Source organism: Trichosurus vulpecula, chromosome 2 (genome assembly GCF_011100635.1).
Source record: "Trichosurus vulpecula isolate mTriVul1 chromosome 2, mTriVul1.pri, whole genome shotgun sequence".
NCBI lineage: Eukaryota > Metazoa > Chordata > Mammalia > Diprotodontia > Phalangeridae > Trichosurus > Trichosurus vulpecula.
In genome coordinates this window covers 116,044,612-116,116,700 of record NC_050574.1, presented here as the reverse complement: position 1 = coordinate 116,116,700, position 72,089 = coordinate 116,044,612, and positions in this window count along the sequence as shown.

Sequence of the window (72,089 nt, the reverse complement as noted above, 5' to 3'; positions counted from 1 at the left end):
GATCCTGTGAAGACCCTCCATGTGTGTGGTCTGAGGATCCACTTAAAAGCTTTCGGAGTAAAGGAGAATGAATAAAAGCTTCTCTCCTCCCAGTTAAACATCACCAGTTCTTTCAAGCAGACAGCTAGGTGGCCCAGTGAATAGAGTGTCAGGCCTGGAGTCAGGAAGACTCATCTTCCTAAGTTCAAATCTGGCCTCAGATACTTCCTAGGTGTGTGACCCTGGGCAAGTCACTTAACCTTGTTTGTCTCAGTTTCCTTATCTGTAAAAATGAGCTGGAGAAGGAAATGGCAAACCACTCCAGTATCTTTGCCAAGAAAACCCCAAATGGGGTCACAAAGAGTCAGATACAACTGAACAACATTTCTTTCAAAAAGACCTAATATAACACGGTCTTTCATACCCTTCCCGTTTTTTCCCTCTTTTTAGCAATGTTTTTTTCTTAAAATGTAGTACTCAGAACTAAACATTTTCCTCCAACTATCATCTAACCAGGCTGGAGGACGGTGAGACTTTTGCCTCCCTAGTTCCAGACCCTTTGTTTCTATGGATGCACCCTGATCCCCCTGAGTGTGGTAAGCCTTGAGGTAGACAGAGGGTTTTGGGGAAAGAATAGGGGCTTTGGAATTTATAGGCCTAGGTTTGAGTCCCGATTCCATGATCCTCTCTGAGCCTCAAGGACTTCATCTGTAAAATGGGGCCAATATTATCCATCCTGCCTGACTCGTTAAGTGGCAGGGAGGATGAAATGAGGTAGTTTACAAAAGCACTTTGTAACTTCAAAGAGCTACAGAAAGGTAAGTTTCTTGGAGTTTTTGTGTTAAAATAGTTGTTAGGCACCCCACTGGAAAGTCATTGTGGTGTGGTAAAAAGGAAACTGAATGTGGTGTCAGAATGGAACAAGAAAGGCGGCTTATACTTACTAAGCAGCTAGTTTGTAGAGAGCTCTGCACTTGGCAGAAGGCCTGGATTGGAACCCTGGCTTATTTTTTTCCCTATGTGAACAGTGCGGATGATAGAACCCGAGGGCCACAGGACTCAGAGCTTGGAGGTACTTCAAAAAACCTCGCATAGCCTTACCCTCAGATCCCAAAACTGTTACAAAGAAAGCACAGCTATCTCTTCCACAGCGTGACTTTCCCCATCATGGTCTTGATATATTGTGGGTCGGCATAAGAAACTAAATGGGGATTTGGGGGGAGTTTTGTGGAATGTAGATGACATGCAACAAATGATAAAATGCATAAAATAGATGTATAGTATTGTATAACATCGACACATTTTATCTTTTAATATCAGAATAATTCAGACTTCTTCTCTGGTACAAAGGGAGGGCCAAACAAATTTTATGAGGATTTTCCAGATTGTGAGAGCCCTGCACCCCTCGCTCCCATGAGGTGGAAGGGACAACAACTTTGAAGAATGTCATCTATCACCTAGGAGAAGCTAGGTGGTGCGGTGGATAGAACATTGGCCCTGGAGTTTGCATGTGGCCTCAGACACTTACTAGCTGTGTGACCCTAGGTAAATCACTTAACCTCTGTCTTCCTCAGTTTTCTCATCTATAAAGTGGGGATAATAATAGCACCTACCTTCCCAGGGCTGTTGTGAGGATCGAAAGAGGTAATTTTGTAAAGCACTTAGCATAGTGCCTGGCACATAGTAAGTGCTATCTAAATGTGAGCTATTATTATCTGACATAGAAAGGTGAGCCATTATTAGTTTTGTCATTTGCATTTGGTCACAGGGGAAAATAATCATTCCTTTCAGCTTTTTAAAAAGCATTTTTGGGGGCAAAGACTTTCTCGAAAAGCCAAGGCTCCTTCCCGATCCATAAAAGGAGTCCAATTTCACAATCTGCTGTCTTTGGCAAGCTGCTTGTTTTATTAATACAACCTGAAAAAAAGTTGGAAAAGGCACTGGGAAGTCAAGTCTTCTGCCTTCTGGAGAGATGGTATGGGGGTTGGGTTAGGGGCAGGGAAGAAGGAACCCTTCCAGAGCATTGGCCTCTCGAGGCAATGGGGATGGTTCTTGGCTGCATGGACGGTGGAAAGCCTTCTGCCCTTGGAGTCTGGATAAAAACATTGCCTACTTCAGATAGGACATTTGCCCATGGGCAATCCACTGAGCCTTGGGGGGGGCCTAGTTTTCTCATCTGTAAAATGGGAATGATAAGACCTGTATTACTTTCCCAACAAGATTGTTGTGAGCAAAGTGCTTTTAAAACCATCAACTATAGTGAGAATGTGAGTGAGCATTATTCACTCTAAGCGCTTTAGTTAAAGCTGTCAGTTAGTGGGAAGTGATGGAAATGTGAAGAAAAGAAATATTAATAAAATAAAAAAATACACAGAAGAAAGCAAAAAAGTCAGAATGAGACACAAATGGGAAATTTGTTAAATTTAATATACATTAAAAAACTTTATTTAACAGAAGTACTGGGTTTCAAATGTAATTCTTTTTTCTTCATTTATATAATAATAGTAGCTAGCATTTCCATAGTGCTTTTAAGTTTTGTAAAGCATTTTACACACGTTATCTCATTTCACCTTTGCAACAACCATGAGAGGTAGATGCTATCCTTATTCCCATTTGATCAATTTTGAGGAAACTGAGGCAAGTGGTGGTTAAGTGATTTGCCCAGGATCACACAGCCAGTAAGGGTCTTAGGTCTTCCTGACTCCAACTCTGGTGCTCTATGCACTTCATCATCTATCCACCTCTTAAAATGTTTGTTGATAGTTAAGTTCATAAGGAAAATGATTTTTTTTTTAAAAATCACCTTAAACTTTAGAATTCTGATGAATGCAATGATAAGTCACAAATCTGAAGGACTAAAGATGAATCACGCTGTCATCTCCTGCCGAAGAAATGATCGCCTTAAGATGACAAATGAGGCATATATTTTCAGATGTGGACAATGTTGGGGTTTACTTTGTTTTACTGTACATATGTATGTGTTTATATACATATATATATGTATGTGTTCACATGTATGTATATGTACACACATATACATATGTGTGTATATATTATGAGTTTTTTAATTGCTCCAATGAAAGTTGGCAGTGAGGAAGAGAGGGAAAATAAATGCTTGGAAAAATAAGTAAATATATATATATACACACATATTTTTTTTAAATCACCTGAAACTTGTCAGTATCTCAGGGTCTTTAAGCTGATGAATGTCTGAATCTCTTTGCAGAGAAGAGATTCAGGGACACGAATGGCAGGCTATAAACAACTCAGCACCGGGTCCAGGAAGAACAAAGCTATGGGTCAGCCTCTGTTCTGCTTGGAAGAATAAGGCCAATGCTACAAAAACCAGCTCTGTGGATTGTCACTTGCTGGTTATCTGCCCATTCCCCAACCCTAAAGGGAAGATAATGCTAAGGGCTGATTGCATATGTATAGAGAAGGGAGGCTGAGGCTTTAGTACTCTAAGGAAACCCCGCAAAAGATCCCAGCACTGGTGAAGGATCCTAAGTCCTCTCTAACCTCACAGACTCATAGAATCTTAGGGTAGGCAGGGACCTTTGAGGTCATCTTGTCTAGACTGAATGTGAACAAGGAGTTCCCCTATATCACACTAGGAAAGTGGTCAGCTGTCCTTGGTGCTGTAAGATATCTATTCTATCTGTTGAGAGAGAACCCCCTTGGTGGCAGCCCACTTTCCTTTCGTAGTTAGGAAGGTTTTTCATTATATCAAGCCCCAAATTCCCTCTGCGGCTTCCATTCTTACTTCTGCTCTCCACAGTAGAAGTCTGATCCCTCTTCCAGGTGACAGCCTTTCAAACAGTTAAAACAAAACAAAACAAAACAAAAATTTCCTCTCCCTCATTAAATTTTTCCTTTTCTTTTTTGCAGGCTGTCTCCAGTTCTTTCATCCAATTCTCATATGGCATAAACTTGAGGCCCCTCACCATTCTGGTTTCCCTCCTCTGGACAGTTTCCAGATTAACAACATCCTCAAAATTGTTGCTCCCCAAAGTGAATAAAATACTCCAGATGTGGTCTAACTATGACACGTACAGTGGGAAAATGAACTATTTACTTCTAGAAGTTAAAGCAGCCTAGGATTGCATTAGCCTTCTTTAGTTGGCATATCATATTGCAGACATATTAAGCTAAACCACTAAAACCTCAGATCTTGTCCAAAGAAAATACTGTCCAGCTGTTCCTTCCCTATCCAGTATTTTGAAGTTGATTCCTTGAACCCAGTTGTAAGACTTTACATTTATCTATACTGAATCTCATTTTAATACTTTCATTCCAACCCAGATTTGTGTCATCTGCACAAATCTTTCGCTCCAACCAAATTACATTAATCAAAAATCCCCTGAGTACTCCCCACAATTTCGTACCTCTGTACCCTTTTCCAGGAATGGCTCCAACCTATTGTCATCTATAAAAAAAAAAAACTATTTATCTGTGATTCTGGGGTGCTGCAATTTTGTGCTATGTAGCACCAGAACAGCCTACATTCTGTGTGAAGGAGATAAAAATGGTTGTCTTGATTTCTTATACCTTCTCATAACATCTCCTCAGTTCCAGTTTTAAGATTTCTAAAGTGTCAATTAGAATATTAGGGAAAAATGGGCCACTCAAGTGAAAAGAGCAAAGGATAACTGATAAATAGTTCTCAGGATCCATTGTACTCCATAAAATGTCAAGTACCCTGGGGAAGGTCTGTAACATATTAGGGTGACATTTCCCATTCTCACCCTCACCTCTACAACCCATACAGAGTTTATGCAAAATTTATGCTTTTTTGTCACTTAAGCTGATTTATTTCAATGTTCTATCACAATACAGTTTAGACAGCTATAAACACCATAATGTTATAGTACCCTAAACAAGATGGCCCAGTGGATAGAGTGTTGGACTTGGAGCGAGGAAGACATCTTCATGAGTTCAAATCTGGCCTCAGACACTTACTGGCTGTGTGATCCTGGGCAAATCACTTAACCCTGTTTGTCTCAATTTCTTCATCTATAAAATGAGCTGGAGAAGGAAATGGCAAACCACTCCAGTATCTCTACCAAGAAAAGTGAGACATGACTGAAAAATGATGAAACAACAAGAACAAACAGATACTTCACTTTTAAAAAGCTGCCAAGGCCCAGCCAGGGAGGAAGAGGACAATAGTTACATAGGATGGGAGAACATGGAGGGGTTGTGTGGGGATGTGATGAGTGGAGGGAATACCCATGTTGATGACATCAAATATTCATCCCAATATTGAAATAAAGTGGCAGTATGGCTTAGTGGAAAGAATACTCTATTTGGAGTGGAAGGGCCTGAATTCGAATCCCTGAGTTGCTACCTTGTATTTTTGTGACCTAGGGGAAATGACTACCTCTTTGGGGTGCATGTGGTGTCTCCCACCTGTAATCCATGTAATTGTAATCCATTGTAATCCATCCATTCTCACACGTGTAATCCATGCTATGGTCATTGGTTCTGGTGGATCGCTTGACCTCAGGAGTTCTGAGCTGCGGTAGGTATAGGCTGATTGGGGGTCCACACTCACTAGCACTGGGGGACCACCAGGCTTCTCAAGGAGGGTTTAACTGGCCCACATGAGCGACAGAGCACACAAAGCACCCATGCTGTTAAATTTTTGGATCAGGCCATTATCTAGCCTGGGGGAGATAGAGGGATCTAGTCTTAAAAACCAACCAAGCAGCTAACCACCACCACCACCACGTCTCTCTACGCCTTAGTTCCTTGTATGTAAAATGGTTGGATTGCTAGATCTCTGAGATCCTTTCCACTTCTAAACACTTTGTTCCAATGAAGAGGCAGACTAGTCTTGAAAGATAATGGGAGATACAGGTCCTTTGGCATCCCAGGAGTATGCTAGAGCCAACTCCAACAGGCTTATGAGAGCCCGCTGGCAATCATTACATATCAGAATATGATAGATCATTTTGTTAATTGTCTCACTTAGTAAAGTGTTAATAATACAGATTAAACTTCCGAGTGTGGGCATATGTCTTCTTTTTTTAGGAGAACCTTTCACCCTCACTGCCCTCTATTACTGTATTCACACTGCTTGAGTTCAGGAGGAGTGTAGTGGAAGGTTTAGGGAATGAAGTCTTCACTATACTGGAGAGCTGGTAAATATGGGGAGATAACAGTAACATTAATAACTGGCACTTATATAGTACTTTAGGCTTTGAAACATGTTTTATATCAATTATCTCATTTGAGCCTCATAACACCCCTGGGTGTCACTCACAATATCAACATCAGACTTAGCAGATCAGAACTCAGCAAACTCTCGCCTTCGGGCCAATCCTGCCAGTTGCTTATTTTTGTATGACTGAGCTAAAAATGGTTTTTACATTTTAAAATACAACCATTTTTTAGCTCCCCGGGCCATATAAAAACAGATGGGCAGGATTTGACCTAACAGCCATTGTTTGCTGATTTGTTGGTCTATATAACTGAAGATGATTAGATTCAAAGTGGAGTTCAAGTGTTCTAGTCCAACCATTCTATCTTTCTAAATTCTACCCATTGGTAGAATTCTGCTCTCTAGCTCTAGGAAGAATCAATCTATTAGACCTTCAGATATTTGAAGACACCTATCATGTTCCTTTTAAGTCTTATCCCAGCTCTTAGGCAAACTTGGAGCATTCAAAAACTCACTAATTCTGTTTTCTCTAATCTGGAATTTTAAAAATCCCTGATCTGTTATATACAATTCTTCCAAACTAAAATGCTTAGAGTTAAGTTCTTCCATTTATGTAGATTAGAGGACTATCATGATGGGTATAGAGGAGGCAAGTCAAAATCAATAGCTTTTACAAACTGATAACTGGAATAACTAAGTATCCTGGAAACTGACCTTTACCTTTTGGGGTCTAGCAAGGAGCATGGTATGTGGCTTTGTATAACACACATCTGAGATGCCTTCTCTGGGTCTCAGTTTGTTGTTATTGACTCATTTCAGTCATGTTTGACTCTTTGTATCCCCATTTGGGGTTTTCTTGTCAAAGATACTGCAGTAGTTTGCTCTTTCCTTCTCCACCCCATTTTATGGATGAGGAAACTGAGGCAAACAGGGTTAAATGACTTGCCCAGGGTCACACAGCTAACAAGTGTCTAAGGCAAGATTTGAACTCATATCTTCCTGACTCCAGACCCAACACTCTACCCACTGTGCCACCTAGCTGCCCTCAGTTACTGCATCTATAAAGTGAAAGGAGTGGGCTAAGTGATTTCTAAGTTCTCTTCCAGCTCATCATTCATGTTTTGTGTTCTAATATTCCATGTTCCGAGATCTCTTCCATGTCTAATTTTGTACCATTCTAGAGAAATGTTTTCAGTGAAAGGACTCTGAAGTTTTTCTGCTCCAAAATGTCAGTCAATTGAAATTCAATTCATTAACAATTCACTTTACTTTTAAGAGCGTATTTGTATCTGGTTCTTAAGACAATAGGTGTTCTGTTTCAAAATCATGCACATATACTATAAAAGGGTGGAACTCAGACTTTTCACTTAGTCATCTTGGTCTTTCTCCTATTATTCTCTCCCACCCCCATCAAATTTTATTGTACAATAAATTCACCCTATAAGCAGATGCCACTGACTGTCTCCTATAAAGGAAAATTCAAATACCAAACAGAGTAAATTGAACGGCTTTTATTCTCAGACATAGGATAATGTTACAGGGAAGAAAAAAGGTTTGAACCAGAAATCAGAAAGACGTGAATTTTAGTTTTTGATGTGATCCTTGTTAACTATTTAGGTGAGGTTGGAGAATGGATGGCAAGTAAAAGGTGTGCTGGATTTAGACCCAGATGACCTGAGTTCGGATCCCGATTTTGTGGGTTACTGCTTGCATAGCCTTAGGTAAGTTACCTAAATATTCTGTGCCTCAGTTTCCTCATCTGTAAAATGAGCACCTTGGGGTTGATCCTTTTATAGATGCTTGCATCTATTTAAATAAGGGCTTGGAGTGCCTCCATGGTTTCTTTTAATTCTATATTTGTCTCATTCAATCCTCACAAGAACCCCAGGAGGTACGTACTACTATTAACCTCATTTTACAGTTGAGGAAGCTGAGGAAGACAGAGGTTAAGTGACTCGCTCAGGGTCACACGACTAGTAAGTGTCTGAGGTCCCATCTGAACTCAGATCTTCCTGACTTCAGGTCTAGCGCTCTATCTACCATGACACTTAGTATAAATGTGATCTATTATTATTCATTTATCAAGAAATTATCCAAACACTCATTAAGAACAGCTGGTTATAAAAGGACTGATGCTAGGAGCCTTATGTGAAACAATGATGCATCCAGAATAATCCATACCTTCAAAGAGTTTACAATCTAACTGGGGCAGAGACGGGGTGTTAAAGCATCCATCCATCCACGAAAAACATTTCTTAAGTGATTACAATATGCCAGGCACAATGTTAAGCACCAGGAATAAAAAGACAAAAGGAAAATGTCTCTGCCCTCAGAAAACATATATTGTAACTGGGGAGATATCTCACACACACATATGTGCATATATGACTGTACATATATATATATATATATACAAATCTACACACACATATGATATATATACGCATGCATTGTGTGTAGATGTATATATGTATCTGTATGTATATGTGTATCTAGATGTGTATATATGCATGCATATATACTATATACACATATATTATACATATATACAGATGTGTATGTGCATATACATATATAGACAAATTGGTTTTGAGAGGGATTACACTAGAATTGCTGGGTGGGATAACAAAAAGATTTGATGTAGATGGTGGCGCTTAGCCTGGGTCTTGAAAGAAACCAGAGATTCCAAGAGGTGAAGGTGAGGGGCAGTTCCAGGCATAGAACCATGGAGGAGAGCCAGTGTAAAGGTGTGGAGAATGAAAGTAGGACATTTTGGGTGAAGAACAACAAGTTGGCCAATACAAGCTACAATGGACAGTGCATGGAAGGGAGAACATTGTAAGCAAATCTAGAAAGGTAGGAAAGGGCCCAGTTCTGGAGAGTTTTATGTCCTCCAAATGAGAATTTATATTTGAATCAAGAAAAAATAAACTGCTGGAGTTTACTGCATGGGATGGGGGTGGGGGGAATGGTGATATTATAGGCCTGTGCTCAGGGAGAATCACTTTATGGCTAAATGGAGGATCAATTCCAGTGGATAAAGGTTTGGAGTCAAGAGACCGAATGGCAGGCTTTTGTAATAGCTGGGGTGAGAAGTGATAAGAGCCTGACCTGGAGTAGGGGCTATCTGAATGGAGAGAAGGGGACATATACAAAAGATATCGTGAAGACAGAAGCGACAAGATTTAGTATCACACTGCCTTCAGGAAATGAGTGCAAGTGAGGAGCTGGGGATGGCACCAAGATTTTCAGTCCTGGTGACTCGAAGGAGAATGGTGACCTTGCTATTAATAAGGAAGTTGGGAAGAAAAGATGGTTTAGGTAAAGATAATGAGTTTTGTATCAGACATGTCGAGTTTGAGATGGCTGAGGTACATTCTGTTCAAAATATCCAATGGGCAGGTGGTGATGATAGCAGAGGAGAATGCCATTGGAATACTTCATATTAATAACAATTTGCATTATGTGAATGCTTTAATGTTTATAAAACACTTTCCCTACATATCCTGTTGAGAGATGTAGTACAAATATTATGTCCATTTTACAGATAAGGAAGGTGAGGCTTAAAAAAGTGAAATACATTGTCTAAGGTCCCGCAGCTGGTAAGTATCAGAGCAGGCATATGAACCCTTGCTCTAAGCTAGGGCCCATTCCACTACACCAATCAATCAATCAATCAATCAATCAGTCAATGAATCAGTTTCAATCAACATATTTTTCTTAAGTGCCAACTTTGTGCCAGGCACTATACAAACAAGGCACTATGAGATTAGGTGACGGAGAAATCACTGAGGAGAGATGGTCTCTGCAGTCCCTTCTAACTCCTAGAATCTCAGAGTGTCTGTGTGTGATAAGGGAAGGCTCTCCTGCAGGTGGTGAAATCTGTGCTCATCCATGAAGGAGGGCTAGGCTTTCAATAGGTGGAGATAGTGGCAGGGCAGAAGAAGCAAGGGCATTCCGGGTAGAAGGAGAGAACGGTTCTCCCTACATTTCCCTCTCCTGTCTTCCTTCAATGTCAAAAATGACAAGGGTAACTTTGTTCTTTTCAGGGGGTATTTCCACCATCCATTGGCCTTCGCCGCTTGACTGGTGTTGAGCGGTTCTCTTGTGACAGCTAACAGTGCGCCAGCCCTCTCAGTGGAATGCTGAGCAAAGTGGCTAGGAGCACAATAAAGGCAGTCTTCAAACACAGAGGAAAACTGCCCTGGTCCCTGTTGCATCCAAGGATCGAGACTTTGACACATGGCTTTCTCAAAGCTATTTTGAATATAAAGTCAAATAACTTTCCTAGCTATGGTACCTTTCTTACAACAACCCTGGGAAGCAAGTAATGCAAATGTTAGTTGCCCCGCTTTGTAGATGTGGAAACTGATCTTCAGAGATCGGACCTTGTCTGGGGTTACACGGCAAGTAAGAGAGCGCTGAGGCTGAGATTCAGGTCTCCCTGTTCTGGGTCCAGCGTGGATTCCAGTCGGCTGTACTGAATCTCAGGGAGAGCCTGTCATATTTTCAGTTATTGCCTTCTCTCTTTTGTCTCATCTTGGCAAGAAGGGTCTTTGGGATGACTTCCTGTTTGGTGATGATCACTCTTGACAAGAGGTTTCACAGAGTGCTTTGGGGAAGGAGAGGGAGGGGGCCAAGAGGACAGCATCTATGGCTCTGGGCACACCGGAGGCCCCTGAACTTCATGCTTGTCAGTGCTGGTTGAAGTTTATGCTACTGTATTAATATGCCTTATAAACATTTCCCACCCGCAGGCAGCTGACACTACCCAGGCTGCTGTTGTCCTATATACCCAGGGACCTAAGCAAGAGCAGGGCCTGTCGGGGAAGATTAGGATCAGCTTGGGGAGAGAACTCCAAAGAGACGTCTTCTCATCATTATTAGAGAAAGGCATGCTGGACAGAGAGGTTGGAGTTACTATTCTTCAAGACCATTCATGTGCCCCCCCAGGGTACTTGTAAGCTAATAAATAAGACCTGAGAACACAGAGGGGGTGATATAATCAAATCAGACTTAGCTACAAGACACAGAGGGAGAACTCCACCAGCCACACCTAAGACAAAGTCACCCTCACTCAAGACAGTCACAGTCTTGGGAGCAGAGAATGCCTGAGATGGAAGAGATCTTAGAGACCTCTTTCATTTTTACAAATGATAAAACTAAGGTTCAGGCAACGGAGATTACTTATCTAAGGTCACACATCCACTCAGTATTAGAGATGTAACTCTAACCCAGGTTTTCTGATCCTGAATCCATTAAACCATAATGCCTCTTGACAAATCAGTCTTTTCTTCCTCCGAAACACATATACAATGATCTTGGTTCAGAGTTGCCACAGAGGTGTGGGGATGAATATGGACTGTTCTGGCCGCTGTGTGTCAAAGAGGAAAAAAAAATGCTGAGAGAAATGAATATCTTGAGAGGAAGCCAAATATCTGGCCACGACCCCAATTTTCAGCTTCATGGAACTCGATGCGTTAACGAAGAGGGCCTGGCTCCTGCCACCCTTGAGGTGAAGCCCTCAGTGCTACACATAGTCCTAATAGGGGGCAGCCTTGATGTGATTGGCTGCATCCTGGGAGGGTCAAAATGAATGCTAATAGGAAGAAGGGACCCGGGGAGGCTGCTGAGTTTATGAACATGTTAATGAAGGGTAGGGGCCAGGGTAAGTCACCCCATGAACGGCCACCCTGTGACAAGGAGAAAAATTACCCCATAGACCAGATCCATTTAAAGGAGAGCTACTCAGACAGTCTGGGGTTTGTGGAAATTGTCATCACCCCATTTGAAGACAGCTGGGAGTTCACCTATTATCTCTCTAACCACTGCTAAGAATCAGAGCGTTAGATTTGGAAGAGACCATAAAGATCTTATGTAGTTAAACCCATTTGTTTTATGGGTGAGGAGATTCCTTGGAGGGGGAAATTATCTCGCCTAAGGTCACACAGCTACCAACTGGGAAGGCCAGGGATCAATCCCTGTCATCTTCTAACGACATTTCTTTTGGAAATTCATTATCAGACACAATAATAATGAAACGCAAGGCAATAAAAAAATAGTTACAATATCCTTATAAAAAAGCAATGAGCTTTCTTCTTGGTTAAAAGAAGTGCTGGTAGATAAAAAAAAGTATTAAAATTGCGTATTTATCCACATAGATTCAATCTCTGTCCTCTCTCTCCCCAATCTTACTCCACCTAATAATGTCTCACACCATTAATTTTCTCATAAGGTTTCAGTGCCTTGGCCTGATTTTTAGTCTGAAAAATAGACTCAGTGTCCAGCTGCTTCATTCCCAGAGTCCTCCCTACCCCCTGCTCCCAGAGTGCCACGGCATATTCTGAACCTCTCAAGGACCAAAGATGGGGAAACCACTGGACGTTACCATCTTTGACTGGAGGGGCACCTCCTCCATGAAATCTTCCCTGGGCCTCCCAAGTTAGAAGTGCCACTCCTTCTGGCCTCTCTCCTACTCACCTAGCTACTCTTCATTAGGGGAGAATTGCTCGCCTTGCTTGGTTTCCTATTCTACAGTTTAGGACCATGAGCAGGGATTGGGTCTTATTTAATAATTAGCATATACATATATATACACACATACATATGTGTATATACACACACAATGTGCACGTACATGTATATGTTCAGGTGTATATGTATATGTGTGTGTGTATCTCGGTCCCCTTCACTCTACCTTCATGACCTGGCTCTCCTGGGTCACCTTGTATTTGGTTTATTTATGCCTGGTTTATGTCTCTATAAGAAAACATTGTGTCTCCATCAGAGGACAAGGACCATTTGCCTTTTGTCTTTGTACTCTCAAACAATGAGCACAATCACTGGTGCATAGTACGTGCTTAGTAAGTGCTTAGTAACGGACCTATTGATGACCTCTTATAAAACATCACAAAAATGGAAAAAGCAGTGACATGATGGACAGAGGGCTGGCCCACGGGTCAAGATGCCATGGGGGCAAGCCTCCCTTCTGACATAGACTGGTTGTATGATCCTAGACAGGTCGTGTAAGTTCTCCATGCCCTGAGCAAATTCCTCAGATCATGTCACAGAACTCAATTTGCTTATCTCAATGGAGGGAGTTTCCACATCTAGAGTTACCTTTGCCAATGAAATCTGGAACAAAAGTGACAACTACAACAAAATTTAGGTATTATATAATGCCTTTCCTTGTCCCCTTCCCATCTTGGTTACCCTACTTTATATGAATTTAAGCCATTCAATGTCCCTCATAAGAAATATCCTTTAAACCCGAATATCATACCCCAAGTACAGAAGGAAGTTGATTAGCAAAGTGGCACATTAAATTTCTTTTTTCTTTCTTTTTTTTATTTTTGGAGGCAATTGAGGCTGAGTCAGGGTCACAACACAACCAGTAAGTGTCTGAGGCAAGATTTGAACTGAGGTCCTGTTGACCCCAGGGCCTGTGCTCTATTCACTGCTCCATGTAGCTGCCCAAATTTCAATGTGTAAGAGAGTCATGAGTCCTCTAGTCTAAGCTTTTAACTTTATGGATGATCAAACTGAGGCCAAGAGAAGGGAAAATGACTTCCAAGGACATGAAGGGAATAAGCAGCAGAGTAGGATTTGAACCCAGGACCTTTCTCTGGTTCCCAGTTCCCCTCCCTGTATTTCAAACAGACTTGATCAGTACTCACTGCTCCCTTGGCCAACCCTAATTAATTTTTGTTAGCATGCTAGATGAGATCGGATACTGCTTTAATCTTTCATTTTAATTAGCTTACTGAGATTCGTGCCATGTCAACAGAGCAGAAGACATATGCCAATGTAGTAAAGGATTCAGATACTGTCATTTCCAGAAGGATTCTGCAGGGTGACAAGTGGTGGTGGCACTCTTAAGGAAGATATTTGAACCATGGCTGAAGTACCTGTGGATGGCGCCTGGAAAGATGGGGATGGGCGGGAGGGGAGATGACCTCTTCTAGGCCTGAAGTGCCATGGAATGAGGAGAACAAGCTCCAGCAGGCTTGCTGGGATGTTTTCAGGAAAGGGGCTGACCTTTATTTAATGAACCAGCTGCTCCAAGTAGTTAAGGGCCTGCCAAAGATAAGGCTTGGCAACAACCCTATGAAGCCTGCTAATTGGCTTTGAGATCCCAGGTGCAAGAAAAGTGATGATTCGTGGTCCACTACCCAATGGTCTTTTTGCAAGCCATCTCAGGCCCAGAATGGGTGAGAGGGTCACAGATACAGAACTATAATGGACATGTGAGGACATCGAGTCCAAACCCATGTTGCAGATGAGGAAACTGAGGAACAAGGAGATAAAGTATCTTGTTGCAAGAATCAGAAATGAGATGTGAGCCTAGGTCTTCTGTATATCCTCAATACTTTTTCCACTGGACCAGGCAGAGATGCGTCAGTGGCCTTAGGGAGTCACACTCTTCTTTGAAAGAGGTAAAGGGAAGGGAAGGGCTCTGGAAAGGAGGCAGAGTGTCACAATGGAAAAGAAGGCTAGATTTGAAGTCAGAAGATCTGCGTTCAGGGGCATACTGGTAAATGTTTAACAACCAACTCAAAAAAATACATGTGCAGCATATTTTTAAGTTAAATCTGCATTTTTTTCACATTTTCTCTATCACTTCCTTAAGCCTAGAGCCCTAGACAATCAAGGAAACAATAAATGAAGCCTTGATTAGTAGTGTTTGCCAATTATCAAGGTGTAAATGCTCACACTGGCAATTTAACAACCGGCTCCAGTCCATCCCTTGGGCTCCTGTTTGAGTTACTTACTTCTCCTCTCAGGACATCTGCTTCCTCATCTGTCAGATGACAAGTCTGGAGTGGATGAATGTTAAGGCCAGGCCAGCTCTAAGTCTGGGATCCTTTATGATTCTCTGAGTTTAGGACGGACATGACTGCTCTGTTCCTGACTCTCCTGTGGTGGGTGCTCTTCCTCCTTGCTTGACCAGATTATAAGCTCTCTCTGTAACATCGTGTAAGCTGCCTCACTAATTCCTCAGTTGTAAAATTAGGGAGTTAGACTAAATAAATGATCTCTCAGGCCCCTTTCAACTCTGAGTCCAGAGATCCAAGCACTAAAATCAGGGCCCATGCTGGCCCAGTAGAAAAAGCCAACAGGGCAGTGAGGTAGACCAGTGGTTAGAGCAGCAGTCCCGAAGGACTAAGTTCAAATCAGGCCTCAGATACCACTTAGTAGCCATCACTTAACCCTGTTTGCCTCAGTTTCCTCATCTGTAAAATGAACTGGAGAAGGAAATGGAAAACCACGCCATTATCTTTGCCAAGAAAACCCTAACTAGGGTTATGGAAGAGTTAGCTCAACAGCAGCTTCCTGACTTGAGGTCCATTGTTCTGCTTCGATAACTTTCTTGACTCCATGAACCATACTGTCATGGGGATTTCCTGGCAAAGATAGTGGAGTGGTTTGCCATTTCCTACTTCAGTGGATTAAGGCAAACAGAGGTTAAGTGACTTGCCCAGGGTCACACAGCTAGTAAGCATCCGAGGCCAGATTTGAACTCGGGTCTTCCTGACTCCAGGCCCCATGCTTTATCCATTGAGCCATCTAGCTCTCCCAAACATATACCTAGCTCTTTCTAAAAAATCTCTTCTCATTGTCCCCTGTCCAACCCCAATGAATCTTTCTTAGTATTCTAGACAAGACTGAATTCTGCCTCAGTATATACGTCTGAGACAGACAGTACAAAGAAACACGTAGGATTCAGATTCCATCAAGAGGACAAGAAAATGCTAGATTGCTTTTGGGAAGCTGAGAAGCTTCTATAATGACCCCAGGCTTCTCCTAAAACAAAGGTGTATATTTTTAATAACAATGTTGTGTTGGCACTGCTATATGGCAGTGAGACATCAAATACAAGTCTCCATAGAACTGAAAACGAATCTTAGAGACCAACTGAGAGGAGCCTGGTGGGTGTGAGCAGGCTGAAATATATAGCCAATTGAGAACTTCAAAGGTAAAGGTATCAAAAATATAAGAAACATTAGGCAGGTGGGTCATTTGTCACCTGATGAGAGTGAAGGATGATGGGTAGAAAGCCAGAGTGCCCCACTGGTGTAATGTCAGGGGAAACAAGGGAGGCCCTTAGCACACTGGGTGGACCCCCTGTGGCAAACACAGAAAAGAGCTGTACCAGACACAGGCATGGTTAGGGTATGATCTGCATCATTAAAAATAATGAGATTATAGATCCATTTATGTATATACACCTGGTGCTGTGTGAGGTGCTGACACCAAGACAAATGGAAAACAATCCCTGCCCTCAAGAAGCTTATATTCTATTTGGAGAACAAACATGTAAACAGGCAAGTCATGAAACAGATAGAAAATAAATATGATAATAGTAGCTAGTGCTTATACAGTGTTTTAAGGTTTAGAAAGTACTTTACTTAAGTCTGGGCAAGTCAACAAGCACTTACTAAGTATGGTTATCCCTTCCACATTGTGGGGGTTAGGGGCGTGGGGCCCCCCTTGATTAGGAAAATCTGTGTAAGATTTTTTGGCCCTCCCTTTGTACCAGAGAAGAAGTCGGATTTTTTTTCTTTTTCTTTTATGGGGTGTTTACAATACATTATTGTAAAATTTAGGTTGACATTATATAAGACTATATATATATATAATATATATATATATTATGCATTTCTGAGTTTCTAAACATTTTCTGTATTTCTAAGCTTTTTCTGTGTCATCTGCAGCTTCCACAAAACTCCACCCAAATTCCCATTTACTTTCTTATGCCAACCTGTAATATATCGAAACCACAATGGGGAAAGTCATGATGTAGAAGGGATAACTGTACCTACTATGTACCAGCACTGGGCATATGAAGGACAAAAACCAGTCTTGGTCTCCAAGAGTCTAACGGAGAAGACAACATGCAAGTAGGTTATAGACAGGAGACATTGCAGGTGATCCACAGAGGGAAGGTCCTAGCATTAAGGAGGATGAGGAAGGCTTCTGGTAGAAGATGGGATTTTAGCTGGACTTTGTTTCCTCTCTTATTAGATCAAATGCAAAGGAACTTCAGAGGGAGGAGGGAAGAAGTAACAACCGAGAGAATCAGGAAAGGATTCTTGTGGGTCATGGCACTGGTGGTGAGCATTAAAAGAGGTCGAGGCTGTACACAGTGACAGCCACACCGTGTTTTGACTCAACTTTGATAGACTTGGATCTTCTCAGCAGTGCAAGGATCTAAGACAACTCCAAAAGGCTCGTGATGGAAAATGCCATCCACATCCAGGGAAAGAACTATGGAATCTGCAGATGGAAGCATGCTATTTGCTCTTTTTATAGTTATTTTGTTTCTTCTCTCTCATGGTTCCTCCCATCGGTTCTAATTCTTCTCTACATCATGACTAATGTGAAAACATGTTTAATATGAATGTATACCTAGAGCCTATATCCGATTGCATGCCATCTTGGGGAGGGGGGAGAAGAAGGAGGGGAAGGAAATTTAAAACTCAAAATCTTACAGAAGTGAATGTTGAAAACTAAAAATTAATTAATTATTTAAAGAAAGAAAAAAGAGGTCAAAGAGAGGAAGGACAGTCTTGCAGGCATGGGAGAGAGTCTGAGAAGGATCTGAGAGACCAGAGCAGGAAGTATGGAGAGGGGTGGGATCCCTAGTTCCCTGTGGACATGAAGAGATCTGTGAAGGGAAGAGATGGAGGTGGACATGAGAAGAGAGAGGGAATGACAGCGACGAGGATGGAGAAGAGAGAGGGTGAATTCAGAGAAGAAAGACCAGAGGGGAATGAGGTCCATTGGACCATAGACAGATGTAACCTTACAAGTCCTCGAGTCCAGCTCTTCCACTTTTTAAAAATAGAGGCATTAGACTACATGGCCACCAGGATATCTTCCAGCTCTGATATTCTATGGCCCTTTGGTTTCATGTTTGAGCATAAGAGGCTTTCGGGTAGTATATAATTGGTAAATAGCCTATGTATTGAATTGATTCTAAGGTTCTATTCATTCATCTAAGTAAAGCAGGGGCAAGGAGTTGCCTAGCATACAACAGATGCTTACTAAATAAATATCTGCTGATGGATAAAAGGTCAGCAAGTGACAATGGGAAGGGCTTGTGGGGGAGGGGTTAACATTTCCTTCTACCCCACCCCCACCCACAGCTTTAGACTTTTGCTATCAAAAAGAAGTCCTGGCACAGAACTAGGAGATGCTCACTCTCAGCCTGGGGTCAGCTGTTCCTGATGACACCTCACAGGCATTATATCTGAGTGTTCCATCCGTGTCAGTGATTAATGGCTACTAAGGCTAGCTAGAGTCGAAGCAGCTCATGAGGAAGAAACTCTGGGATAGTGATATATGGTAACATGGTAATAATAGTAACAACCAACATTTTTATAGCACCTACTATGTGCCTCTCTAAGGCACTCATTCTGCTAAGAGCTTTATCATTGTCTCATTTAATCCTCCCAACAACCCTGGGAGGCAGATGTTACTGATCTCTTCTTTGGCAAGTAAGGAAACTGAGGCAAACAGAGTTTAAGTGACTTGCCTGGGGTGGTCACAGAGCTAGTAAGTATTTGACTCCAGGGCCCATCCTTTAGCTTCTGAGCCACCTGGAGGCTTAGGAACAAACTCTGAGTTCCAGATAGCTATGGCCTTCAGCTTTGTCCTTGCTGAAGGGAAGGGACGCTGGGAGGCAGAGAACCTCAGTTCCAATCCTGGCTCTGCTCCTTAGTATGTGACTCTGGAGCAGTCACTTTGCCCATTTTCTCCTCTGTAAGATGGGGCTATTGCCCTATGGTCCTTTCATCCATCTTACTGAGCTGTCAAGGGTGTGGTGATGGGGAACAACGGGCATTGTTCTTCTTTACAAGATGTATCTGGGTGTTTGGCTTCACCAGATCTCCAAGACACAAGGCCCTGGTTACATCTGACAAAACAGAAAGCTGGCGCCCAGGCCTTTTTAACCTGAGTAATTCTCAAGTGGAAATTATCCTTTGGTTTTAGGTTGGGGCGGGTTGAACAGAGCCGGTATCGGAAACATTCATGTTGTATCCCCTTGGATCAGGAGGCAGAGAAAAGCTAAGTGTTGCAGGAAAGAATTAAGTCTGGCAGTTCCTGAAGGCCATTCGAGGAAGAATGTGAATTGCAGAAAAGTGGTTGCTTAAACCCTGGAATTATAATGGCAACTGGAAATGGAAAAGTCTGGGAACTTTCTTCTAACTTTTGATTAAAGCTTTCAGGGGTTGTTTTTCCTGGCTGGCAGATAATGAGGCATTGAGACGATCTGATGCTGGCACCCTCTGCACTGCCGTGTGCCAGGTACAGGGCAGACAGGTGCAGCCCCTGCGCCAAAGGGGTTCTCTCCCATGCATTTTTAACCCTTCTTAGGCCCAGAGAAAGTTCTTTCTTGGAGAGACCTTAGAATGAGAAATGTAACTAGCAATTTGGTCCCCCAAGGTAATCAGTCCAGACTATATTTGGGGCAAATGCCAAGAAATGCCGCCTCAGACAACATTTTCAAGAGAAATTCAGCTAAGCGGAGGTGAGAGGAGGCAGATAGATATCCTTGGACACCAGCACCCATGTAGAGATCCCTCAGGACAGCTTCTAAGGAAGCAGCCATGAGGGCGGAGGAGTAGGCTTGGGGTGTGGCCATGGGGAGGAAGTATACCATCTGGCAGCTTCTTTTTTTAACTAATTATTCTTGGTAACTAGGTGCTGCCGAATGGTTGCAAGTACAGCCTATGCCCACAAAATTCAAGAACATTCATTACTGCTTAAAACAGAATGTCAGAGCTGAGAAGGACCTTAAAGTATCAAATGTTAGACTATACAGGATATTTAGAAAACAAAATGTTAGAAGTAGAAGAGACTTTAGAATAGAGAATGGTAAAGCTGGGAAGGGTCTTTGAATACAGAATGTTAGAACTGCACGGGATATTTAGAACCCAGAATGTTAAAGTAGAAGGAACCTTAGAACATAGAAAGTCATTGCTGGGAGGACCCTTAGAGAATAGGCCCTTAGAATGTGGGAAGCTGAAGGAACTTTAGAACACAGAACATCAGAACTGGGAGGGTCTTTAGTGCACAGAAAGTTAGAAGTGGGAGGGAACCTTAGAATATGGATGGTAACATAACACAAAACGTAAGGTTCCTATGGGATCTCAGAACAAGGAATGTTAGAACTCAATAGACTAGAATGTTAGAGGTAGAAGTGATCTTATAACACAGAATGTGAGTGTTGGCAGGGACACAAAAACTAGGATGTAAGAACATACAGCACAGACTGTTAAACCTTGAAGAGAACTTAGAACACAGAAAATTAAAATACAGAATATAGAATTTCAAAGCTGGAAGATTTTGTAGCTCGAAACCTGCAGTCCACTAAAGCTCAGAGATGGGAAGTCACTCGGTCATTGGCAAAGCCAGACCGGGCAAAGTCAGGGCTTGAACCTGTTCCTGTTGCCTCCAAATCTAAGGCTTTTCCCACTATCACATGGGTCTCTGATGGTTCTGCCATATACTGTCACCAGTAAAGCCTGAAGCAGAGCTTCCTAAATCCTCTAGAGTCACGACGTTGGGTTTCTGTTGGCTTAATTTGGCAAAGCCACCTTATACGGGATATATTTATTTTTAACCTTTCAGTGAAATAAAATTAATTTTGTTTTGAGAGTTCTGCAACAGCCCTTTGGATCACTGAAGACAGACACCTGGTACAATTGCAAAAGCACAGCTGGGAACAGTCAGCCTCCAGGGTGTCCAATAAATATTAAGCTTAAATAAATGTCATTCCACAGGCCCAGGCCCTTTTCCCTCTCCCTCCACCCCCATAGCGCACCCATACTGTTATATGTGTTACAGGTGTGCGTTTACCTATGAAAAAAAAATCAGACCTTAATCACAGATGCAGGAACTTTATGAAATAATGCTGAGGGCAAGGGAAAACATGATTAACATGGAAAACATTGCCTACGGTTCTATAACTGCGTCTTTAGGCCAGGCTAATCATACACACACCTTTAATGTACAGCTGAAGACCCATCTTCACCCAGAGCCCTTCTCTGGAGACCACACTAACCTCCCTCTGGTTTACAGAAGAACATCTATTAAGCACCTTAAGGTTGCAACCTCAAAGTTGCAAAGCAGAATTTCAAATATAATTCTTTTCTGTTCTCTGTCTGTAGAAGAAGACTAGCATGTATACAGTAGTTTAAGATTTGCAAAACACTCTCCAAGTATTATCTCATTTTAGCCTCACAAAAACTTTGGAGGCAGGTGCTCTCACTATCCCCATTTTACAGACAAGGAAAGTTGAATCAGGGAGAGGTTAAGTGACTTCTTTGTTTGAATTCAGTTCTTCTTGAATCCAGTCTCAGTGCTCTGTCCATTACATCAGTTTAGTATTAATTATGCATTTGATTTGAGGGTTATATTTTAAGAAAGTTATTGGTAAGTTAGAACCCATCCAGAGAGGTAAGTGATCAAGGTGCAGAGGAGATCATCATACTGTACTTGTTGTTAAGTCGGTTTTCAGTCATGTCTGACTCTTCATGAGCCCATTTGGGTTTTCCTTTGCTGAGATACTAGAGTGGTTTGCCATTCCTTTTCCAGCTGATTTTACAGATGAGGAAACTGAGGCACATAGAGTTAAGTGACTTGTCTAGGGTCACACAGCTGGGAAGTGTCTGAGGCTGGATTTGAACTCATGAACACAGGCCACCACCTAGCTGCCCTTGGAATCAGAGGATTTGGGGCTCAAATATGAGAACTGCTCCTTAGTTTCTGTGTGTTCTGGGACAAGTAAATTAGCCTCTCTGGGCCTCAGTTTACCTTTCTGTAAAAGGAAGTAGATGGATTAGATGACCTTAGTTCCTACGACCCTGTGGAACAGACCAGAAAGGAAGACCGATTTGTCTAAGGTCACAGAGCTCCTTGTTATCAGAATAAGAACAAAAACAAAGAGGAGACTCCGAAAGATCAAAGAAACTCAAATGAGTAAGTTTGGTTACTTGGTTCCATAAAAGATACTATAAGGTATTAGAGAGAATGTTGGTCATGGGTTCAGATTAAGGCTTTGATACTCTCTACTGCGTGACAGTGGACAAGCCACTCCTCTAAGAACCTGATCTCCTCTGGAGAATGTACCATGCATCCTGACACAGCAGATGCTGGTAGTCAAGAGGACTCTTACCTCTAACACTTACTAGCTGTCTGACTGGGTCACTTAACCTCTCTGAGGCTCAATTTACTTTTCTCTAAAATGAGAATAATAATGTCTATAGTAACTAACCCCATATAGTTTTATGGAGCTGAAATAGGGCAATATGGGGCATCCCAAAAGTCTTAGTGCAGTCGTAAGCTATTAAACTTTTAAGTACACTAAGACTTTTGGGACATCCTGTATAGTTGTACTGCTTCAAAAGTATTATATAAATTACACAAATAAATTGTGCACAAGTATTGCATAAATTATATAAAAGTATTGTATAACTTATATAAAAGAATTATATAAATTATATAACCCGTTATTATTGTCATTGTTAGAGCTGTTTCTGACACTTGCTCAATGTGTGAACCTGGGCAAACCTTAACCTTCTCTGTTCCTCAAACAACTTCCTAGACTTACCCACTAAGTGACTATTTGTGTCAGAGAAAGTGCACACACAAGAAGCTCCCTATGCTGAGAAAAAAAAATTGAGTTGCTTCCCATATTGGAATCTTCTTTGCACAACCTACTTCAAAGGCCAGTCATAAGGGAAGGGCTTTGCAAAGTGGAAAATCCTGTAGAAATGTGAGCTGCCATTATGATGTCTGGGACCCTGCTTGGGGAGAGGGAAGGCTCAAACTGCTGGCTAAAGCAGGGATTTGGGACTGCCTGTATATGTCATCTGTTCCTGAGATCCCCACCCATCTCCTGTTCCCCTGACTGTGCAGATGTGTGCATCCAACCTTTAAAGAGCTGACCCCCGGCCTAATCCAAAGGGGCCTGGACTGCCTGGCAGCCCCAGAGTTGGATTTCACCATGTTAGAGTGATCTGGAGCTTCTTTTGAGGCCTGACGATGGTGATCATATAACAAGTCCAGACCTAAGCAATCATATGGGTGGGAATGGGGTTCCTTAGCCAAAGGGGTTGTGTTAGACTCTGTGGCTAACATATGGATGTCTTGAGTTAAGATTCTCCTACTCTGTGACCAGACAATTTTGTCCTGTATAAGACGTTGGCTATTTTAGCATCTTAACCTGAGCTAAGTTTAGGGGTAAAGTTGACAGTTCTTTAAGGATTAGGATCACAGTTCTGGAGCTAGAAGGTCAGTTGGTCAGTTAACAAGCATGTATTGAGTGCTTATCATATGCCAGGCACTGTGCCAAACACTGGAAATTTTTCTTGCCCTCATTCAATCTTGAACAAGGGAGCTCAGGGGCTATCTGGTCCAATCCCCTTTTATTCATTCATCTGATCATTTATTTGTTCATTCATTCGTTTTTTTTTTCAGATGAAGATATTAAGGTCCAAGGAAGCTATGTGACTTGCCCAAGGTCATGCATTTAGTTAGCATCTCAGGTCAGCTTTTATCTAAGGCCCTCTGATTCCAGAGGTAGTCCTTTTCACTTTGCTGTGCTCCACAGGGAGCTCAGGGCAGAGATGGTCCTTGTTATGGGGAAGGGGGTGCAGCTGAAGGGCAGGTACTATGTGGATACAAGGAAGTCTGTGTGGGAAAGTGGATCAGCATCACTGGAGGCAGGGTCAGGAATGAGCTTCCCATTTAAAAGGAGTTTGGCACATCTGCAAAGCACTTTCTGTGCCCAAAGGCTCCCTGGGAGATGCTCTCTCTTATCCTGTCCTCTTTTGGTTTTCAAAGGTGTCAGCTCAGGGGACCACAGATTAGAAGCTGGAAAAAAGCCTTTTTAAATTCCATTCCATTTAATGTTATTCTAGCCTGGAAAGAGTGCTGGATTGGGATTTCTAAGACCTGGGTTTTAATTCTGGCTTTTCCCACTTACTAGCTGTGTGACCATGGGCAAGTCACTTAACCTCTCTGGCCCTCAGGGGTTGGACCAGATTATATCTGATGTCCCAGATTTAAGGGCTATGACCCTATGATCCTATTAGGATCAGAGCCAGGTGGAAAATAAAAAGGTTTGCGGCCTGGTAGTCTCTAGTAGAGAATGAAAAATGCAATCTTTGTTTTAGACCAAGTTAGGGATCACAGCAGGATTTTAAGTCTAGAGCTGGAAGGAGCCTCAGAGACTAACAAGTACAACTCCTTTTACAGATAAGGAAACTAAGGCCCACAGAGGTCTAGCGATTTGTTCATCACACAGCTAGTAAGTGGATATAGCTGAGCGTTCATCCCAAGATTAGAAGATTGGGGGAGTGGGGGCAGGGCCAGTCTGATTACCCTGGAGGCCAGACTAGTATTTCGATGGCACCGGCAGAGGGAGAACCCCTAGCTCACCTGTGATACAACAGACCTATTGGAGAATGAGAAAAGGAAATCTCAAGTAGGCCTGGGATGGGTCTCAAAAGTGTTGCTCTAAAGCTTCCTTCTGGCCCCATTCCTACCTGGCCAGAGGGGAAAAGGCTGGGCTCCTTCCAGAGGAGGACAGTTCACAGACTGAAGCTGATTTACTCTCAGCTGTTTCTCTCTGAATAGGGTCGACATTTTACTCTGGTAATTGCTGGAGTGAATTGATTGTTACTGAAAACCTCCTTCCTAAACTCAGTTACTTGACCCTGGAGCAAATCCTCAATGGCTCCCTCTTGCCTGTAACAGAAAATACAAAGCCCTTAGCCTTATATTTAAGGTCCTCCACTATCTGACTGTAACTCACCTTTCCTGCCATTATTTCTCTTCAAACACTACTTTGGAGTCAAACTATATTGTTCTCCAAACACAATTGGGTCTCTCTGCTCTGCAATCACACACCTCACCCATCATATATAGAACACACTCCTACCTCAGTCTTTCAGATTTCATCTTTTCTTTCCAGGCTCTGCTAAGTTGCCTTCAGGCAGACTTCTTTTATTGTTTCCAGGGGAAAGTGATTTCTTCCTCCTAGAGCTTCTTCTCTGCATCACTAATTTGCATCCATCACTCCTTTTCATCTATTAGACTTACTTGTGTAATTGAAGTTAGTCAACAAACCATGCTGATTAGGTCCATTTGAAACTGATGTTATCTAATCTCATTCGGGCCCTCACCACAGCAAGGCCATTCTCCTTAATGATTCTTTAACTCACCACAGCAAATCTTGTCTTCTCAAGCCTCCTACAGCACTCCTTACTCCTTACTCTTTTAATTAAGAATTTGACCTCATGGTAAAAAAAAAAAAATTGAAGTAATTTGGTGAGAACACCCTCTTTTTCCTTTCTGTTCTCATATCCCCCTAACATCACCTTCCCCTCTTCCACTATCTTCTCCTTCACTCTAGTCACTGATTAAGAGATAGGTCCTTCACCTTGACAAGAATTACCCCTCTACACCCCAATCCTTCATCCCATGCCTTCCCATATTCCCCAAAAAACTGTCCTATCATCCAATTTGTCTAATCTCTGGCCTATCTATGAGTTCCTTCCCCACTGTTTAGAAACATGTCCAAGTTTCTTCATTAAAAAAAAATCCTCACCAGAACCTACCACTCCTGCTAGGTAGTTATTATCCTATATATCTCTTGATCTTTTCAACTAACTACATTAGATGCCTCTACTTCTTCTCATCTCACTCTTTTCCAAACTCTCTCTAATCTGGTCTTTGATCTCATTAAAACAGTGTAATGGCAAGCAAAATGGGACTTTTCACTGTTTTTTGTTTGAATGGGGCAGGTACTATGGGATCTTTTTTGTCTTGGAGTGTTTCTCAGCACTAAGACTATCTAGTCATTGAATTGTATAGGATGGGGTACTGGTGGTTGGAGCTTTCCCACATTGATTTCTCATATTCTAAATGGTGAGCCTAAAGTGCCCCAGGGCCCTGAGACAGATATATAAGATCTGACTTTTGGGGGTACACTCACTGCAAGAATGTGGGTGATGAGACTCTGGGCAAGCTGTTGAACCTCCCCCCCCCCACCCCGACACCCAGGTAGATGTTGGTGCTTCTCTGGGAACTATGAAATGTGATTTGACCAGACAAGGTCTGTCTGTTGATGTTTGTAATTTCTGTTTGTATTTGCCTTGAGGTTCAGGGGGCTGATCTTTTCCCCCTGAACTAAGTGAATGATATATGTATGTTTGATTAAACTGAAATTGTTAACCCCTTTAAAGTTGCTTTCCTTAGAAAAGCAGATCAAAGAACTTGTGTTAGCGGCCTTCTTGTTGTTGGTCTTGTGTTGGTCTTCCAATCCCACAACAGCTGCTAGCCAAATTGTTGTTACAAACAGCTCCCTCCAGTTACCAGAGCTTTTTTATTTGTCACATTTAATGGCAACCCTCAATCCTCATCCTTCTTGATATCTTTTCAACATCTGACACTGTTGATCACCTTGGATCAACCCTTTCCTCCTAGAAAGTGGCCTTCGTGGTCTCATCTTGTGTGTCTGACCATTCCCTCTTAGTCTCCTTTGCTGGATCTTCATGTAACACCTATTAGCTGTGGGTGTACCCCAAGTCTCTGTCCTGGGCCATGTTTCTTTTCTTTTTATAAAAGCTCACTTATCAGTACTGTGAGAGATGATTTTCAGTGAAGTTTCTTCATTGCTAATGAACCACACTCTGCTAGACCAGTTTAATCTTGTTACTCCAGGCAGTAACTGAAAACAACATGGGTCCTCTCCTGATTAGGTGTTTCCAAAATGGGTAAAAGGATATGGAGGATTGAAATATCACTCTCTGATAGGTGAAGGCTCTTTTGCTAATTAAGATTGAAACCCTACTTTTTGATAGGTTAGAGCCCTCAAGCTATGAATAATTAAGCTAATAAAGGATTCTAGGCTGCAGCTTTCTGATAGGACAAAACCCGGTTGGGATTGAAATGCTTTGTGCCAATTAGCTAATGCTAGAAGGAAGATCGTGAGCTCACTCTGCTAACCAATAGTAGAGGGACACAGGGATCTGGGGGGCTGGGTTAGGAGGAGGATAAAAGAAGCCTACAAGCTTCCACAATTTGCACTCCATGCCATGGCTGCTTGAGCAACTGGGGCTGTGTCCTTTCTCATGAGAAAAAATAAAGAGGTTTTCTGATCTCCCACTCAGACTCAGAGCTGCAGCACACAATTTCCAAGCTGTAGCACACAGACCCATGCATTTGATCATCATTTCTATATAGAGCATCTTCATGTCTCTTATGAGATCCAGACTCACATCACAAATTGCCTATTGGATATTTCAAACTACATAGCCTAGACATCTCTAAATCGTCTGGTCAAAAACAGAACTAATTATTTCCACCTGCTCCCTGCCCCCATCCTCCAACTCTACTCCACTCTGGACTTCCCTATCACTGTCAAGGGCACTACCATTTTCCCAGTCACCAAGGCCCACAGCCTTGGTATCATCCTCAACTTCTCATTCTCATTCAAGCCCCATATCTTGATGTTTCTATTTCCACAACATCTCCCTTATACCTTTCTCTCCACCTATACAGTCAGTGCCCAAGGCACTTGGACTAGTATCATTGCCTCACTAATTGATCTCTTCATCTCAAGTCTCTCTCCCCACTCCAATCCATTCTCCACACAGGTGCCAAAATGATTTTCCTGCAACTTAAGTCTGACCATGTCAATCCCTCCTCCTTTACTCACTAAACACCAATGGAATCCTATTATTTCTATGATAAAAGAGAAACTCTCATTTTATTTTGAATTTAAAGTTCTTCAAAACCTGACCCCAACCTACCTTTTCATTTTTCTAAAACAGTCTTCCCTCCTGTATATTCCACGATCCAGCCATACTGACCTCCTTACTGTTCTTCAAACATGACACTCCATCTCCCTTCTCCTTGGCTTTGAACTGGCTGTTTTCCATTCCTGGAAAGCTCTCCCTCCTCACCTCTGCCTTTGAGAACCTCTGGCTTCCTTTGAGATTCAGCTCAGATGCCACATTCAGACCCAGGCCTTTCCTGGGCCCTACAGAAGCTACTCCTTTCTCCTCTATTACCTTGTATCCACTCTTTATGTATCTTGAGCATCCCTATTTATATACCTGTTGCCTCCAAAATTAGTGTGTAAGTTCCTTGAAGGCAGATACTGCTTTATTTAAAATATATATACATATATATGTATAATTAGTTGTCATATGCACTTTAAGGTTTGCAAAGCACTTTACATTTATTATCTCATTTGATCCTCATAACAATCTTGGGAGGTAGGTGCTATTTTTATCTCCATTTTATAGATGAGGAAATGGAGGAAGACAGCTTGACTTGCCCAGGGTCACAGAGCTCGTGCCTCAGGCAGGGCTTGAACCCAGGTCTTCCTGATATCAAATCTAGCACCCGACCCACTGTGGCAACAAATGTTCATTGAATTGAAATACCCATTCGTTAATTTGCTTTTTCTTTCCTTCCTTCCTTCCTTCCTTCCTTCCTTCCTTCCTTCCTTCCTTCCTTCCTTCCTTCCTTCTTCCTTTCTTCCAATTCTGAGAGCTTTTCTCTGGACTAGGGGAAAAACAAATAAGTCTTTACAAAATTCAGAGACTAGCAGGGTGATAAGATACACATACAAATAACTATAATCAAAACATTAGAGAAAGATGAAATTTGGTGTGATCTTCATGAGGGTAGACCACTTATTATGAGAGAGAGCTTAGAAAATTTCCTGGAGGCAGCAACATTTGAAGTAGGGTTTGAAGCATCTTTAGGATGTTAGGACTGGGGGAGGAAGGGAAGGGCAGGGTACCTGAGGAATTATAAATAATGTGGCTTAAGCCCCAGAGGTATACAAAGGGCAGAGCAGGGATGGGGGGGAAAGGTTGTTTTACTCAAGCCTGGACGGTATAGAGGGAGTGGTGTGAGAGAAGATGGGAGAGGAAAGACAGTTCTATTTTGCAAATGGCCTGGAATGCCGGATAAAGGAGTTTGAACCATTCTAAGGAGCTTATATGACTCAGAGAAGATAAAATAGTTATTGAAACAAGCCTGTTGAAAAAAAGAGTGTGTGTTTGGAGGGCCATTCACTTTATTTAAAACACACATACACACAAACATATGCACACATGCGCGCACCGCGCACGCGTGCATACACACACACACACACACACACACACACACACACACACACACCCGGGAAGGGAAGATCTGGGATAAAAGGAAAATGGCCAAACCATTCGTTCCCACCAAGCGTGAGGCTCCAGCTGAGAAAGCTCTGCCATTCGCTACATTCATTTCCTTAATCAGGAAAACATATGGGATGGCAGGAGTCAGAGATGGGGAGGGAAGTCTGCAAATATCTCCCATGTGGTGTGTTACATGGTCTTGGTGAGATGGCCAAGTCTAAATGGGGCTGACATTCAAGGCCCCGACAGAGCTTTCCAGGCTTGTCTTTTCTTACTATGTCCTTTCCCACACTCTGCACTCTGGTCAAATTGGACAGCTCTCATTCTCCTGAATGCATCCTATGCTTTCCTTCATTGTGCTCCCCTCATTCCCAATGCCTGGAACATCCTCTTCACCGCCATTTACGGCTGTAGACACCTAGCCCATCTTTCAAAACCCAACTCAAAGTCCACTTGTTCTTTTTAGCCTTCCCAAGTGGAAATGATCTCTCCTTCACCTAATCTCAGCAACTTCAACTCTTCAGCACTTAGAAACTCTTCATTTGTATTATTGTCACTTGGGAATGACTTTCCACAAACACACACCCTACATTTCCCACCAAATTATAAGCTCTTTGAGGTCACAGAATACCAGCTTAAAAAAGGTCACCTCCCAATAAGCCTTCTCTGATCAACTCATTCATTGTGCATTCATTCAAAAAACATTCATTAACATTATTATTATTTATTAACATCATCATTATTATTAACATTGTTAACCCCTTCTATGCAAAGATCAGTGTGTTCATCCCTAGGGAAGAAACAGAGTTTAGATACCTCATGGTATCTGCCCTCAATCAGCTCATAGTCTTTCTAGTAAATCCCTTCCACATTGAGGGGGTTAGGGACAGGACACCTGTGGGATCTGAATAATTCATGTAAAATTGTTTTTTTTTCTTTTATGAAGTGTTTACAGTACTTTATTGTACAATTTGGATTAAGTATTTGGTCACAGGCTCTGTGTCATCTTTTGAGCTTCATGTGTTGTCTGTTGTTTCCAGAAATCTCCCAATAATTTCCCGTTTAATTTCTTATACCAACCCACGATATGTTGAAACTGCGATGGGGAAAGTCACATTGTGGAAGGTCTAACTGTATAAGTAAGGCTCCAACACAGATAACTCCAACAGACAATATAATACTGATAGGTACACCAGAGACGAACAAAGGATTTGGTGAGGTTGCAGGGGTAAGAGCATCCCTGACCAGGATCAGGGATGGCTTCACAAAGGCAGAGACATCTGAGCAGGACTTTAAATGATGACTATGAATTCAAGTGATGAAGAACAAGGAGGGACTTCTAGGTATCAGTAAGGGCTTGAGCAAAGTCAGAGATGGAAAAAAGCAGGATATTTTCAGGGAAAAGAGTCAACCAGTTCGCCTCTGTTTCCTAAAACTCCTTATAAGGGAGAATGTTAGGGCTGGGGGATGTTCGAAGGAAAGGGGACCTTTGTATTTGCAGTATTAGAGTTGTAATCTCAGCTGTTGGGGCTAGATGGGATCTTTGTGTATGGAATGTCTGAGCTGGAAGGGACATAAGAAAGATAATGTTTGCACAGGTAGGAGTCCTTAGGACATGAGAACATTTAGGAACTGGAAGAAACCTTGGAAATTATCTAGTTCAATGCCTTTATGTTTCAGATAAGGAAACCGAGGCTCAGTGAGCCTGATAGAGGCCCAATGTCATGGAGAGAATAGAACTAGATCTGTGAATTCCCTGGGATAAATAACTAAGGAGAAAAATCCCTTTCCCAATACAGGTCAGTACCTTCTATGACACTCACAGTCTTGGAACAACAGTGTCAAATTCAAATAGGAACCCAGGCCACTAAACTGTACATAGGCATCCCTGTGGGCTCCCCTATTGACTTAGAAAACCACATATTAACATTATCTATGGTCTACTATGTTTTAATTTCTTTTGTTAAATATTTCCCAATTACACTTTAATCTGGTTCAGACAGACAGCTGCCTGTTTGACACCTCTGGCTGGAGAGTTACTTGGAGTGAACCTGACCAGGGTCAGTAGCATTAAAGATGGAACTTGAGTTGAAGTCTTTCAGAGTCCAAGGCCAGGTCCCCATGCACGCTCTGCCACACTGCCTCTTTATGCTGCCTCTGCTGCCCAAGGTCACATAGCAAGTTAGTGCGGGGCTATGCCTGAAACCTTAATCTCCCAAACTCCAGTCCAGTGCCTCCTTTCCTATTCTGCCAAAGTGGTTCTTTGCAATATGGAGAACTTCAGCACAAATGATCCAGGAATGCAGCACGTGCATGCACATTAAACGGTGAGAGCAATTGTTCTCTGGGCAGCCCTTACAGCCCCTGGTTGTGTGTTTAGGCAGTGAAGCCTGGGAGGTTTGGCAGGTCTCTTTTAGGAGCCATACCAGGGTTGGGAGCAAGGTTGGAAGATGGAGGCTTTCAGAGCAGATTCATAGACAACGCAGACCCTATGAGTGGATAGCAGGGCTGATTGATACCTAGTTTAAAGGAATAAAACGCTCCTATACAAACTGGAAGCCTGGTTATTGCTGCTACCCTGTTGGCTAAGTGACAGTCTTTGGTTTGGAAATGTACAATCCCAATCATATAAGAGTAGGAGTTGCTCTGAAAAATAATGTGTCTTGCATCACCAAAGGTCTTCAAGCAGAGACTGGAGATCCTTTGGGGATGTTGGGGAGGGGATTCCCATTCAAGTACATGTCTCCTAACTCCCTTTCCTCTAGGGTTTTCAGTATACGACAGGTCTTGGTGCAATGCCTGGGCATTCCATCTGTGATTCCTCATTCTTTCTAAGGGAGCCTCCCACTTCCTTCACCAGTCATGCACACTATGGGGGATGTCTTTTATACCACTTTTCACTAGCTATTGTTGCTAATGTGCTGCCAAATACTTAACCCCCTCCCTCACCCCCACCAATGCTTCTCCATTGCTCTCTGGGTCACCTGCAATTTTGATCCTCTGGAGAGTGTAATCTTTCATAATTTGTAGTCATACAACATAATTGACAAAATATTAGTTTAAAAAAATAGCCTTGCAATAGATACACAAATATGGTATATAGACCTATACTCAAAAATCAATTACCTAAAAATTATAATACACCTGGGTTTTTCAGCTTCCTAGACATTAATTGCCCCCCAAATAGCTTGGATATTAATAGCATAGTTGAGTGAGAGAGCAGAAAATGTCACCATCAATGGTTTAACTGCTTACCTCTTCCCTTTCATCTGCGTGAAGATCATGGAATATTGGCATGTTTAGTTCTCTTGGGTGAGATTTTCTACCTTTCCTTTCCAGGAAGTCTTGACTATTAAAAGTATGTTGCCAGTTTATTTTAATGGAGACAGGAAGTGTGATATAGTAAAAGGTACATTTAAACTTGAAGTCTAAAGACTTGGGTTAAAATCTAACCTCAGCCAGTTACAAGTTCTGTGACTTTGGGTGAATTATTTCATCTTTCTGGGACTTTGTTTCCTCCGCTGTAAAACAAGTGGGACTAAGCTAGGTGATCTTTAAAGTCCCTGACAAATACAACCTTTTGTGTCTCTGAGATTCTATTTCCAACAACAATTCCATTCTTAAACAACAATGAAAACCAAACCTTTTACTCTAGCTGGGTTAGTGTCACAGAATTACAGAGAGCATTTTAAGCTAGAAGGGATGTTAGGCCAATTCCTTACCTATGGAAGTAGTTCTTTCTCCTGGTAGGTGGCCAGCCAGCCTCTATTTGTGTATAGTAACAGGGAGATCACTAGCCTATTACATTGTTAGAAAGTTCCTCACTGAATCAGAGACACTTAAAATGTTCCACCTGGAAGGATCCTTTAAAATTGTCCCTTGACTTTCCTTTTCCACTTGACAGAAGAAATTTAGGCACAGAGATGTTAAGTGATTTTCCTGAGGACATCTAGCTTACAAAGGTGTTGACATTAGGCCTGCAAACTCTTTGTATCATACCCTACTCTTTCTGCCACTCAAAATAAAGCAATATATCATTTTTTCAACATGGGCTCATATTGGTCTAACATAAATTGACTTGGAGTTTTGAAAGTTCTCTCATAGGGTTCAAAGTTATTGACAGAAAGAAAAGCCTTGCCTGTACAAAAATATTCCACACAAGCACAATTTGTTACCAGCAAAGGGCAAAAAAACCAACCAAGCATATGCCCAATGACTGGTGAATGGCTGAATAAATTGTCATATATCAATGCATTGGAATATAACTGTCACCATCAGAAACAATGAACACAAGCAATCCAGAGAGACAGGAAGCCATCTATGAATACACGCAGAATGAACAAAGCAGAGGGGAAAAAAGACACAATTACTCCAATGGATTTGTGATTTTTCAATGTGACTATTCCCTCCAACGCTGTAAGTTGCAACCCATACTTGTCTGCACATTTTGAGCAACTCTTATGCATGCCCTCCTCTAAATATGCCACAGGGAATCTATCGAATATAGCATTCCTCAGGTTCTTCGAGCATTTTGTGGATTCTAATGGAGAGAGTAGGTAGGCCACTGGTTATCTCTCAATTTCATTGTGTGACTATCCCATTTTTTTGTGTTCGTACATTTCTCTGGCATCATCCTCTATGCCATCTTCCCTGTGTAATTCCTGACTGGTAATGTGTTGCAGCCCACTCATGCCCACCATGTGCTCCTTCTCTTCCTTGCTCTCTGGGTTCTGCAGCTATACAAATGAAGTCATCTTAAAACATAATGGACATTCCTCTCCTTTCTTTTGGCAAATGGAAAACTACTCAAGTACAAGGTTGCAAGTATTAACAGTTGCAGTCATTCTTTTATGTGGTTTTACTTAAACCTCTTGGAGAATTGTAGATTGTAAGGATTCAGCTGTGACTATGCTGGGAAGGGTGGACTATATGATGTGTCAAAACAAAATGTATCGCTAAAAATAAAAAAAAAACTCATGTATGATAATTTAAAAAATATGAAAGTACTTTCAAATATGACCATATGTAGAGAAACTTGTGACTCCTACCTGGACAAGGGCCATTAGAAAAATGCAATGAGAGAGTACTGGTGTGGTTCAAAGGGTTCAGCTCTTTGAAGTAATTCAAAGGCAAAGTGGGACAAATGAATAGAATGTACTCCTGGATATTATTTGTATAACCAGATGTTAATTTTGGCAAGATATGATTATAACGGACCTGGATAATGCCCCCATTGTTGCAATGTGTTAAGCCTAGTTTATTCTGAGAAATAAAACGAACAATAATCACAGAGGCAAAGAATCTCCATGCCAGAAGAGACTTTAAAATATAGAATATCAGAGCTGGAAAGGTCTTTAGAACACATGTAGAACATGGTTTGGGGCATGTCACAGCTGAGATAAGATTTAAGAAATAAACCATCAGGGCTGGCAGGGATCCTAGGGGGCATTTAGTCCAACGATCTCATTTCACAGATGAGCAACCTGCAAGTCAGATTTGGGAAGTGACTTTCTCAAGGTCACACTGAAGAGTGAGGTTTGGAGCCTATGTCTCTAACTCCCAACCCAGTACTTTTTCTACCATACCATTCCTTTAAGTGATAATAACCCCGATAGGTGTGATGCAGGTGTTTATGGTATAAAGAATACAACAGATGCAATCTACCTGCAGGTCAGAAGTGGTGAAGTGAAGAGAGCACTGGGCCTGGAGTCAGGAAGACCTGAGTTCAAAGTTGGCCTCAGACACTTAATAGCTGTGTGACACTGAGCAAGTAATTTAACAAGTAATTTAAATTTAATTTGCCTCAGTTTCTTGCTCTGTAAAATGAGCTGGAGAAGGAAATGGTAAACCACTCCAGTATTTTTGCCAAAAAAACCCAAATGAGGTCACAAAGAGTCAGACAGGACTGAAACAACTGAACAACAACCACAACAAAAAAGGCTGGTCCCTGAAATGATGAAACCACTTCTTCTGAGTCCTAAACTTGCAAACTAGAACCCATTAATCAAGCACTCACAATGCGGTTCAAAATTTATTGAGTATTTACTATGTTAAATCCATGAACCTGCCACCAAGGGACTTCAAGGATGAACAGAAAATGGTTCCTGCCCTCAAGGAGCTGAAGCTCTAATAGGGGGATGGATATCCCATGCCCTCAAATCATAAGGCATAGTTTGAAAGCCAAACAAGACAGGCATGAGCCAAGTGTTCAATAGGCCTTCATGGGAGGAAAGAAAGCGTGAGAGGGTGGTGGTTATCACTTCTGTTTGGGGACAACATGGGAAGAAACATTTTATCTATTTCATCCAGGCAGGTAAGGTGGTAGGGATAGGGAAGATAGGCTGAGAAGAGGCAGAAGAGAAAGATCACAAGTACATTCAGCAGAGTATTAAAAGTATGGAGATGAAGAGAAATGGGAAGCATTTGAGTAAACCGGCATGGTTGGTGCAAAAAGGATGTAAAGGGGGGAAATGGAGAATAAGGTGGGAAAGATGGGGTGTAGGCACCTACTCGTTCAGGATTTTAAAAAGGAGATTCCCTGCTGCAAGTCTGGCTCTGCCTCCATGGTCCCCAAGGTACCTTCTACCTTCAAGAATCTATGAGTTTATGGCTATGAAGGGCAATGAAATGATGTGTTTGGACTTTATTTTACAGGCAGTGGGGAGCTCTAGAAAGTTACTGAGCAGGGGATCAAAGATCTGCAGAAGGAATACTGAGAAGATTGCAGAATGAAGCTGAAAAGGTAAGACAGTCATTTTCCCCTGAACATACCAGTTTACCAGAAGCTGCCTCAGACACAATCTCTGGAGGTCCATTGTTCAGAATAAGACAAGACTTGTGTGAAGCCTTGAGCCATAAACATGACTGAGCAGTTGGTTGGTATATAGAAATCAGGGCATCCACTCTGTTCTACTAGATAGATAGATAGATAGATAGATAGATAGATAGATAGATAGATAGATAGATAGATAGATACACAGGCAGATAGGCAGATAGACAGGCAGATAGATAGACAGGCAGATAGACAGACAGGCAGATAGACAGGCAGATAGACAGACAGGCAGATAGACAGGCAGATAGACAGACAGGCAGATAGACAGACAGGCAGATAGACAGGCAGATAAATAGGCAAATAGGCAGATAAGTAGGCAGATAGGCAGATAGATAGGCAGATAGAAAGGCAGATAGATAGATAGGCAGACAGATAGGCAGATAGGCAGATAGATAGATAGGCAGACAGGCAGATAGATAGGCAGACAGACAGACAGACAGACAGATAGATAGATAGATAGATAGATAGATAGGCAGATAGATAGATAGACAGAACATTTACTAAGTGATTGTTACGCAAAAATGCTGTGCTAAGCACTGGAGACATGAATAAGAGCAGGTGATATGTCTCTACTGTCAAGGAGCTTCCATTCTAACGAGAAAATACAAAACTTAAAGGGGAGATATAAAGAAAAAGAAGCAGGATATGTAGAGGCCTGGTTTAGAGATATCCAGCAAGTGGTATGGAAGCCTGGTTTTGGATAAGAATAAGGCCTGATGACCTAGGAACATGGTCCAAGGTTTTGGTAGATAGAAATGGGGATGATATCTGTGGTGTAGGTGTCATTATGTAGAAATGGCTGTGAAACAAATTGGAGACACAAATATAACAGTGATTATATATAACAAAACATCAAAATACAATATAACATGACATGACCTGGCATGGCATGACATGGCATAACAAACATGACATGATATAACACAGAGACAGAATTGCCTAGTGGATAGAGAACCAGTTTGGAGTCAGGAAGTCCTGTGTTCCAGTCTCTCCTCTTACAGCTTTTTGCACTTGAACACCAGTCCTTAGCACAGTGCCTGACAGATGTGAGGTTCTTATTAAATGTGTGGTAAATAACGTTGATTATTGATACTGGCTGTGTGACCATGGATAAGTCACTTAACCTCTCAAGTTGCAAATGGTTTGCTTATCCCCAAGTTTCCATACTAAGAAGCTCCCCACATCAAAGAAACCATAGATCTGGATGAAAATAGACAATAAGAAACAATTTCTTTCCTAAATCTTTTATCTGAGACCTCACTCCTTGGTTATGATGGACTTTGAGTTCTTCAAAAGCTATGCATAGGTGTTTCTTCTTTCTCATGGTTCATTCCATTGGTTATAATTCTTCTTTACAACTTGACTACTGGGAAAATAAGTTTAATGTGACGGTACCTGTAGAACCTTTATCAGATTACATGGCGTCTTGGACTGGGGAAGAAAATTTGGAACTCAAAAACTTGTGGAACTGAGTGTTGTAAGCTAAAAATAAAAAATAAATTTAAAGAAATAAAATAAATGAAATAAAAAGCTATACATAGGATGTATACTCTGGTGAGACATGTTCTGCTAGAAAGGCTTTGAGTAAAGAATTGGATGAACTGCATGCTTGTGTTTTCATGGACACCAGGCTAAGAAGAACCCCTGGCAAAAAGAATAAGGCACTGGACTTGGAGTCAAGAAGACTTGGGTTCAACTCCCAGCTTTGACATCTACCAATTCTATGATTAATTCTATTCTTAACCTGGTCTCCCCTCCCCCAGTCCCTCAGTTTCCTCATCTGTAAAACAAGTGAATGAATTCGAAGGCCTCAAAAGCTCCCTTCCAGCTGAAAGAGAGGATTCTGTGATCCTGTATGATTCCTTTCCTGCTGTCCTCCAGCCAGAATACACTGCTCATCCATCCTGGACGTGATTGCCTCTGAGGTCCCTTCTAACTCCTGATCTATAGTCCTATTTCATAATGAGGCATCGATGGAGATGTTAGTGGAGAATTACTATTATTAATAATGTGTTGTTATAACTAAGCCCTACAAGAGGGAAAGGCAGCTCTGGACGTGCACATGAAGAGAAAGGCTTAGCTGGCCCTGCTTCAGTCCAATCGGCCTGTCATATATGTGGAGGTATTCACGATTAACAGACGGGAAGCTGCAGTCTGATTAGGCAGGACCGGGTAATTGAATACACCAAGGATAATGATGCTGACCTTCCCATTTGGAAATAAACTAGGCATTCAGATCGTAAGTGGCTTTGTGTTAATTGTAATTGCACATGGATGGTCGGTGCATGCAGTAGGACTGCTGTGAATAATGATTTGTTAGAAGGTTTTATTAAGAGCAATGACAGTGCTTATGATGATATTGTCCATAGGGGGAAGGCTCAAGGATGCCACCTCTGGAAGTGCTGGCACTTAATATAGTCCCATACTGAATTGGACCACTGAACAATGGACAAACTCTATCCTGGCATCCCAGGATCCCCCTACAATCTGGTGCCACCCCACTTGTCAAACACTATTTGACGTTGTTCTACTATAGGCCATCTATGTTATAGCCAAAGTCAATTCAAGAAGCATTTATTAAGCACCTACTATGTGCCAGGCACTATGTTAAGTTCTGGGGATACAAAAAAAACCCAAACAAACCAAAAAACCAAAAACAAATCCTTGTTCTAAAGGAAATCAGGGTCTAATAACCAACAACTATATATAAACAATATATACAGGGTGTCCCAAATGTCTTAGTACAATTTTAACCTTTTATAGTTTGAAAGACGCTTGAAGAAAATTTGAAAGAAGCCAGGGAAACTAGAAGACAGAAATGAGGGAAAAGAGAATCCCAAGCATGTGGAGTAGCCAGGGAAAATTTCTGGAGTCAGGAGATGGGGTGTCTTATGAGAAGATGAGCACAGAGGCCAGGGTCTTCAATCCAGTGTCACTGGATCAAAGCATCCATAGATGAAGGAAAGTCGGAGAACATAGGGAAGGTAGAAAGGGGTGAGGAAGGATTTTAGAAGCCGAAAAGAGGGTTAGCCGCTTGATCCTCAAGGTAGCCACTTGAGTAGGGGGGTGACACAGTCAGACCTGCACTTTGGTAAGATCACTTTGACACTAAATGGAGAACAGATTGTAGTGGGTGGAGATGGGAGGCAGGGAGACCAACCAGCAGGCCATTATAATAGTCCAGAGGCGAAGTGATGAGGGCCTGTACCAGGCCTTGGCAGCGTCAGAGGAGAGAAGAGGGTTTATATGAGAGATGTGATAAAAGTAGAATCAGCCGGACTTGGCAGCAGATTGGATGTAAGAATGAGGAGATGAGGAAGATGTCTACATTGCCAACTCTAGCGGATGGGAAAATGGTGGTGCCCTCGACTGTAATAGGAAAGTTAAAAAGAAAGAAGGATTTGTGGGGGAGGGATAATGAGTTCAGTTTGAGACATGTTGAATTTAAGATGTCTACAGGTCACCAGTTTGAGTGCCCAGTAGACAGTGCTACTAGCCTAGAGATCAGGATATTGGTTAGGGTTAGATAACAGATCTGAGAATCATCAGCATAGAGATAACAACTGAATCCATGGGACTTGATGAAATCATCAACCAAAATAGTATAGAAAGAGAAGAGAATAAGGCCCGAGACATAAATGATCCTCGTTTGCCACTTTGGGCCTTTGTCCACATTATTCCTTAGGCCTGGAAGGGTGTCCCTTCACCTTTTTTAATTAGAGTTAACATGGAATAGAGGATAGAGGATGGAACTTGTGTTCAAAATCTGCCTCAGATCCAGTAGTGTGTGATCCTGGTGAAGCCACCTAAACTTTTCCATGCCTCAGTTTCCTCATCTGTAAAGTGAGACAAATGGACTTGATGTCTTGAAAGGGTCCCTTTTAGCTCTAAATCCTCAATCTTCTGATGCCATCTCTTCCTAGGATCCTAAGACCCTAGAGTTAGAAAAGACCTTGAAGATAATCCAGTATTCCAATCTAAGAAACATTCTATGATCTCTGTTCAACCCCATTAGAACTCACATCACACTTTGCACCTCTCCTAAATACTCATGTACTACTTTGTTATATAGTGTTCTGAGTAGTTGGCATGACTCCCTCATGGTCAACGTGTTACATGAAAACAATGGCTGTCTTTTTTATTTTGAAATTTAATTTTAATTTTTAATTTTAGGGAGTCAGGTGACCTGGATTCAATTTCTGCCTCCAAATTCACTAGCCATAGGGAAATCAATAAAAATCCCTGGGCCTCAGTTTTCTCATCTTTAACATGTGGGTATTAATATTGATGCTACCTACTTTACACGGTTGTTAGGAAAGGTTATTTGTTCATTGTAAAAGCTCCCTATGATATGAATTGCTATTTTTTTCCTCCCTCCGGCAGAGAGTCCTGAAAACAGTGGATTCCTGTTAAATGTTTGTAGAATTTAATGGGACATGCATAGAATGTGAAAGAAGGAAAAATAGAAACAACTAAAACACGATGATAATGACCAGCAGACATTGTTGCAGCTCTGAGGTTTGTACGATGCCTTTATGTCAATATCTTATGTGAGTTTCACAAAAACCACGCCATGCCGGTGCTATTATTGTTAATATCCTCAATTTATAGAGGAGCTAAGTGACTGATCCAAGGTCACACAAGTATGGGTCAGATGCAGAATGTGATTCCATCTGTTCTTGGGTCCAAGTCCAGTCCTCCATCCATTAAACCAGGAACAAGGGTCCCCTTGGTCCAATCTCAATAGCCATTTTATAAATGGATTGTGACCCAGGAAAGAGAATGGCCAAAGTCATACTACAAGAGAGGAGTGGAGCTGTGGCTAGAACCCAGGGCTCTTTATTCCCTGCTTCATGACAAATCTAATGTTCATTTCACTCTGCCAGACTCGTGGCAGGGATCAAAAGGATTTCTGCTTTGGCTAACATGCTAGGGCTTCTTAATCTGGGTCTGTGAATTTAATTTTTTTTGATATCTATATTTCAACATAATTGGTTTCTTGTATAATCCTACATATTTTACTTTATGCATCTAAAAGGATTATTCTGAGAAGGGGTCCATAGGCTTTGTCAGACTGCCAAAGGGGTCCATGTCAGAAAAAAATAAAATAAAAAAATCAATAACCCCTGAGCTAGAGAGAGACTCTGCTATGCCATCCTAACAAACAACTTGACTTTCCTCCTCTCGGTAGTAAACCCAACTTGGGCATTTTAGCTAAATTACTTCAGAGAGCTTTTTTGTTGTTTGTTGTTCTATTTTGTTTTCACTGAACCACCCAATGTACGCTGTATTCCTCCTCATACTCTCAGAATATCCCCTTGGGTAAGCAGGTAGCCAGGTAGTGAATTATTATCTTCATTTTATAGATGAAATCGGTGCTTCCCTACAAGGGCTTTATCCAGACACAATTTCCTCCCAGCTTTGCGATAAGGAGGCACTCACAACTGACATCTGAATGAACCATTGTCTCCTTGCTCTGCCATGCACAACGCTCAGTCCCTTGCCGGTTTTTCTTGCTGTCACTTGTCCTTTAACAGGGATCTTAGAGCTGGAACGGATTTTTAAGACCACCAACCCTTGGGGTATGGAATGTGGTGTATTAGGGCTGGAAGGGACCTTCCTTAGCATTGAATGTTAGAGCTGGGAGGGATCTTTAGAGCATAGGCTCTTTGGGTGTGGAACACAGGATATTAGGGCTGGAAGGGACCTTCCAATATTGAATGTTAGAGCTGGGAGGCATCTTTAGAGCATAGACTCTTTGGGTGTGGAAGATGGGGTATTAGGGCTGTAAGGGACCTTCCTTAGCATTGAATGTTAGAGCTGGGAGGGATCTTTAGAGCAAATGCTCTTCAGGTGTGGAACATGAGGTATTAGGGCTGTAAGGGACCTCAGAACATAGACTATTAAAACAGAATGCTAGAGCTGAAAGGAACCTTAGGACATAGAATGTTAGAACACACAACATAGAACATTTAGGCTGGAAAGACCTTAGAGACCATTTGGTCTATTTCCATTTTGTGGAAATGGAGGAATTGTAAATTAGAAGAAACAGAATCAGAGAAATAAAGTGGTTTGCCTAAATTCACAAAGCAAGCTAATGACTGGGATCAGTCAAATGGCATTTTTTTAAGTACCTAGTATGTGCCAGGCATTGTACTAAGCACTGGGCACACCAAGAAAAGAAGGAAAGAAAACAACCGTCCCTACTCTCAAGAATCTTACAGTCTTAGCATTCAGGTTTCTTCAATTCACATTTACTAAATATTTCCTATGTGCAAGGCATTTCAGGTACAAAGATGAAAATAGCTTTTGCTCTTAAGAGCTTATAGGCTACTGTTCTAGTGCTCTTTCTGAAATATCATATTTTCTCATCCTTAAATGTGCTTCTGCCCTACTTATCACCATCCACCCTTACCTTCAGTGTTCTCTCTTTGGGGAAACTTATCTCATTGTGTTTTAAAAATCTCTTTTTTACACTGTACATCCTTCATGCTGTCTGAAACATCCTTCAGTTTAGTAATAATACCTTTGAATTTCACTTCTGCCCTCTTCACCTCATCTTCCTAATCTCTGTTTAAAGCATTAAACAGGATCCTGAGCGGTGGGAGCACGAGCCTTCCCATTGGCGGGCCGCAGAGGCTGGTGACACACACGCCACTGAGCAGACAGAAGCAGGAGAATGATGGAGAGAAACAGTGTGAGGATTCACACAAGGAAATGAGCACGGAACTACAATTCAATTTGTTTTCCATTTGGTGAATATGATAAAAATGGGACCTAATGGAGGCCACAGCCTTCCACCTGTGAGTCACTGGATGGATTTCTGATTGTATAAATTTGTGGGGCTTAAAGGTCACCGACTGGAAGTCTATGTTTAAAACCTCTGTCTATGCATCTTTATGACAGTTTGCTTGTTTAATGATGGGATCGCCCGCAAGGAGGACTTGGATCTCGGCCAGTCTTCCAGGACAGAAGCAATCGGCGGCTATCACACCCGCTGCACCGGGTTACAAAGGCTCTCTCACAGTGGCTAATGCTAGTGCCTCATACACACCAGATGCCCCTCTGTCTGCTTCGACAGAAATTGGGGCTGGGGGTCCAGAGGCCAAGCTGCCAGTCTAGCTCAGCCAAAGACCTTTGGTCAGTCCTTTCATTAATCCGGGTTTCATTTTCCTCATGGATGTCAAATGAGTATCTTTGATTAAGATGATGCCTAATGTCACTTGCAGTTCTAATAAGCTATGATTCTCTATTTCATGTTCCAAGGTCTCTGACATATATTCTGTGCTTTAGCATTCTAAAGTTCTCCGGTTTCTCTCAGTAACACTCCTTGTTCTGTGTTTGATGGTTCCTCCCAGCTCCAATCTTCTATGTTCCAATGTCCCTCTCAGGTGGATGTAGCAAGGATTCTTTCAGTTCTGTTGGTGTAGGATCTAAGGTTCCTTCTTTATCTAGAATTCTGATTTCGTATGGTGAATGAATGTGTTAAACTGGATCATTTAACAGCCTGTTGCTTGGCATTACTTAAGCAAACAACAATAATGACGACTGTTAACATTTATATACTGTTTCCTATGTGTCCGGCACTGTGTTAAGAGACTGGAAATTACTATTTTATTTGATCCTCACCATGAGCCTGGGAGATAGATACAATTCTTATCCCCATTTTGCAGTAAAGATTAAATGACTCACCCAAGGTCACACAGTTATTACGTTTCTAAGGGTGGATCTGAACTCAGATCTTCCTGATTCCAGGCCTTGTGCTCTATCTACTTATCACCTAGATGCAAATACAAGAAGACAGCTCCAAGGATAAAGTACTAAATGTCAGAAAAGGAAGACTTGGCTTGAAATCTTGCCTTTGACATTAGCTTAGCTGTGTGACCACATACAAGCTATTTCATCTCTGAAGGCCTCAATTTTCTCATCTATAAAATGGGGATAATCAAATCTACAGTGCTGTCTAACTATTATGAGATTCTGTAATGGCAAGAAAAGTGGGACTTTTTGTTGTCTTTTGTTTTGGAGTGCTTCTCAGCACTAAGGCAATCAAGTACCTTTAATCAAGTCTTGCCTTTGATTGTAGGAATGCCCACACCCTTTTGCTAATTAGGTCATGACAGGTGTGAAGCCCTCTGACCCTGCAGGAGTATATACATACTCTGGGTGGAAGAGTGTTGGTGTGGAGACTCTGAGTACCTGTTAAGGAGCCTGCCCCAAGGGGGGCTCCCCCCCCCCCGGTTTTGAAAACCCAGATGTTGGTGCTTCTGTCTCTGGTAACTGTGTATGTATCGCTATGGTCAGACACATGGAAGCCAGTCTGTTGATTTGTGTTATTTTACTCTGTTTATAAAATTTCTACTTATACTTTGTTCGTATTTGCTCTGAAGTTTGAGGCGCTGACTTTTCCCCTGAGCTAAGTGAATAATATATGCACATTTGATTAAAGTGAGATTGTAAACCCCTTAAAGTTGCTTTCCTTAGCAAAGCAGATCAAAGAATCTGTGCTAGCAGCCCTCCTGTGTGCTGGTGTTACTGGCCTTACACAGCCACAGCAGCTGCAAGTTACATTGTTGTTACATGTTCAAATGAAATAATGCATGTGAAAGGCTTTGCATATCTTAATGTACTTCATGACTGTAAGATTATCATTATTATTATAGCTGACATTTCTATAATGTTTATTATGTTCCAGACACTGTGCTAAGCAATTTACAATTATTATCTCATTTGAACCTCACAATAATCTTGAAAGGTAAGCGTTATTATTATCCCTATCTTATAGATGAAGAAACTGAGACAAAGAGGGGTTAAGTGACTGGCCCAGGGTCACATAGCTAGTACATGTCTGAGACCATATTGAACTCAGATCTTTCTGATTCCATGCCCAGCCCTTTATTTACTGAACCACTTAGCTGCCAAATATAAGGACATAGCTCTAAGGATATGTTTTAACAACTCGGCTAGCAGCTTCTGTGGGGGCGTAAGATCCCCCCACAGCCAGCACCCAGGAGGCTGCCAGCACACCGGGAAAGCACAGGTTCTTTTTATCTGCTTAAACAAGGAAAGCATGGTGAAGGGGTTGACCAGCTTACTTTAATCCAGCATTCAGTTAGCATACAGACAACATTCATTTAGTTCAAGGGAAAAACGCCAGCATTCAGTTAGCATTCAGTTAGTTCAGGGGAGCACACAGACAAGCATCAAGAGACAGACCAAATACAGATTCATTCACTTACTTCAGGGGAAAAAGCCAGCACCCTGAGGTTCAGAACTTTCATTTAGTTCGGGGGAAACGAATCAGCATCCCGAACTTCAAAACAAAATACAAACAAATTACAAATATCAACAGACAGACCCAATACAATTCATAGTTACCAACATCTGGGCTCAGCCCGAGAGCAAGGGCTGGCCCAGAGTCATGCTCGCCACTGCTCCCGCGCCAACCGGAAAAGGAAAGAGAGCTCTTCAAGCTGTCTTCTCCCCCTTATAGAGTTTTTGACATCATCAAGTGCTGCCTGAATGACCAGGGCCAATTGGTTCTTCTGTAGGCCCCTCCCACTAGCGTAGACTAGGTTAACACCCAATAGGGCATGGCTCTGGAGTTAACACCTCCCCTCAGCCAGCCCCATTACTCATCACACAGGAAGTTCTCTGCTCCCTGGCATGGTCTCTGGGCTTCCTGTCCCGGAAGAGAAGCAGCAGACCCAGCAAGGCCCAATGAGGTAAATTGAGCCACCCAAAGAAAACAAAGGCCACTCTGGTCACAGGATAAAATACTAAATATCAGAAAAGGAAGACTTGGGTTGAAATCTTGCCTCTGTGTGACCATTGATAAGTGATTTTACCACTGAGGACCTCATTTTTCTCATCTATAAAATGGGGATAATCGAACCTATAGTAGCTGCCTACCTCTTATAAGGCTCAAATGAAGTAAGGCATATAAAACATATCACCTATCTCAATGCACTGTATTACTGTAAGTTGTTTGCTATTATTATTATTGCTATTAATAAGTACCCCAAATACAAATTCAAGCATTGCAGTCTAGCCTTGGGTTGCTTGTAAAGCTGGTGGGCCCATATCAGGCCCCACCTTCTCCAGGGAGCCTTTCCTGATAACCTCAGCCCACACTGATCTCTCCTTCCTTTGTACTTCTGCAGCCCTGGTTGTCTGTAGCACATAAAATCATTTGTTTCTTGAGAACAGACGGATTGTCTTCTGTTTTTCCTGTATTCCCTAGTATAGCCCTGAGCACACATTAAAGATTCAAAAAATTCCTGTTGGTTGATGGAAGAGAAGCCCCTGATCAATGTGGAGCTCCCTACAGTCCCTCGCCACTGGCCCACATGTACTGCATGTTCAATAAAACTGCCGACCCTATGGAGCATATGTCAATGCCTATCCTTATCAGAGCTCCATGAGCAGAAAAGTCTTTCTTCTGGGACTTGAGTTTAAGAAAAAAAAATTATGCCTCTAGAATGTACCTCGATAACATGCCGACTTTCCAGTAGCAAAGAGATTGCATGGTGTAGTAGATAGGACCCTGGTTGGGGCGTCAGGAAGTCCTGGGTTAAAATCCTGCCTCAGACACTGGCTCTGTGGTTCTGGGTCACTTAACCAATCTGTGCCTGGATTTCTTCATCTGTAAAATGATAGGCTTTGGACTCCATCACCTTAAAGGTCCTTTCCAACTCTAATTCTGTGACACTGTGATATGATTCTTTGTCCGCTAGGCAAACTAGACTTCTTCAGTCCCTGGTCTAAACCTATACTGTGTTTCCTTTTGCTCAGGGCTCCCCCACTCCATTCCTGTAATGGATTCCCATCTTTCTCTCACTGACTGCTGTGATCCTTCCCTTTCTTCAGGCTTGGTTCAACTACCCAAGTCTTCATTAACTCTTCGCCAATCATCCCCTAGCTGAGAGTCATCTCCCTCTCCCCATGTCATTCCAAGCAATTTAAATCAAACAGCAGAACTTCAGGGTTGGAAAGGACTTCTGTGTCCAGCTACTCCAAGCCACATCTGAACAGGAATCCCCTGCACAACATTCCTGACAAATGGCCATGCTGCCTCCACTTAAAGACCCTAGGCAAATGGGGAACCTACTATTCCTCTACTACTTACTTACTACCATAAGGTAACCCACGACACTTTGGAATGGTTCTAGAGTTAGGGAGTTTTGGTTTTTCCTTTCTTAAATCTTCCTTCCTTCAACTACCATAGGTTGTGCCTAATTTTGCCCTTTGGGGCTGAGCTGAACAAATCTAATTTTTCTTCCACTTAAGAGCTCTTATAAAACTTGAAGAGAAGTATCATGTTCCCCCCTGCCTCACTGGACAGCTAAGTGGCACAGTGGATAGCACACTGGCCCTGGAGTCAGGAAGATTCATCTTTCCGAGTTTAAATCTTTGCTCAGACACTTACTAGCTGTGTGACCCTGGGCAAGTCACTTAACCCTTTTTGCCTCGGTTTCTTCATCTGTAAAATGAGCTGGGGAAGAAATTGGTAAACTGCTCCAGTACCTTTGCCCCAACTGGGGTCATGAAGAGTTGGACTTGACTGAAAAATGCCTGAAAAACAACAACCTGCCCCAATCCTTCTCCTATCTAGGCTAAATATCCTTAGTTCTTTTACAACTGTTCCTCAAATGGCATGGCATCCAGGCCCTTTAATATTCCCACTGCCTTCCTGTCAGAGCACTTTAGTTTAGCAATTATATTTGGTACCAGACATGTGATTTCATCGGTCTGGGTAAATTCTAGCATAGCAACTCCCTCCACCAAAGCTGCCTGGTGACATTCCAGCTAGAGAGTGGCCCGGAGACACTCAAGTTAAGGAACTCTCTCATGATCCCACAGTTAGTACGTAACAGGCAGGACTAGAACCCAGATCTTCCTGATTTTAGGGCTGGCCTTTTAGTCAGTATGAGTCAAGTCCACAAGCATTATTAAGCACCTACTATGTGTGCTAAACACTAGGAATACAAAGGAAAGCAAAAAACAGTCCCTCCTCTCATGAAGCTCACTGTCAAAAAGGGGTGGTGACGTGCCAATAACTAGGTACAAAGAAGATATACACAGGCTAGAGTGGAGTTCATATGCTCAGACACTCAGAAATGAATACAATAGTCCAGATGTTGTCTGCCTAAAGTGTACAGTGGAATTATTATTACCCTTCTTCTGGATACTAGGCCTTTATTAATCCCAGATTCTGTTTAGAGGCAGCAAGGTGGTACAAAAGCTAGAGCACCAGGCCTGGAGTCAGGAAGACCTGAGTTCAAATGTGACCTCAGACATTTATTTGATGTGTGACCGCTGGGCAAGTCACTTAGCCTTTGTCTTCCTCAGTTTCCTCAACTGTAAAATGGGGATAATAGCATCTACTTCCCAGGGTTGTTGTGAGGATCGAGATAATATTTGTAAAGCTTGTAGCACTGTGCCTGGCACATAGTAGGTGCTTAATAAATGCTTGTTTCCTTCCTGATTAGATTTTCAGCTAACATATAACATTGACTCGTATTCAGCTGAGAGACTATTAAATGTTTCTTTGACCATTCTTCCCCATCCTGTGGAGTTGATTTTTTGATCCCATGTATAGAACTTTACATTTATACCCACTGCATTATATCTTATTAAATCCATCTAATTGTTCTAGTATGCAGAGATATGTTAGGATACTGACTCGGTAACTGAATTCAATTCAACAAGCATTTATCCAGTGCCTACTGTGTGCCAGTTATTATGCTAGGAAATACAGACAAAAATGAAAACAGTCATTGACCTCAAGAAGCTTATATTCTACTGGGGGAAATGATAAGTGTAAGGATAACTAATACACACACAATGTGTATATATATATATATATATATATATATATATATATATATATATATATATATATATGTATATGCATATGTATATATCTGCATATATGTATGGGTACACACACATATGCACATGTATGTAATATGAGTATGTATATATCTATCTGTCTATCTGTCTATCTATCTATCTGTCTGTCTGTCTATACATCTAAGAAATGCTAAGGGTAGGAAGAGAAATAGCAATGGAGAAGGATCAAGGAAAAGAACCAGACAAGTCAGCTTCCACATTCATGTCACATCTATAGATTTAGCAAGAATGATATACAAGTTATTGATAAAAATGGTGAATAGCAAGAATCCAAAGAAGGATCCCTGACGTACTCCATTCCTCCCTTCATGTAGCCATATAGAATCTGATTATTCCTTACATTGTTAACTTTCTGGCTCCTAGACTTTTCCTGCTCTTAACTACATCAGAGCAGTGAGTCCCTACCTCAGACTTGGATGTACTTGCTCTGAGGCCATCAGCTTGTGGTAGACCCTTACACCCACCCCCCATTTCTAAAAGTCCAGACTCCCCACCTGATTATCCCAAAACCATAGCCACCCATGTCCCTGGATGGCAGTGAGAACATTCTGAATGGAGGGGGCACACTCGTAATGAAGTTCCTTTACAAGCAACATCACTAGGGGGATTCACCATCACAGATATGGGCGAATGATTTGTGAGAATCACAGCAATCAAATCCCAAGTCAGGATTCACCAACGCCACTAACTAGACTGCAGACAGTAAGGACGATAAACAATAAAAGAAGCTTTATCCAAAGAGGACCAACCTTGCTCCATGACAGCGGGTTCCAAAGAATTAGCAATGTCCTTGGGCTCTGCAGTCCTCTACCCAATGCCATCTGACCGTGGTTTGTTTAGGAGTAGGCTGGGAAGCTTTCTGGAGAAAACAGAATGCAAAGAATGTTTGAAAGTGGCATAAGGAAGTCTTCCTTCTCTTTTTATCTCTCCCTATTGAAGAAAACCACATATCACTGGGGAAACATGGTCCAACCTTTCTCCTGCTTCCATAATGGATAGCTCATTCATTCAATTAAACAAACACTTAACAAGCACCTACTATGTGCTCTGTACTCTTATACAATAAATAACACTACAGAAGGGTAGGATGGCATGAACCCAGGGAGAGAAAAGCATTTATGAGCAAGATAAAGAACTGGGTGGTAGTCCATTCTAACTGATTTATACTAAAGAGACAACTAAACTTGGACTCAGAAGACTCAGGTTCAAATCCCAGATCTTGGGATTACCACGTGACTATAGGCAAATTGCTCATCCTCTCTGAGACTCAGTTTTCTCATGTGCAAAATCGGAATCATAATACCAGCACATTCATTACATTTTGTTAAATTTATAACTGTGAGTCACGATAATCATAATGGTAGCAGTAATAATTTTGTATGACTCTAAGAAAATCACTTAATCACTTTGGGCCTTGGCATCATTATATTAAAAAATGGCATAATTATGTCATCTGCATGTACCAAGCTCATCAAATGATCCTACAGCGAGCATCATCATATCCCCAAAGCCTACTCCCTTCCTGTAACTTTGCTATTTCCGTTCATAGTAGCACCAACCTCCCAGTCACTCAGGTTTCTAACCTCAGTCATCTTTGACTCTTCCTTCTCCCTCATCCCACACACTCAATCAATTACCAAGTGCTGTTAATTCTACCTTGTCACATCCCTTGCATCTGCCTCTTCTTCTCCACTCCCACAGAAGCTCTCTTGGTTCAGACAGTCATTTCTTTGACCCTGCACTCTGCTACTAGCTCCCTAACCTGGGGTCTTGCCTCCACCATCTCCCAAAACTTCACTCTCTCCTTCATCCTACTGGCCAAGTCCCCTTGTGAATGCAATTCTCTGTAATGGGTATCATATTTCTTGCCTTCTCAATGGGTACGGGAACAGATGGAGGGAGGGAGGGAATTTGGAACAGAAAATAAATATAAAATGAAAAAAATTGCTCTGATCATGCTACTCATCTCCTTAAAAACTTCAGTGATTCCCCAATGCATACTGAATAAAGCATACATTCTTGATCATGCCTTTCAAAGCCCTCCATAATCTAGACTACATTTGAGATAAAAGGGAAATGACTGAATAAGTGCAAGATAAAAGGAAGGGGAGCAAGAGAGCAGATCATTAGAAAAAATATCTCAGGGGTTTAACATACTGTGTGCCCAGTATGGGGGCAGTTGGGTGGCACAGTGGCTTGGAGTCAGGAAGATTCATCTTCCTGAGTTCAAATCTAGCCTCAGATATTTACTAGCTGTGTGACCCTGGGCAGCTCACTTAACCCAGTTTCCTCACGTGTAAAATGAGCTGGAGAAGGAAATGGCAAACCACTCTAGTATCTTGGCCAAGAAAATCCTAAAAGGGGTCACAAAAAGTTGGATATGACTGAAAACAGCTGAACAATAACGAATGCCCAATCTGACATGTATGTGGGTATATGAGATATGCCAGCTAAAAAGTGAATACAATGCCAGGCTATATTAAGAGGGGCACATGTCAAAGATTAGGGAGGTGATGGGCTTGCTGGGCTCTGCTCGAGTCAGACCCTATCTGGAGTGCTGTAATGGTTTCTGGGTACCACAGTTTAAGTTGGAGAGAATTCAGAGGAAGGAAACAAGGATGGTGAAGGCCTCTGATTTATGCCATAGGAGGATTAGCTAGAGGAACTGGAGATGTTAAACCACCACAAATGTTTGTCAATATTTGCTATAAAGGAAAAAAAAATTCTATAGTATTTTAGAGATTAGAAGGTGCTTTACTGACGACAACCGTGGTCCTTCTCAACTCTTGATCCTATAGCGCTATGGTGTGCAGAAAGGGAAATCTTATATTTGTTTCCATCAAGGTCTAATATCTCAGGCCCCCTTCCCTATGCCAACACCCAAGGAAGAAGAGGGCCTCTGATTTGAGAAAGGATCGATCTACTGCTTGTATATTACTAGGGGAGTGAAAAAGAAAGTCTCAAGATGTGGATTTGACTCTGAACTCCAACATCGACTAGATGTGTGACCATGGGCAAATTATTTTACTTCCATCTCCATTTCTTTATCTGTAAAATGGGTATAATAAAATATGTACCATCAGAGAAGTGATATCTGGAATTTATCTTCACTAACAGTCTAGTACCAGAGAAATGGGAACAAATATTATTGTTTCTGTCAGTTCATGAGAAAAGAGAGTCTTCAGACAAAGAGTTTCCGGGTAGACATGATGGGATCACAGAGTTGGAACAAAGGATGAATAGTGTGATCCCATGCATGATGAGTGACTAGGTTTCAGGTGCCATCTTGGATGCTTACCATCTGTGTGACCTTGGGCAAGTTGCTTAATTTCTCTGGTCCTAAAGTATTTCCTCATATGTTAATTCTGCCCTAGACAGCCTTTCAGGTCCCTTCTGGCTCAAGATCTTTGAACCTATGAACATCCTGTTTTCTCATTGTGTCCTCTTTTCCATCTCCATCTCCTACCGGGCTGCTTCTGCTTGGGCCTCACCTGACCTAACCACTGAGCCACATGAGCTGAGTAGTGACTTCTAAAAAGGCATTTCCTATGTGGCAAAAAAAAATGCAAAGCCTACTTAAGCTACTCAGGGAAATTTCAACACAAAGGACAATGGTAATCATGGCGCCACCCAGACATCCTTAAAGAAACACGCCAGAGGTAGCTCCTGGTCCTTTCTGTCCTTTTACTAATATTTCTGTGTCTTCAAGACCTTAGCAGCCCTGAAGATCGCCTCTGCCGCTCTGGGGCTCGGGCCATTCTCTCATGGGCCAGGCACTCCTCATTCCTGAAAGCTGGCAATCTGCTTCAAGGAGAGGCGGCCTCCAAAGCTAGTGATCTTCCTGCCTGGAAAGGTTTGTAAAGAAGGTTATTAGGAATCCACTCGAGGAAGAGTGTTCAGAATCCCTTCTCTCCTGCATCCGCTTCACTCCTTCTGTGTGTGCCATAGAAACAAAGACGCTGAGAACAGGAAGGGGCCTTAGAATACGCAGGGCTGGAGGAGAACACAGAACATCCACGAGTGTCTCTCAAACACCTAGAACTTGTTAAGAGCTTACTGTGCAGCAGGCACTGTGTTCAGTGCTGGAAATACAAAGGCAGGCAAAACGTGTTCCTGTCCTCAAGGAGCTCACATTCCAATGGAGGAAGGAACAAGCATTGATGTAGCCCCACCACGTGCCAGGCACTGGGCACTTTTTATAAATAGTATTTCCTTTGATCCTCACAATAACCCTGGTAGATAGATGCCATTATCATTCCCATTTTGGAGCTGAGGAAACTGAGGCAAAGAAAGGTTGAGTGAGTTGCCCAGGGTCACAACTCAGGCCAAATTTGAATTCAGGTCTTCCTGACTCCAGCCCAGTGTTCTATCCACTATGCCACCAGCTGTCTCCACAAAGGAGACAACAAATAAATAAATAGTGACGTGGAATATAGTACACATATTATACACAGAAATATATAATAAGCCTACGTATAATATAGACAGCATATAGACAACATATAAAGAAATAGCAATGTATAATATATTATATTATGCATATAAATATATACTATATCTATGTATAATATAGACAGCATATAGACACCATATAAAGAAATAGCTGCATAGATTATACATATTATGCATATAATATATAATATACCTATGTATAATATAGATAGCATATAGACAACATATAAATAAACAGTAATGTATAATATATTATGCATACAAATATATAATATACCTATGTATAATATGGACAGCATATAGACAACATACAAATAGCAATGTAGAATATATTATACATATTACGCATACAAATATATAATATGCATAGTATAATATAGACAACATAAATAAGCAGTAACAGAATTTTATATATATTATGCATACAAATATGTAATATACATATGCATAATCCATAGAGACAGGTAGGTGGGTAAGTAGATTAGATAGAGAGACAGAGAGATAGAATGAAAGGTAATTTCACAGGAAACACACAATAAGTTATATTTTAGAAATTGCTGGTACAAACTCCTTGGAGGATGATATGTAGATATTGGTATTGGTTAACAAGTCAGTCAAAACAAAAGTCCCATAAATAATAAATAATTAACAATTTCTGCCTGAATGTAAGGAGGGATTGCCTAACAATTAGAGATGTTCAAAGTGATACAGGTTGCTTAGGAATACTGCCAGCTTGTGTCAATGCGGCTGATGGGAGCTGTCAAGTGGAGGCTGTCTGGCCACTTGTCAAGCATATTGCAGAGAGGATTCCTGCTGACCTGTACTATGGAGATTCTGCAATAAGTCATGAGCTAACAAAGCTGAAAGAAACCTTGGAAGTTATAGGGCCACAGATCTAGAGTTGGAAAGGACCTGAAAAGCCTTCTAGTTTATTCTTCTAATTTGCCAGATGGAGAAACTGAGGACTAGAATTATAGAATTTGCAAGTGGGAAGGGACCTCAGAAGTAATCTAGTTCAACCATACATAAAGGGAATTCCTCTTATAACAGAGCTGATAAGTGGTGGTTCAGCCTCCAGACGAAGACATAGAAAAGTGAAGTAATTTGACCAAGGTCACTGGCGGGGGGTGGCGGGGTAAATATAGACAAGCTTTGAACCCTGGACTGCAGAGTCAGTGCTCTTTCCACCGTAGTTCAAACCTTTCATTTCACAGAAAAGAAAAGAGAGGTTCAGAGATGGGGATGAGGCTTGTCCAAGATCTCACAACTAGCCCGTGGTAGAGGGATGGGATTAGAATCTAGATCTCATGAACCATTACCCAGAGTTCTTTCTACTATCCATCAATCACTAAGCATTTATCAAGCCACTGCTATGTGCCAGGCACAGTGATATCAAACAAAAAATGAACAAACCAAAAAATCCGGTGCCTGTCCTTAAGACACTTAGAATCTAACCCAACCCCCTAATAATTATAACTGAAAGAAAAGTTGATGGGAAAAGAGTACTGTAATAAAATTCACTCTAAACAGTGGATTAACTGATAGAGATTCTTCTTCTTTTTTTCTTTTACTTATTTATTTTTTTCTTTTTAGTGTTCAACGTTCATTTTCACAAGATTTTGAGTTACAAATTTTCTCCCCATCTTGACCCTCACCCCCACCCCAGGGTGGCACGTATCCTGATTGTCCCTTTCCCCAGTCTGCCCTCCCTTCTATCACCCCCCTCCTCCTCCATCCCCTTCCCCCTTACCTTCTTGTAGGGCAAGATAGATTTCTATACCCCATTGCCTGTATATCTTATTTTCCAGCTAACTGATAGAGATTGACACACTTGATATGATAGGGGTTATTTACTGGTTCAGGTTTTAGGTCAGGAGGGAAACCATCTTTTATTAAGATTCCAAAGCATTAGCAATACTGGGTTTATCTTAGCCTACTCTTTCCACCAATAAATAGAGGTAAGCAAGCCTTTCAAGCCATCAAACCATGAGAATCACAGCCCATGACACCATGGGCCCCTTTCTAGAAGTAACTAGGTACAAGGACAAGCATTTATTGAATATCTGTGTTCGCTATGTCCTCATTCTGGTATTGCCACTAATATGCTAACAGGGAGTTTGTAGATGTGTGAATTTGTCTTTTTTTTGCTACTACTTTGCTATGTGACTTTGAGCAAGTCATTTTATAGAGGCCCACACTGAACACAGTGAGGGGTCAGAATAGATAATCACACGGCTTACTTTCAGCTCTGACGTTCTATGTGCTACAGGCTAATATTGTATATTGTTTCTTTTTCACTCTCAATATTCTTTCTAGCTCTTAGCAGTCCATGTTCTATGTTCTGTAATCCTATGCTCTAAGGTCTTTTCTGTTGTCATGTCTCATGCTCTAAGGTTCCTTTCAGGTGTAATTTTCTGTGTTCTAAGGTCCCTCACAGTATTAGTATTTTAAGTTCTAAGTTCCTTCCCAGCTCCAACATTCTATGATCCTTTCCAAATCTGACACTCTTCATTCTAGTGTTTCTCCCAGTTCTGCTATTCTGTATTCTCTGCTCAAACATAATAGATTCAAAGGCCTCTTCTAGTCCAGTGATTCTCTGTACTCTTCCTTGAGGCTGCCAACCTAGCACAAGCACCTCTAACACTTGGGAAAATGAAGGCTGGCTATGAAAGCATCTCTGACTTGCTCAGGGACCAGGCTTTCCCACAGTAAAACAGTCTGGAGAGGTGCTCTCGTGATGTTGTCCAGTTGTCCAAACACTCTATGTATTCACACCTCCATTAGAGATCTGCTTAAGTTACTGGCAAAACACTTTTTTTGTAGGGCAACTTCAGGACTCTCAGCCCAGCACAGGAAAAATCAATTCAAGCCTCTGAGGTAAACAGCCCAATCTGGTTAAGTCCCTTGAATACATATTTACCCAAAACATAGGTGCAGTTCTCAAGGAGCCATTAAATTATACTAGAGGGTAAGTAATCCCTATAAAAATAAAATCTGAGTGTGAAATACTTTTTTATCTGTATTTCTTACAGTTCTTTGTTGTGCGTGTGTGATCAGTCATCTTTCAGTCCTGTCCAAGTCTTTGTGACCACACTTGGGATATTTCTTGGCAAAGAGACTGGAGTGGTTTGCCATTTCCTTCTCCAGCTCATTTTACAGATAAGGAAACTGAGGCAAGCAGTGTTAAGTGACTTGCTCAGGGTCACACAGATAGTGTCTGAGGCCAGATTTGAACCCAGGAAGATGAGGCTTCTTGACTCCAAGCCCAGGGCTCTATCCGCTGCAGCCACCTAGCTTTTGTATGTCCTTCTTATTCCATAGCATGAAATGATAAACACATGTAAAGACCTGTGTATATACTCATGCATGCCCCTCCCCCAACACAGAAATGGAGATGAAATTAGAAGGGATGACCCCCAAAGGTCCCTGACTAAGTTAAGATCCCATGATGGAAGCAGAAAGAGTTTGAGTCTTGGAGTCAGCTGACATCCTGGCTTTGCCATCTATTGGTTGAGGCAGATCAGTAAATGACATAATCTTAGAGTATGAAACCACTTCAGAGGGCATCTAGTCCAAGCTTTAACTAAACTGAAATCGCCTTGACAGCACAAGCAATCATCCAGAATCTGTCTAAAGAGCTCTAGTGAGAAAGAACTCACTACCTACTAAGGCATTTCAACTTTCTGCCCCTCAATTTCCTTCTCTGAAAAATTAAAAAGTTGTACCTGATTGAGGGTTCGGCAGTCTGGTGAAGCCTATGGCACCTTTCTCAGAATCGTGCTTTTAAATGTGTAGAACAGGTAGGATTACAAAAGAAACCAATTATACTGAAATATAGTTATCAAAATTTTTTAAAAGTTCATGTTTCCCAGTTTCAGAACTGGATCACTAAATGATCTCCAAGAATTCTTTCAGTTCAAACACTCTACATATGTCCCCACAGACATGCGCTCATTTACATACAAACATGTACCCGTATACACACACAGAAAATAATGCTATTTGGCTAAGATTATCAAAAGTAGTCAAACAAAGTAAACCAGGAACTAAGTATTGGTTGTGATCCCCTGCTTCATGACCCCATCCTGATTTCCAGCCTTTGCCCTCAATTCTGTTTCCAAGCTGGTTCTACTGTCAGCTTCTCTTTCATTGCTTTTGGATTTAGAGAGCATCTAGGCTGACTTCTGAGTCATCATTTTGTAGGTAAGGAGACTAAGTCCTCAAAGAGAGGAAGGAGTCTGCCCAAGGACACATAGCAAAGTCAATGGCAGAACAAGGTTTGAACCCAAATCCCTGAATTCTAGTGCAGAATACCTTCCTCATACCCCATCCCAGAGAGTATCTACTCATTTCCCTGTTAACAAAATAATGAATCCTTGGCCCCTCCTCAAATGTCCATTTTACTACAATTGTCACAATAACGGGAAAATTTCACACATAGAGTACAGCAGACTCTGCCTAAGATCGACATACCAACATCAACAACCAACACATGACTCTGTGGTTTGAAAAGCACTTCGAATACATTAACTCACTTGAGTCTCCCGACAACTCAGCAAATTAGGTGCTATTAGTATAATCACCCCCATTTTACAGACCGGAAAACTGAAGCTTAGGGAGGTTGTTACTTAACCATCGTCATATAGCTAGCATGAGTTAGAGGTGAGATTTGAACCCAATTTGAACCCAAATTAGCATTTATCAAGTATCTCCTATGTGCCAGGAACTATGTTATATGTCAGGAATACAAAAACAATCCCTGTCACTTTAATGTGCTTTCCTCAAAGACATTATAACCAAGGCCTGGCAGATCACGGTAAAACTCCATAGTAATTAGAGCCTGTCTCTGGGGACATCAATCCTCTCTACATTCTACGTGGTAAAGAGGGGGAACAAATCCAACTGGATGACTTTATTCCCCAAGCCAAACAGGAGACGGTGACTTTGAAGGCCTGGGTGATTTTGCTACAGTTAAAGGAATATTGGCTCAGGTGCTCTGACCCAGTCCAGAGCTCACAGAGCCCATGGGTGCAACTGAAACCCTACTACACACTGGGCGAGGGGAATGACCATCTATACCCTTATTTTTTCTAATCTCCTAAACACATCACAGACTGACCCAAATAATCTTCTCCCTACCCCCTCCTTGGTCTTGGTCTGGTGAAGGAAGTTATGGGGCAGGTGAGGCAGGTATATGGAAGAGGGAAAAGGAAAACTCTGAGAAGGACAAAAATCAGCATAATCATAAAAGTAGCATACAAATGTAAATCACTACGTTCATTAAGGAGACCATATTTTGGCTTTTAGAGTCAACATTTTTTGGCTGCTCAGGACCATGTCTCTCATGTGCAACATTCATGGTATCACGGAGAGCTGGAAGGGACCCATTTTCTTGATGAGGAAACTGAGGCCCAGAGAAATGAAAAATGACTTGCCCAAGATCTCACAGGTAGCAAGTAAGTAGAAGAGCTGTGACTTAAACCCAGGACTTCTGACTCCAAAGCCAGGGCTTACTCTTTTACCCTAATGCTGTATATTTCTTCTTCCTGTGGAAGAAGTAGCGTAACTGGGAAGGAGTAGAGGAGAGAAGAGTGCTAGAATTGTAGTCATAGGATCTAGGTTAAAATCTAGGCTCTGTCACTTATCAGATCCTTCATCCATAAAATGAGTGAGTTAGACTAGATGGCCTCCAAAATGCCCCTCTTTATCTGTGATCCTATGATTCTGTGACCTAGGTGCAAATCCTGAGTGCCTCCATTATGTAGCATCCCTGAATAATGAATTGATATCTCTCAAATGAACTGTTTTTCTTATCTTACCACAAACCCACCCCTTTCAATATAAGTTTACTGGAAACACCTTTTGGGATGGCTTTCCCAAGCTGCAGTCTGGTGGACCCACCAGGATAAAGCAAGGATTGGCTATTATCTCCCAGCATTCTCTCACTTCTGCCAGCACAAAGCTGCTACAGAGAATGCAGAGGAGAGGATGCCAAAATAATGCAACAAGCAGTTGTTTTGTCAGTAGATTGAGAAGAAGACAGCAAGCTATCCCGGTCACAGGACATTCATAGGGGGGCTTTGTTTTGTTCTGGAGTTTTGTTTTGTTTTGTTTTTTTTCAGTCTGTTCTAGCCAAGCCCCAGGAACCTGAGCAATGGACACAGAAATCTGAGAGGGCTGCTTATGAGTACAAAGGCATCTGCACAGACCATTTAGAATTTCAACTAGGAAGCTGAGTGTTCCCAAGATCTTGTTGCTAAGCACCCCAAGGTTCATTGTTTCAGGGAGGACAGCATGGTTGAAACTGACTCAGGAATAGAAGCATTGAACTTGAAGACTAACAATGGGGTTTCTGAACCAACCATCCTAACGTTCCTGGGTTGGGAAGATGCAGTATTTTGGTTTGGGGGAATCTATGATGCTTACAAATTGATCTGTGATTTTAAAAATTGATATGTGACTTAAAAATGATCCATCATTTTTATTTTGAATGAATTTGTGACTTTCTCAAAGTTGATATGTGACTTGAAAAAATAGCTTCTCCTATTTTCTTTATCATAACAAAGGTATTCTAACTTATTATAATTTATTTCATATACTTGGCAATCACAGAGCTCATCTTTTCCTCTGATATGTAGAAGAGATAACAGGCTTTATGTTTTCTCCTGGGGCACTGATCCCACTCAAGAAGACATTGATTTGGCACTCAAGTGAGCTGAAAAAAATGTCTAAACTTTGATGATCCCCCAAACCTTTCAGGAGAAAGGATTTAGGTGAAAAAATGCTGATGTTTGTAGCTAATAAAAGGTGTAAGTCTGTCACTCTTCAGCTCAGTGTCCTTGGGCTAGTCACACATCCTCTCTGATTCTTAGTTTCCTCATCTGTAAATTGACGGGGTAGGATGAGTTGATCTCTTAATGTCTCTTCCAATTCTAACATTTGTGATCCAAGATAATATATGTAAAGCACTTTGCAAAACCCATGCAATTGCACATTGGAATGATGAAGACAGAGATGGTGGTGATATTCTAAGGTCCTCCCCTCCTCCCCCCCGCCCAGCTCTAATACGCTATGCTATTAAGTTCCTTCTAACTCTGGCAACCTCTGAGTCAGTGAAAAGCACCAGCTTAATAAATCTGAAGAAAAATAATCCTTAAATCAGCTTCAACACCCATGGATTAGTCCACTGGACTAGGAGGTTAGACTCGATGACCCATGAGGCTCCTAACAATCTAGGATTCTATGTATTTATGGAGAGATATCAGATGAATATATAGCTGTGTGAGCCAGATAAAAGGAGGAGTGGAGACGTAAACACATGGAAAGGAAAGAGATAAGGAATGAAGGAAGGAAGGAGGGAGGGAGGAAAAGAGGGAGGAAGGAAGGGATAGAAGGAGGAAGGGAAGGGAAGGGAAGGGAAGGGAAGGGAAGGGAAGGGAAGGGAAGGGAAGGGAAGGGAAGGGAAGGGAAGGGAAGGAAGGAAGGAAGGAAGGAAGGAAGGAAGGAAGGAAGGAAGGAAGGAAGGAAGGAAGGAAGGAAGGGAGGGATAGAGAAAGGGTCAAAAGGAGGAAGGAGGGAAGGAAGGGAGGGATGGAGGAAGGGTTAAAAGGAGGAAGGCAGGAGGGAATGGAGGGACAGAGGCAGGGTTAGAAGGAGGAAGGCAGGCAGGAAGGGAGGGAGGAAGAGTTAGAAGGAGAAAGGCAGGAAGGAAGGGAAAGATGGAGGAAGGGTTAGAAGGAGAAAAGAAGGGAGTGAGGGAGGAAGGAAGGAAAGGAATAAATTTGAAGGACAGAAACTGTCTTCTTATTAGAGGTTCATCTAGGGTAAATATTCAGATCACAAAATCACAGAAGCGGTAGAACCAGAGGCCTCATTTCCTATGTTATTCTCCCATCATTCCAAAGGCAGAAGGCATGGTGAAGAATAGGGATGCTGGTGGCCACAGAATTATACAATCTTAGAGCTAGAAGAAACCCTGGTGATCATCTAGATCGATCCTCATCTTTTTGCCACTGGAAAACTGAGGCCAGGGGGTGATGGAGTTACTTGTTTAAGAGCACACAGAGACTTAGGGCCGTAAGTCATTCCAGAACAGACTTAAAAATACAGAGTGGGTTGATACATATCATCACTGTGAAAAAATGACCAACATCCCACTTAGAGTCTGAGGATCTGTGCTCTAGCTTTACCTTTGGACCTTATGTGTGACCTTAGGCACAGATTTCCCATCTCTAAGAAAGGAAGCTGTAATGAGCTGCACAAGCATCCTTTCCATTTTTGACAGTCTCCACTCTAGTGTCTCTTTGGGCTCTACCATTCCATGTTCTGTGTTCTAGCCTTCACTGTTCTAAGGTCCTTTCCAGTTGTGATTAATCCACATTCTAAGATACCTTTGAACATTCTACGTTCTGTGTTTTAACATTAAAATGTGACAAGTTCCTTTCTATTTCTGACATTTTACGTTATGAATGCTTGAGGGGGATGCTACCTGAATATTCTCTTTTGGTAAGGCCTTTTCCAGCTGTTCTCACATGCCTTCCAGTACCACCCAAGAATTTCACCATGTAGAAGGGGAGGGAGAAAATGAATTACTTGAAAATAAGACTAATGATTCTACCTTATCAAGATTAGCTATCAGTAGAACCAGATGGACCAATTCCTACCACAATGAAGAAATTACATTTTTTCCATCCTGGTTTAGGGTATTACTTTAAGTAACACCTCTAACCCAGAATGGAAGAGGAGAACCCCATGAAAGGCTTCTCATTAGCACGTAAAGTGGGATTATAGGGAAATAACTCACCCTGTCAGGATGTTAAGTGCCCATATTTCCAACCTGAGGCAATTAACTGCCCAACATGGTCAATCATAGGCTAATAATGCCAGACCCTTCAAGTCTCCTGATGGAATTAAGGCCATGGAACCAAAGAGAAAGGCTTAGCCATAAAACTTGATGCAAGTGGAGAGGTGGGGTGGGTAGAGCATTCCTGAGTCTATTTGCAAGATAGATTTTTGCAAAAACTTTTCTCTCTAATGACTGGAAGAAGCAGGTTATTTCTTTTTAATTACAGCAGCTGCAGCTGTTGCTTCCAGACTTGAAGAAGAATCTGATTTAAAAAGAAAAATAAAATAAAACATGACTCCTCACCTCCCCAACACACACCTACAATCACACAGACACAGAAGGTCATAAAATAGAAAGTGACGTCTTCAAGAGGTAGTGAGCTCCCTGTCACTAGAGATCTTCAAATGAAAGTTGGATAGTTACTGGATCACTGTGATGGAATTGGAAGGGACCTTAGAGATAATGTAGGCCAACCCCCTCTCTCACCTCCCTCCCATTTTACATTTGAGAGAAAATGAGTCGTGGTAGAATTAAGTCACATAAGTAGTAGAGCTGAGATTTCAATCCAAGTCTCCAAATCTTGGTCTTTTTTTTTTCAGTGAAACATGATGACTTGTCAGTTCTATTGTAGACAGGATTCATGTTTCAGGTGGGAACTGAGCTGACTTTTGACTAGAATACTCATGTAACCCCACCCTTTTCAGAAAGCATCAGTAACTGGCTGCAAAAAATGGGGGCTATGAAAGGGGTTCAGATACATGGTGGGAAACATCCTCCTTTTTCTCCCCCAGGACCCTGCCCCTGCTTTTCCATCATTGACTATAAAGCCCAGCGTGTGAGACGCGTAGCCTAATGGAATGTCTAGTGCTGAGCAGCTGTACATTTTTAATGCAAACGGGGGAAAATAAAGGCGGCATATGGCTTTATGTAATCTTCCTATGAATTTTTAACCGGGTGTCCTCATTCATGTCGGCCCGGAAGAGCTTTTTTACGGGCCTTCGGTAAGTACAACCAGGAAGCGTGAAGCCCGCAGCAGTGAGCCCAGGTGGGATACCTCTGCAGCAGGGAGAAAGAGCTCACACACATTAGATTTCTGCTCAACCTAAGAAAAATCTTACAGGGGAGAGGCTTAGCTTTTCATTGCCTTCCATGATCTAATGGCCTTGGCTGCGGGTGCCTTATCAAATGGGCAGGTCCCCTATGAAAACCATACATTCAAGGACCAAACCTTTAAAGGGTTGTCTGCACTCATTGATTCATTCATTCACCTATTAATTCATTTAACAAATGTTTATTAACTGTCTACCGTGTGTAGAATTAGGTCCTGGATGTTGCAAAGAAACATGCAGTTTATGGGAAAAATTGGTAAATGTCCTAATTAAGTCCATAGTCTATAGGACAAGATAAATATACAATCTATACACAGCAGTGGGGCAGCTAGGTAGCATAGTGGATGGTGTGTCAGGCCTGCAGTCAGGAAGACTTGTCTCCCTAAGTTCAAATCCGGCCTCAGACACTTACTAGATGTATGATCCTGGGTAAGTCACTTAACCCTGTTTGTTTCAGTTTCTTCATCTATAAAATGAGAAAGAAATGGTAAACCACTCCAGTATCTCTGCCAAGAAAACCCCAAATAGGGTCATGAAGAGTCGTACATCACTTAAAAATGGCACAACAATAACGAATACATTGGAGTGTTTTTCTATACATATCTATATCTGTATTGATCTATAGATGTACACACATATACACACATATGTATATACGCACATACACATATATACACATACATACATGTCTATATATTTATATAGTATATAAATATACTATGATACTCCATGATTTATTATTCAAAAGGCATGATAAATGTGCTTTAAGAAATTAGGGTAGGGGCAGCTAGGTGGTGCAGTGAGTGGAGCACCAGCCCTGGAGTCAGGAGGACCTGAGTTCAAATCCAGTCTCAGACACTTGCCACACTTACTGGCTGTGTGACCTTGGCCAAGTCGCTTAATCCCAGTTGCCCTGCCTTCCCCCTCCAAAAAACAACAACAAGAAAAAAAGAGAAATTGGGGGAGGTGGAATATTTCTGACAAGAGATCAAAGAAGGCTTCTTGAAGGAAGTAGCATCTGAATGGGGCTCTTCCTGATTTTTCTACACTTTCCTTCAATTTCTCTAAAGTTTATGGATCTTTGAAAAATAATTGTATTAATATAAAAAGATGCCTGCAAAGTTATTAAACCTTTGAATAGCAATATCATTGCTAGCTTTATACCCTAAAGACATCAGAGAAAGATGAAAAGGCCCTATATGTATAAACATATTTATGGTGGCTATTTTTGTGGTGGCAAAGAACTGGAAACTAAGAGATGCCCATAAGTTGGGGAATGGATGAACAAATTATGGTTTATAAATATAATAGAATATTTGATTGTTGTAGAATGAGTTGATGAAGGGGATGATTTCAGAGAAATCTGAGAAAATTTATATGAACTGGTGCAGTGTGGAGTGAACAGAAGCATTTGATACTAGAACAACATTGTAGACCTAAACAACCTTGAAGATTTAGGAATTCAGATCTATGCAATCACTAAACATGATTCGGGAGGACTGATGACAAAGACCGCTTCCCATCTCCTGACACAGAGGTGATGAACTAAAGATGCAGAATGAGACACATTTTGGACATGAACACTGTGGGAATTTGTTTTGACTATGTACATTTATTTTGAGTCTTATCGCCATTGGAGAGTGGGAGAGAAAATAAATGCTAGTGAATTAAAAAAAGGTAAAATTTAGTTAACAGAAAAAACCCCAACAAAATGTAAATAGCTGTATGAAAGACCTGCAGTTTCACCCTATTCTCCAAACAGCTCACATTCATGTCTGTAGAGCATTTTGTGTGGATGTTTTATCTCATCTGATCCTCTCAAAAGATCTGTTGAAGGAGGGAGGGATTATTATGCCCATTTGACAGGTAAGGATGCTGAGGGTGAGCAAGAGGAGCAGAGCCTTCCCTATGGTCAGGTAGCCGGACAACAGAAGAACTGGGAGGGAAAATCGGAACCTTCGACTCTCATTCAGTTATAACCATCTTGGATGCAGTAGCCAAAGCCAGAACACCCTGCTGGCTGAGTCAGTCTCTAACTTAGATTCCATGTCTGGTAAATGAGCTCAGTACACCACGGCCACTGGGCAGGCACGAGTGTGACAACTGATTAATAATGATGACAGCAACTCACATTTATATAACACATTCAGATTTACTTTAGATTCAGATTTGAAAACTGCCTCTGCTCTTTTTTTCCCCTTTTAAACATGTAAAACCTTAGCGAAGGCGTTTCCTTTCTATGTTCCTCCATTTTCTCATCTGTAGAATGAGGAGGTTAGATTGGTTGTTCTCTAAATGTCCTTGTAGTGCTAATTCCTACGAGTCTATAAGCAATGTGAGATCAGGGGCGTGGGTATTATTTCATCCACTTCACAGATGAACAAAGGCCCAGGAAGGGGAGATGAATAGTGAACCAGTAAATGGCAGAACCAGAATTTGAATCTGAGGGGTCTCTTGAATCCAGCTGCAGGGTTCCCTCACTTTCCTGTGATGAGTATTTCCATATCAGTTGATTCAAAAGTTGAATATTAAAAATAAAGTTATCCCTTCCATATTGTAGGTGTTTGGTGCTCCACCCCACCCCCACTGGAAAATTCCTGTAAAACTTTTGGCTTTCCCTTTGTACCTGAGAAGTCTGAATTATAATAGTATTAAAAGATAAAATATGTTGATATCATACAATACTATACATATATTTTATGCATTTCTGAGTTTCTAAACTTTTTGTGTCATTTGCTGGCCTTTGCGTGTCATCAGTAACTTTTGCAAAACTCCCCCCAAATTTCCATTTAATTTCTTATGCTGACCTGTGATATATCAAAACCATGATGGGGAAAGTCACAATGTGGAAGGGTAAGTGTAGAGCTATTTATACATTAAAAAAACCTAATCAGTGAATCCAGATGGAGATATCATAACAGAATTTGGTACATCGTACCAAATATTGTACATGGAAGGCCATCACACAGTATATGCATCTTCGTTCTAGAGACACAAAACTTAGATTCTGAGATCCTGAGTTTTATCACTTACAAGGTCTGTGACATCTTTGAGATCTAGAATATGTTATCGGTGTACCTGCTGTATCCCTTCCCGGTAAAAATGGCAGCTCCTTGAGGATAGACTGGTTCACTTGTCCCTAGCAGCTATTCTGGGGCCTTGCTAAGAGTAGAGTCTTTAAGAAGAATCAAATTGAAGTGAATTGAAATCAACTGAATTAGAGTGCACCGGCTTGGCCTGTACCAAATGTGTAAAATGAAGCACACCCCTCCCCCCGCCCTGCCTCCTTCCTGAGGCTATTGTGAGGATTACATAGGATGAAGCACTCTATAAAGCTCTTTGCAAGATGCAGAGTATGGTATCAACCTAAAATTATCATTATAATTTTCTTATTTCTACTCTTTGAACATAGAATTAGCCTGCTCCATTTGCCCCAACTGGTGGCCCTTCAGATCGGAAGACATTGAGCATCACCTCCCTCCCTCCTCACAAGCCTTCTCTTCTGACTAAATGGCCTCAAGGCCTTCAAACAATTTTCATGAGCCACAGTTTCCAAGCCCTGACCCTTCTTGACAGGTGCTAATCTCTGTGTTTCTTATTCCTCAGCATCCCAGACTTAAAGCTGGGAGGGATCTCTGTGGGCAGTCACAGCTGTGAACAGGGGTTCTTGACCTGGGCTCTGTGGACTTAGTATTGTTTTTAGTTTTTGATAAATGCATTTCAATATAATTGCCTTTCTTTGTACTGATGCATTGTATTTTATTAATTTGAAAATATCATTCTGAGAAGGTGTTTCTTGGCTCCATTAACTGCCAAAGAGGTCTATTACACACAGACACAGACACACAGACACACAGACACACACACACACACACACACACACAGAGTTAAGAACTCCCTTTGTAGAGGAAACCTCTCTATAACATCTCTGACAAATGGCCATCTAGCCTTTGCTTGCTCATCTATCTTCACTGATGGGGGACTCTGATTCTGAGCAGGGCCAAGGAAAATAGAACTCTCTCTATGTGAGCTCTCTCTCTCATCAGGGCCACACATTCTGGGAGACCTTGAATATACCTGGTTGAATAGTTTAGATTTTGTCCCGTAAGAACTGCAGGAACACGGATGGTTTCTGAGCAGGGAAATCTGAATTTCAATGGAAAACATTTTCTTCCTGGTTATAATAGCCACATTTCTTTTGGTCTTTAACATTTATATAGGGTTTTCTTCATAGCAACCCTGTGAGGAAGGCAGTTCAAAGTACTATTAGTCCCAAATTACAGATGAAGAAACTGAGGGTTAGAGAGATGAAAAGCCTTGTGCATGGACACAACTAGTCAGTGTTTGAGCTGTAATGAGAACTGAGGTCTTCAGATTCCAGACCTAGAATTCTTCCCAGTATACCACACTGTTCATCCTAGTGATAGCACAATACCCTGGTGCTCTCCCTCTCTCCTTCCCCCCTTTCCCCTCCCTCTTCCCCTCCCCCATACCTTTTCCCTCCCTCTCCCCCTCTCTCTCTTCCCCATCCCCCCCTCCCCGCCCCAATCCCCTTCCCCCAGCTCAGAACATAGTGGGTAAGAATAAGAAAAAGCTGGGAGGGGGAGGGGAGGAGGGGGTGTCTCTTAGCAGGTATCTGAAAGGGTATCTTGTGGAAGATGAATTATATTTGTTCTATTTGACTCACCACTAAAAGTAATAGGTGGAAATTGGAAAGAAAAAACTTTAGACTTGTCATAAGGGAAAAAAATGCTAACAATTAGAGCTATCCAGAAGTGAAGGGCTGCCTTGGGAAATAGTGGGTGGGTTTCTCTTAACTGCAGATCTTCTAGGGAAGGATGGTGAACATAAGTTCTGCTAGGTGGCGTAATGGATGGAACTCTGGGCCTGGAGTCAGGAAGACCTGAGTTCAAATCCAGCCTTGGACACTTATTAGCTGTGCGATCCTGGGCAAGTCACTTAACAGCTGTTTGCCTCAGTTTCCCCAACTGTAAAAAGGGGATAATATTTATAGTACCTACCTTACAAGTCTTTTGTGAACATCAAAGGAGGTAATATTTGTAAAGAGTATTTAACACAATGTCTGGCGCATAGTAGAGTTATATAAATGCTTATTTCCACCCCCCTCACTCCTCCCTTCCCTATTAGTTGAATCTGTCATAGTGGAAGTTGTTTGGATATGGTCCCCGAGTCCCCTTTTAACTTTGAAGTTCTGTGCTCTGTGAATCTAGAGAGGTCTGATTATATTGGCAGTTGTGCTGAAGAGTATTTAAACAAAGACAGCTGATAGAGCAAGCATTTATTAAACACTTACTGTTTGTCAGCCACTCTGGTAAGAGTGGGGGATACAAAAAACAAGCAAAAAGAAATGCACTGCCTACCTGCAGAGAACTTCCATTCTAACGGGGGAAGAAAATATAGCCAACAGATCTAGAAGGAAATGGGGGTGTCTGACACGATGTGGAGCTGGTGGCCAGAATGATCAGTAGAGGAAATGGTTGCGAAAGAAGCCAGAGAAAGCACAGGGCAGCTGGGTTCTGGCCTTGGCTCTCCTCTCCCTGCACCGTCAATGTCACCGGTGGAGGTGTGTGTCACAGCTTCTGCGTTACTTTGGGACAGTGGCTCAGGATGCCTCAGAGCCCACGCATAGCAAATGTGCTCACGTAGCTGCAATCATATTCAACCCCAGAGCAGTCTTTATGAACAGTACCATTCGATTTCACTCCCCCTCACCCTTCTCCTCCTACTCCTCCTCCTCCTCCTCCTTCTCTTCTTCCTCCTTCTCTTCCTCTCTGTCTCTTCTCTCCTTCCCCCAACAGAACTTAAAAAGCATCGTTGGTATCACAGGATAGAGACTGGACCTATGATTTTATTTCACCCTGCCCTCTGATAAGGAAACTCACTCTGTGCAGGTCACAAAGATGCCCAGAGCAGTGAGAGGCTAAGTGACATACCCGGGGTCACACGTAACCAGTACATATCAGAGGCAGGACTCGAATCCAGGTCTTCCTGGCTCTAAGGCCAGTTCTTTCCCCCCAAGCCATGTTGTGTCTATTGGGCATCCTATGGGACATAGAGAGTATGAGCAACTAACTCCATGAATGAGCAAGAGCTAACGACATACTCAGAGCTCAAGTAGATGGTGTAAATGAAAGGAGAAAAGAACTCACAACGTATGTTTGAGGGGCCAATAGGCTGCAGAGGAGAGACTGAGGCTGGTGACTCTGCATAGCCCTGCCTCACTTAAATCCAATTGATCTGCATGTCATGGCGTCACTTCCCTGATGTCATGGTCCTCTTCCAGAATGAAGGACAAGCAACAATAACAATAACATATCAATCTATTTGCCACGATGTTATATGGATAATAAAAAAGAACGTTAGACTAGAAGTCAGAGGTCATGGGTTCAAATTCTGGCTCTGCTATTCCTACCCACATCTACGGGCACCTCAGCTTCCCCTGCCGGAAAACAAGTGGGCTGGACAAGACAATCTCTGAGGTCTTTCCCAGTCTAGATCCTACAATCCTAAGATGCCTCTGGCTTTCTATTTTCTCACCTGTAACACAGAAATAATAACGTTCACACAACCTATCTTATGGGATAATCATGAGGAAAGTATCTGCAGACCTGAAAACAGTGACACAGTTATTGGTCTTGTTTGGAGGATTGTGGGTGACCAGATATGGTAGAGAGTTTGGGCTGAATTGGATGGTTTGGGTTTGGGCAACTTGAAAGCAGCTCTCTCCCTCTCTCTCTCTTTTTCTCTGGTGCACACACACACACACACACACAAACACAGAGCACTTTTAAATCCTAAATTGGGAACCTCCCCAAGGTACCACAGTTAATGTTTCATCCATTTGTCTTTGATTAACCATTAGAAGAACCGTAGGTGGCAGCTGCCCCTTCATTATCTCCCTCTACTAGGCATCCAAAGATGATAGGATGAATCAAAGAAAATGAATATTTCTAAGCCCACTCCAAGGCGGGGGGTGGAAAGAACCTCACAAAACCATTTTTAGCATAAACTAAGTACATGTGATGACATCCACCAGAATAGAGATCCATTTGCAGGATCACCAAAATAGAGCGTGAAGGAACCTCGGAGGTCACCTAGTCCATCGTTCTCATTTTACAGATGAGGAAACTGAGGCTCAGAAGGGATAAGTGCCTTTCTTGTTCTACAGAGAGAAAACCAAATTCTTTCTTAGCCTTGGTTCTTCCATTCTAGCAGAACCCAGGTGAATATGGTGAGCCCAGACAAATGTATTTCCTGTTCTTTGGTCAGGTTTGCAGATACTTTCCTCACAATTGTCCTATAAGTTAGGTTGTATGCACATTATTATTTCCATCTTACAGATGAAAAACATAAAGGAGAGCCAGAGGCACTATAGGGTCATAGGGTATAGACTGGGAAAGACCTTAGAGATTATCTCATCCAACTCACCGTTCAGCTTACAACTAGGGAAACCTATTTCTGAGACGGCTCATCACAGAACCTGGTCCCAAGATTGAGACAGAAACAAACTAACAAACAAACATTTCCTCTTAACTAATGCTAACTGTAACAGATGCTAGAATCTTAGGGGTGAAAGGGACCTCAGAAGCCATCTTGTCCTACCTGAACCAGAATCCCCTTTTAGAACATCCCCAGCAGCCTCTTACTTGAAGACCTTTGAGGACAGGGCCCTCACTACCTCCTGAGGGAGCCTAATCCACGTTAGAGAGCTCTGCTTTAGAAAGATAGTCTTCTCTTATATAAACTGATGCTGAGTGAGGGGAGCAGAACCAGGAGAACACTATACACGATTACAGACACACGGTATCTGTGATGACTGACTTTGATAACCTTGGCTCTTCTCATCAATGCAAGGTTCAAAGACAGCACCAAAAGACTCATGATGGAAAAAGCTATCCACAGCCGGAGAAAGAACTATGGAATCTGAATGCAGATTGAGACAAACTATTAGTTCTCTCTCTTTTTTCCTTCTTTTTTGTTTTTGTTTCTTCTTTCTCATGATTGCTTCCACTGATTATAATTCTTCTTTACAACTTGACTATTATGGAAATAAGTTTAATGTGAAGGTATATGTAGAACCTACATCAGATTACATGCCATCTTGGGGGGGGAGGGAGGAGGAGAGGGAGGGAGGGAAAATTTGGAACTCAAAAACTTGTGGAACTGAGTGTTGTAAACTAAAAATAAAAAAGAAATTAAAAAAAGAAATAAAGAAACTGAGGCTCACAGAGCTTAAGTGATTTCTCCATCGCTACACAGGTAGTGAGCATCACAGCCAGCAAGGTACAGAATACTAAAAAGCAGAAGTGTCAAACATGTAGCCGCAAGAGACCCTCAAAACTCCCAAGTAAGGACATAGTCAGATTAAAATATAATTGAAAAATGTTAAACAAAATAAATAAAAATACAACATTAAAAAAGGAAAGATAGTCTTCTTTCTGAACTGAAATCTAAACTTTCTAGGCTCATAAGGGTGGGGGGAGATTAGCCTTAGGGACCACCAATAACCTCCCACTCCATTTTAGAGATGAGGAAACTGAGGCCTAGAGAGGTTACATGACTTAATGAC